General features: G+C 33.7%; 3 protein-coding genes, 1 long non-coding RNA gene and 2 pseudogenes across 5 annotated transcripts; 1 reads left to right on the top strand and 5 right to left on the bottom strand.

Annotated features, from left to right (window-relative positions):
- Window positions 1-380: 380 nt before the first annotated feature.
- Window positions 381-7,437, top strand: LOC100807833 (5-methyltetrahydropteroyltriglutamate--homocysteine methyltransferase). 2 transcript variants are annotated; one of them, XM_003551041.4, is made up of 12 exons: window positions 381-569; window positions 1,358-1,711; window positions 2,086-2,173; window positions 2,519-2,646; window positions 2,735-3,126; window positions 3,413-3,576; window positions 4,426-4,506; window positions 4,711-4,877; window positions 4,971-5,076; window positions 5,515-5,765; window positions 6,286-6,487; window positions 6,632-7,437. In XM_003551041.4, exons 2-12 carry the CDS (start codon window positions 1,362-1,364, stop codon window positions 6,998-7,000), a joined length of 2,298 nt encoding a protein of 765 aa, XP_003551089.1. In that variant the 5' UTR covers window positions 381-569; window positions 1,358-1,361; the 3' UTR covers window positions 7,001-7,437. The 2 variants fall into 2 exon arrangements, with proteins under 2 accessions (XP_003551089.1, XP_006601025.1); XM_006600962.4 differs by lacking the exon at window positions 381-569 and adding an exon at window positions 617-794.
- A 1,061-nt stretch (window positions 7,438-8,498) lies between these two features.
- LOC102665211 (uncharacterized) lies at window positions 8,499-9,722 on the bottom strand. Its single transcript, XM_006601483.1, has 2 exons — window positions 9,402-9,722; window positions 8,499-9,125 (listed from the first exon to the last, which is right to left on the bottom strand). Exons 1-2 carry the CDS (start codon window positions 9,720-9,722, stop codon window positions 8,499-8,501), a joined length of 948 nt encoding a protein of 315 aa, XP_006601546.1.
- Window positions 9,723-25,328: 15,606 nt separating this feature from the next.
- On the bottom strand, window positions 25,329-28,855 carry LOC100807297 (ornithine aminotransferase, mitochondrial-like; annotated as a pseudogene).
- Window positions 28,856-38,164: 9,309 nt separating this feature from the next.
- On the bottom strand, window positions 38,165-39,770 carry LOC102664811 (probable LRR receptor-like serine/threonine-protein kinase At1g53430). The gene is made up of 7 exons (XM_041011407.1): window positions 39,706-39,770; window positions 39,556-39,627; window positions 38,778-38,849; window positions 38,567-38,632; window positions 38,438-38,497; window positions 38,322-38,360; window positions 38,165-38,231 (listed from the first exon to the last, which is right to left on the bottom strand). Exons 1-7 carry the CDS (start codon window positions 39,747-39,749, stop codon window positions 38,165-38,167), a joined length of 420 nt encoding a protein of 139 aa, XP_040867341.1. The 5' UTR covers window positions 39,750-39,770.
- Window positions 39,771-40,798: 1,028 nt separating this feature from the next.
- LOC121172678 (uncharacterized) lies at window positions 40,799-41,604 on the bottom strand. Its single transcript, XR_005889418.1, has 3 exons — window positions 41,533-41,604; window positions 41,071-41,142; window positions 40,799-40,991 (listed from the first exon to the last, which is right to left on the bottom strand). It is a non-coding gene; the product is annotated as an uncharacterized lncRNA (long non-coding RNA).
- A 368-nt stretch (window positions 41,605-41,972) lies between these two features.
- LOC102669618 (uncharacterized) lies at window positions 41,973-45,028 on the bottom strand (annotated as a pseudogene).
- Window positions 45,029-72,089: the final 27,061 nt, after the last annotated feature.

Genomic DNA, 72,089 nt, shown 5'->3' with positions numbered 1-72,089 from the left:
CAGCCTTATCCTAAAAAATGGACTGCTGAGGGGTGTAGAGAGATTATTTAAGTGTCAATTAAAAGTTTCAAGGTACATCTCAATTAAAAAACATCTTGTACGATCATTAAATCAAAATCAATTATGTACGATATTAACTTTTAAAATAATTATTTATAATAATTCAAATGATAATTTATGATTTTAAAATAATTATTTATAATAATTAAAATAATAATTCAAATGATAATTTATGATTTTAAAATAATTATTTATAATAATTAAAATGATAATTTATGATTGAATGATATAATAATAATAATAATAATAATAATAATAATAAATAGTCTAATTAAACATAATAATAATGATCATTTGTGGGTTAGCGTGCATGAAAGAAGAAAGGGAACGGTCACTTACCCAAGTCCAACTCTGACATCAGGAGTGTAGGAGTAGCTGGATCCAAAACTAGCGGGAAATACTCCAGAGCACTTCATTCTATTTGCGCCCTTCTCTCTGTTTTCATTCACCGAGCCAGAGAGAAAGAAAGAACTAGTCTCTCTCCCTCTATAACCACACGCGAAAAAAGGGTACAACACCCTCTTCTCCTTCTCTCACTCTCATTCGTTCATCTAACTTCTTTTTCCTTTTCACACATTCACTTCTCTTCTTAAATATATCATCTTAACCTTCCGTATCTACCTCCCTTCCTCGCTCTCTAGTATTTCTCTAACTGCACTTTTTATTATTACTACTAATACTATTGTTACTGTTATCATCATTATTTCTTATTCCTTATCTCGTTCTCCATACTGGTAATTTTATACGCTTACTTGGGTCCTTTAAATCTTTTCTTCCCGCAAGATTTTCCTGATTCTGGTTTTTCAGATTTGTTGTTGTTGTTGTTTTAAGGGGAAAATCTAAGAATGAATCCGAATTGTTGTGTTTTGGGGGCCTTTTTTCTTTGAACAATAAATATCAATTCAATGCCTATCTTTCATGAATCACAGAAAATGAGCTTTCCACGTAAAATTTTGCACCTAACCTACATGGCTACACCTATTAGTGATAAGTAAATTATCAATTAAATTGTTAAGCAATCCAAGGTTTTAAATTGTAGGCAAATGCAGCCAATGCTGCAGTTGTGATGCAATCGCGGAGACCTCCGAAACCATGATAATATGGACGTTGCGGATCATAATTTGAAACCTTGAATCATTTGATACATAATGTTAATCAATAGTTTTAGTCATGGTTATGTATGGAATGCAACATGTGAAATGTTTGGTATAGGGATAACAAGACTCATAAAAGAATTATTTTTAGATACATAGACAAATTAACTTTCTTTGGTTTGAAATTTGATTTGATGTGGCAGAACAATGGCTTCTCATATTGTTGGATACCCCCGCATGGGCCCCAAGAGAGAGCTGAAGTTTGCATTGGAGTCATTCTGGGATGGAAAGAGCAGTGCCGATGATTTGAAGAAGGTGGCTTCTGATCTCAGGGCGTCCATTTGGAAGCAGATGATTGATGCTGGGATCAAGTACATCCCCAGCAACACTTTCTCATACTACGATCAGGTGCTTGATACTACCGCCATGCTTGGCGCCGTTCCACCCAGATATGGATGGAACGGCGAAGAGATAGGATTTGATACCTTTTTCTCCATGGCCAGAGGTAATGCATCTGTGCCTGCCATGGAGATGACCAAGTGGTTTGACACCAACTAGTAAGTGGCAACTTAGATTCTGCTGTATTGATTATTACTCCTTTCGTTCCTGATTATAAGATCATTTTAATTAATTCATGCCTCTTAAGAAAAGTAGTTAGTTAATTATATTAAATCTGTCAATTATTTATACTATCATGGCAAAATTACATTTTTTCTTATCTTTCTGTCCACTTAATTGTTTCTTATTAATATTTAAAAAAAAAATAATTAAGTAAAGATATATAGTGAAAATAAATAAATAATACATTTAAAAATTAAAAAAAATTATAAAAAGAAATAAATAAATTTCTAAAAGGAGTTTTATAATTAAAAACGAAGGAATTACTGGTGATGCCATGACTGACCTGATTGATTTATGTGCATTGATCCAGCCACTTTATTGTCCCCGAGTTGGGACCTGATGTGAATTTCAGTTATGCTTCCCACAAGGCAGTGAATGAGTACAAGGAAGCCAAGGCGGTATGAATTTTATAGCCATTCATGTTATCTGCTTATTTACAAAGCTTAGAGCTTAGTTAAGTTAAGCAGTGGGTGTGAGCAGCATCATGATTTTTTGAGTGGTTAATATTTAGGGCGGGTCGACCCATGAGAACTAAAGTAAAAATTGAAATTTCTTTTTTTACTTTAATGAAAAGAGTGATATGTGAAACCTCTTAGTCAATATGCCTAATATTTTTCACTTTAAAAAACTAATAACAAATGTTTGTAGGCCTAAAGTGATAGTTTTAATTATTTTACCTTTGGACTGAGCATGAAATATTATCAATATCTAGATTCTCATTGAATTTCTAATGTTTCTTCCAGCTTGGAGTAGATACAGTTCCAGTCCTCATTGGCCCTGTATCATACTTGGTGCTCTCCAAACCTGCCAAGGGTGTTGATAAGTCGTTTTGTCTTCTTTCTCTCCTCCCAAAAGTCCTTGCTATCTATAAGTAAGGCTTTAAATTGTGTGCAGCACATCTTCATTATTATTTTTCCCTTTATGATTATATTTTTGTGTTAATTATTTCTCAAACTCAGGGAAGTTGTGGCTGATCTTAAGCAAGCTGGTGCTTCGTGGATTCAATTTGACGAACCTATCCTTGTCTTGGACCTTGGCTCTCAAACGTTGCAAGCACTTACTGCAGCATACGCAGAACTTGAATCTACTCTATCGGGTTTAAATGTTCTTATTGAGACCTACTTTGCTGACATTCCTGCGGAGGCATACCAGACCCTCACAGCTCTTAATGGAGTTGCAGCATTTGGATTTGATTTAGTCCGTGGAACTAAGACTCTTGATCTAATCAAGGGTGGATTTCCCAGTGGAAAATACTTGTTTGCTGGCGTGGTGGATGGAAGGAACATCTGGGCTAATAATCTCACTGCTTCTCTTGATACATTAAATAGTCTTGAGGGAATTGTGGGAAAAGGTACTTGTTGCAATTCATGAAAAATTTTGGGAGACTTTTTCATTTTTTTAAATATTTTTTGGTAAAATAATCACTTTTTCTTAGATAACAGTTAATATTTTTTTGAAAGGGAGATAACAGTTAATATTTTTTTGAAAGGGAGATAACAGTTAATATGATCACTTGATTGTTCTGAATCTGGACTAATGGTTTGATTATTGCGATACTATATTCATGGTCTCAGGTTCGAGACATGACAGGTTCAAAATAATCACTTGATTTGTCTATTTACTAAACTATAATGCAGATAAACTTGTTGTGTCCACCTCCTGCTCACTTCTTCACACTGCTGTTGATCTTGTTAATGAAACCAAGTTGGATAATGAGATAAAATCATGGCTGGCTTTTGCTGCCCAAAAAATTGTTGAAGTAAATGCATTGGCCAAGGCATTGTCTGGTCAAAAGGATGAGGTAAACTCTGTTCCTTTTATTTTATCTTACATCTGACAAAATGAGTAGTTAAATAAATAGATGATATTTATTAGTTGATAACAAAGTTGTAGTTTTCGTAGTGGGGTAAATATAAATGAATACAATAAAATATGGTTATCTAAATTCAAATAAGTTATAGGGAAAAATAAACAGTATTTTAAATTTAAAAAATGATACCATCATGAAACATTTACTTTTGTAACTATTGTCATAGTAAGAAATTTTTATTTGCTTTTCAAATAGATTCTTATGCAATACACACTTATAAAATCACCATGATTTCGAAACAATCAATATAAGAATTGGAAGAGAGATTGTTTGATAAAAAGATCAAAACAGTTTTAAAGTGAAAATAGTGTATCATTATCACTGACATAAAATTAACAAATTTGAGGAAAAGTATAATGTTCCCATAATAGTAATAACAGGTATCATAAAAGTAGCCAAGCATTTTGTTAGCAAGTTAGCAGTGACCGGAAATATATGCATATGTTGAAAAAAAAGATTTTATTTCTTTACCATATCAAATATAAGAGTATGATCCCCTATTTATACTAGAATAGAGTGATCATTTGACTAATCACATAAATACTTAATACCTTGTTCCAAGATACTAAATGCTAATGGAAAACTACAAGACTTCCTAACTCACAACCTTGACTTAGTAACTTACAACTTTTAACTTAGAAAATTATACAATTATAAGACTCATAATTATAAGCTTAGAAACTTGTTATTATTAATTTTCTAATTAATATCTAACAGCATATTCATCTCAGTTTCAATACAATATTCACTGAATTACTGTTTTTATCTTTTCAATTTCAGGCCTTTTTCTCTTCTAATGCTGATGCTCAGGCATCAAGAAAGTTTTCTCCAAGAGTGACTAATGAAGCTGTTCAGAAGGCTGTGAGTGTTTATTTTCTGTTCAGCTGCTCAATTCAATTGAGCAGGGTTTTTTTTTTATCCTAAGATTTTGAATACCAGCAGTTTATAACAATCACACACTTTACCCAACCAAACTATACCCTCTTGATAGCTGAACAAGATTTGTTTGGAAATTTAATTCTCTTTTTAAATTGTTATTGATGACATCTTTTAGTTTCTTCTCAGGCTGCTGCATTGAAGGGTTCCGATCATCGCCGTGCCACAAATGTCAGCACTCGATTGGATGCTCAACAAAAGAAGCTCAACCTTCCAATCCTCCCAACCACCACAATTGGATCCTTCCCTCAGACTGTTGAACTGAGGAGGGTGCGTCGTGAATACAAGGCTAACAAGTAAGATGCGCCTAGAGTTGATAGGTTGGCTTGTTTTCTTGACCATTTTGGCTTTTATTGATTATTTTGATTTGTATTTTTTTTTTCTTTCAGAATCTCAGAGGAGGAGTATGTTAGTTCAATTAAAGAAGAAATCCGCAAAGTTGTTGAACTCCAAGAGAATCTTGATATTGATGTCCTGGTACACGGGGAGCCTGAGGTCTGCTCTCATCCTCACATGAGCTAGGACTGAATATTATTAACATGTTGAAGTAGAGAACAAGAGTGTTCTATCACACTGAAACTCAGGGTTCCCCCAAAATAAAACAATTAAAGTTCATGTTTTAGGTTATTATTAGTTCTTATAAAATAAAAAAGGTCACATATGTCCACAAACATGTCACTATTTTGACAAAAATGTTTAACATATAATTATTTATTTTAAAGTAAAAACTTTTTTTAAAAAAAAATTATTTTAAGTTCCTATCACAGTTGGATTGGTTCTGCTGAAACTATTTTGATAAATCTGTATTCACCTCTTTCGTTTTGAACAACAACATGCTCTTGTCAGATTTTCTGCTCCTCGTAGTTGTGATGTTGCGAATTCGCGGTATGTACTTTGTACTAATGTCTAATGGCGTGCCTTTCCTTATTGCAGAGGAATGATATGGTGGAGTACTTTGGTGAGCAGTTGTCAGGCTTTGCCTTCACCGTTAACGGGTGGGTGCAATCTTATGGATCTCGTTGTGTGAAGCCGCCAATCATCTACGGTGATGTGAGCCGCCCTAAGCCAATGACTGTCTTCTGGTCATCCACTGCTCAGAGCATGACCAAACGCCCAATGAAGGGAATGCTTACTGGCCCTGTCACCATTCTCAACTGGTCCTTTGTTCGAAATGACCAGCCTAGGTACAAACAAATTAATTCCTTAGGTTAAATTAATTTTTAATCTTTTAATTTATTTTTTAGATTTGACTTGGTTTTTTTAATATTTTTTTAATTTAATATAATTTTTTAAATCGATTCAATTTAATCACTTATCTAAATTGTAAAAAGTAATACTAAAAAATAAATTGATTTTAAAAATTAGATTACTAAATTGAATCCAAAGAGAATTAAATTAAATCAATTTTAAAAATTAAAGAATCAAATTAAATAAAAAAATTAGAAGATAAAATTAAACTTGAATAATAAATTAGAAGATCAAAAACCTAATTTAATCAAAGTTAAGAATATGTTTGATTTAGATGATAAAAATAAAAGATTTTTTTTAATTAAAATAAAATATAAAGAGTGTGAGACCCACAAAAAGTATAAAATTTTTCTCTTATTTCTCTCCTTCCACCCACAACAAAACACAGCCTAAAATAGCTGAGAAAGAGAATATGATGGTTATTTTTAACATGGTGTTAAACCTATATATCTACAGGTCTGAGACCACCTATCAGATTGCTTTGGCTATCAAGGATGAAGTAGAAGATCTTGAAAAGGCTGGTATTACTGTTATCCAAATTGATGAGGCTGCTTTGAGGGAGGGGTTACCATTGAGAAAATCAGAGCAAGCTAACTACTTGGACTGGGCTGTGCATGCCTTCAGGATCACCAATGTTGGTGTGCAGGATACAACTCAGGTACTTCTCATGGATTACAAAAAATCAATGCATTTTTTTATCGTAGGAATTGAGTATAGTACCAAAGGGTTTACAAATCAACGAGTTAGATAGAATGCATTTACATCAAAATATAATATTTTCTGTATTCTTAACAATTGACAGATCCACACCCACATGTGCTACTCTAACTTCAATGACATCATCCACTCAATCATTGATATGGATGCTGATGTGATCACCATTGAAAACTCTCGCTCTGACGAAAAGCTCCTGTCAGTGTTCCGTGAAGGAGTTAAGTATGGAGCCGGAATTGGCCCCGGAGTCTATGACATTCACTCCCCGAGAATACCACCAACTGATGAAATTGCTGATAGGATCAATAAGATGCTTGCAGTGCTTGAGAAAAACATTTTGTGGGTCAACCCTGATTGTGGGCTCAAGACTCGCAAGTACCCTGAGGTGAATCCAGCCCTCACAAACATGGTTGCTGCCACAAAACTCATCCGTAGCAAGCTTTCCAGTGGCAAGTGAATGGTGTCACTAAAGTAGAATCTCAATAATCACCATGGTTCTGCTTGATTCAAGGAGAAAGGAAAATTTACTTTTGTCGTTGTTGCAATAACTGAGTGTTGAATATTTAGGTGTTTAGTACGTTCTTCCCAGCTTTTTCTGTATTTTTGTTGTGGCATTGCCTCAATATGCAAATGCAATATTGTATTCTTTTTTCTTCTTTTCCATGCATCAATACAATTTTCTTGTACTATTGCTTCAATTTGCAAATGCAATATTGTATTCTTTTTTCTTCTTTGTGTCCTAAGCTAAGTTGACTAATGCACTATTGGTTAGGCATATATCCAAGAAATGGAGCAACAATTTACGAATAAAAACATCTTTATTTTCTTTGGCCCCGTTTGTTTGTTTTTTTTTTTTCCAACAGAAATGTCCAACGCGTAAAGCCTGATATAACGGCAAAAACAAAATTAAGATTATTTTACAAACATTTAAGAGCAACTTTTTTAAAATAACATTCCATGATTGGAATTGTATAGTTAGATTTGCTTTATCACACAGCCGTTTTAACTTTCAGGAATCATTTGCTCCAGCTGCGCAACTGAATGTATCATGTTATAGTGGAACTGCAATTAGGAGGAGATGCAAAGCTAAGGCAACAAAACGGCCAAAGTTTCTATTGATCATTCTGTTGAAAATGTTAATCAGTATCTATTTTATTATACTTTATTCGAGTTTATGTTAGAATTTCTAGTGTTACGTTATTACAGGTTTATGTTTTAATTAGAGTTTATGGGTTGTTACAAATTAATGGGTAGCTTTGCTCATCATTATTTTATGTTATGAATCTTTTGTATTTAAAGATTAGAAAGTATGATGTAAAACATCACAGTTTCAGCCTTCATTTTATTGTGTTTTTTCTGAAATTTCTTTCTTATTTCCGACAAAGTGGTATCTGAACTCAATTGTTCTTGAGGGACCTAGTAAGGAGAGATTTTATCAAACACTTACCTTGAGAGTTGAAAATGCAAATGTAGTCTAATATTGCCAAATTTTTAGGGTGAGAATTATCACTTATGGGCAGTCATAATGGAGGCTTAATTTGACACCGATGATCTATGGGAGGCTGTTGAAGAGGATTATGAAATTGATTCATCACCAAACAATTCAATGACAAAATGGTCCTCAATTTTGGTGGTTGTTCTCTCTTTGGTGATTCATTCAATTTGAAGTGTTTCTTAATCCAATAGCTCTTAAGGTGGTTTTCCCTTGCTTCTTGACTCAAATTCTTTAAGGGATGACACCAATCCTCCTTTCCAATTTCCTATATGGCAAATCACAAACAAGGAAACAAAGAGACAAGCAATAACCAAAGACCAAAAAAATGAAATGAAAGCTAAATCAATAGAGTTTTAACAAGACAAATTTTCAAGGATTATTCAACAATTAAAGCAATGAAAAGCTAGGTTGCCTCCCAATAAGCGCTTCTTTAACGTCACTAGCTTGACACATCATCCTGTTATCCAGGATCCAATAATGTTCCCACTTCCAAGACCTTCTTCTCATGTCTTCTTTCTTCCATCACATGAACCTTAAAATAGACATTCCGGTCAGGTGGCTCTTTATCTTCATGAAATAGATCAAAGCTGATTCTTTGATATTCTATGCCCATTTGTAACATCTTCTTTCCCATATCTACTACGTAGCTTGCAGTAGACATGAATGGGCGACCAAGAATGAGAGGAATATCTACATCCTCTTCTATGTCTATCACAATAAAATCAGCTGGGAATATAAGGTGTTTCATCTTCACTAAAACATCTTCAATCACTCCATACGATCTTGTGATGGAGCGATCTGCCAACTGAAGGGTCATGCGTGTAGGCATTATCTCAAGCTCTTCAAGTCGTCGGCACATGGAGAGAGGCATTAGATTGATACTAGCTCCCAAATCTATGAGAGCTTTTCCTACAACAACCTCACCAATAGAACATAGTCTTGTGACAACTCCAAGATCTTTGTGCTTAGGCGGAACAATGCGTTGAATCACAGCACTACAATTGCCTTCCACCACAATTCTATCACTGTGGATGTACCGGTTCTTCTTCGTCAGCATATCTTTTAAAAACTTGGCATAGAGTGGCATCTATTGAAGTGTTTCTCTAAAGGGCAAAGTAATTTCCAGTTTCTTGAAGATATCAAGAAATCTGGCCAAATGTCTTTCTTTATCTTTCCTGGAAGGTACCAAGGGATAAGGTACTTCCTTGCTTTCATTTGAAGTAATATCCTTCTTCTTTTTAGTGTTTGCTTCACTCTTGCCTCTCTTCAACTCATCATCAACAACTTTCTCTTTTTGTTTTTCATTTTTTGACTTTTTTTCTTTTTCTTTTTCTTCTTTTCTTATTCTTTCTTTTTCTTCCACTTTTATTGGTGTCTTCTCCTCCTTGTCATCTTCAGTCTCCTCATTAATCTCTTCAAGTTCTACAAAATCAGAAACAGGTTCAAGTGCTGGCTTAGGTGCCAGTTGTTGTTTATGTTCCTCCATCTTCTTTCCAGCTTCACTATCATCTCGTTGGATTGCCATTCTACTTCTAGTCATCACAGCTTTACATTCCTCCTTGGGATTTTTCTCTGTATTAGCTGTAAAACTGCTTGATGATCTATCCGCCAATTGCTTTGCAAGTTGTCCCACTTGGACCTCAAGATTCTTTATGGCGGACTCTGTGCTCTTCTGATTGGACATAGAAACCTGCATAAACTGAGCTAGAGTCTCTTCCAGCTTCGTTGTGCGATCATAGAGACTAGACCCTTGTTGTTATGGCCTTGTGGATGGTCCACCTTGATCTCTATTGAACTGATTTCTAGGGTGGTTCCTCCATTGTCCCTACTGTTGATTATATTGCAGGCCATGTTGGAATCCAGAAAATCCTCCTGCATTAAAATTGTTTCTAGGCTGATTTCCCATGTAATTGACTTCACGAGTGGGGTGTTCTTCAATAGGAATACAACATCCAGATTCATGAGCTCCCCCATAGATGGTACATCCTGCAACCTGCAAAATAGAAGCATGTGAAGTATGTGCAAAATGAATTTGAGTTGGCAACTTACTTAGTGTTTCAGTCAAGACTTCCAGTTGCTTAGACAACAATTTGTTTTGTGCCAACAATGCATCTTGGGAGGTTAACTCCAATAAACTCTTTTTTGGTAGGAATGTGAGCTCTATCTCTCAAAATAGCAATGTCGCTTGTACTCAATCAAGATAAGTACTAAAAAAGTTTTCCAAAACATTGAGTAGCACAAGAAGTTTTCACAAAATCATTACGAAAGAGTTTTACTCTCTAGTAATTGATTACCAGAAGGTAGTAATCGATTACCAGTGTTTTAAAACGTTAAGATTTCAAATTTCAAGAGTTACAACTTGTGTTTAATAGTTTTAAATCATTTTAAACTAGTGAAATCGATTACACAACACTTGTAATCGATTACTAGAGCCTCTAAACGTTTTAATTTTCAAAATTCAAAATGAAGAGTCACATTTGTTGATGTGTAATCGATTACACCTTGATGGTAATCGATTACCAGTGACTGATTTCGAAAAATACATTTCCAAAAGTCACAATTCTTCAAATGACTTGTTTTTGAAGATTTTTTCAAAAGTCACAACTTTTTAAGTGACTAGTTTTAAAGAAATTGTCAAGAGTCATAAGCTTTGACTTGAGTCATCAAGAGATTATAAATATGTGACCATGACATGTATTTGAAGATCAATCATCTATCTTTCAATCTGTCTTTCAATATCTTCTTGCATCTCTTTCAACAGATCTTTCTAATTCATTTCTGTTCATCTTTCTAAAAGTTTTTGTTCAAACACTTTCTCTTCCAAGAAAAGTTCTTTGTTCAAAAACTTGTGCTATTCATCTTTTTCATTCTCTTCTCCCTTTGCCAAAAGAACAGAAGGACTAACCGCCTGAATTCTTTTGTGTCTCTCTTCTCCCTTACAAAAGATTCAAAGGACTAACCGCTTGAGAATTCTTTTGATTCTTCCCTTCCCCTTAAACAAAAGATCTCAAAGGACTAACCGCCTGAGATATCTTTTGTTTCCCCTTACAAAGATTCAAAGGACTAACCGCCTAAGAATTCTTAGTCCCAATACATTAGAGGGTGCATCCTTTGTGGTACAAGTAGAGGGTACATCTACTTGGGGATTGTTATACTGAGAACAAGAGAGGGTACATCTCTTGTGGATCAGTTCAAGTGGAGGGTACATCCACTTGGTTTTTCAAAGAGAACAAGGGAGGGTACATCCCTTGTGGATCTTTGGCTTGTAAAGGATTTTACAAGGTTGAAAGAAATCTCAAGAACTGTAGGTTGCTTGGGGACTGGATGTAGGCACGGTTTGTGGCCGAACCAGTATAAATCTTGTGTTTGTCTTCTTCTTCCCTACACTCTTTAATTTCCACTATGTACTTGTAATTATTGCTTTTACTTTTGGTTAATTTTCTATTTCTGTTCTTTACTTTGTTAACTTAGTAGTAAAAGCCTAATTGAATCTAGTAACATTAAGAATGATAGATTTTTAAATTAGTCAAGACACGTTAATAATTAATTCAACCCCCCTTATTAATTATTATGAGGCTTCTTGATCCAATAATCCCATGTCTTAAAACTATTACCTTTGAATGAATGAAGCCACCTCTTGGCTTCTCCCGATAAAGAAAATGAAAACAAGCTCAGTTGGATTGCATCTTCAGGCACTCTAGCCAACCTAATAGTATTGCATATTTCTATGTAAGTGGCTAAGTGTGCATATGGGTCTTCATTTGGTAATCCATGAAACAAATTATTCTGAATCAACTGAATCAATGATGGTGGATAAGTAACGGTTTGTGCTTGAAATTCTGGTTGTGCAATGCTGGTGAAAAATTGTGGCACATTAGAACTTGAATAATCTTCCAGAGTAACTCTTCTTGGCTCTTCAGCCATGATGTAGTCTTCACTAGGATCTAAATGAGAATGTTCTGCAATAGGAAAACTAGAAGATGCCTCAGAAGATTGAGGTTCTTCCTCTAGAATTGCTGCTACCTCTAAGTCCTACAAAATTTTTCTAATTCTCTCTTGATTACGCCTTCTACAAGTGGCTTTAATCTCCAAATCAATGGGAATCAAATCACCTACAAAAGATCTTCTTTGCATACAAGAACAGTATAATAGTTATCCAATTCAAAAGAATAATGAATGTACTAAAACTACTATGTTAGTCAAAGGAATCAAAAAATTGAAAAAGTAAAATTAAAGCAATGCTGCAAAACTGAACTAAACTCTACTAACAGTTTAGTTCCCCGGCAATGGCGCCATAAATACTTTTGTTGACTCCCCAATGCAGTTACTTTTTGTTCATTTATGTCTCAAGGAAATTTCAATGGGGGGTTTACCAGAAAGCACACCGGATCGTCAAGTATTTAAAATTTAAAATGGATGAATCCGAGTATCGAGCACAGGGAACTAATGTTAGCCTAAATTAAGTTCAGAATCGAAGCATTGTTGAGAGAACATGCATGAGTGATAATTTCAAACAGAATTTAAACTAAACTTTTATGCTAAAAACTATAAAACGCAAGGTAAATAAAATGACAACAGTAGGTAGAAATGTTGGGTCTTTCTAACAAACAAGCTGATGCATTGAAATATATTTCTTTAATCAATCATACTCTTGTGTTCTATGTTGTAGCCTAAATTACTAAACCCTCGATCCCTCATCAGGCCGAATTAATCCAAGCTTCATCCTCAGATCCCTCTTGTTGGACTAGGCCCGATTTAGACAACCCTCTTAGGTTTAGACTAACTTAAACTGATTTTCGTCCACAGATCCCTCATTTAAGACTAGACTCAGCTCAAGTAGCTTACGAAAGTTTAGCCTAATTTAGACTAAGCTTCGTCTGCAGATCCCTCATTTAAGACTAGGCCTAAACTAATCAGCATTATTGTAACAGCATAATTAAAACCAAAACTTAATCCGCATATCCCTCATTTAAGACTAAGTTTTGATCCTGCTTCAATCAAGTTCTAAGGCAATAATACATTTTCCAATGCTAAAGTCACCTAATTGTGCACACAATTGGGTGATCAAACCAAAAGCATACAAACATTAAGCAATGAATGAAGCATTGGACATAGGAAGCACAATCAATTAGATATTATGTATTTACATAAGCTGTTCATTAGAAATTCCCAACTAGGGTGTTTAGTCAACCATTACAAAGAAACCCTAACAATAAATGAGATTAAAAGCAGAGAATGATAGTTTCTTACACAAGAAGAGGAATTCCTCCTCCTCTTCTCAGCATCTCACACTCACTCTTTACTCAATAATCTCTCTAAAATGAAAAAACCTAGGCTTCAATGCACAAGTTGTTCCTCTTTGCTGCTTCTAGGGCTCTTTTCCTAAAATAGGAACTGTGGAATGCTGTGCACCAGTGCCTCTAAAAATTCTGTGCCAAGTCTCAAAAGGTGTTTATCCTAAGTCTGCACAAAACAGGCTTTAAAGAGGCTCAGAATTCACGACCTTGCGCTTAGCACCACCCTCGCGGTTAGCGCGAGTAAGTGGAATTGGGCTTAGTGCTAGCCTTGCGCTGAACCTGGCTGAAGGCACCTGCTACGCTTAACGCATTGATCTTGCGCTTAGCACGCAACTTTGATGCTGATGCTCTGCCAGATTCTCCTTTGCGCTAAGTGTGTTGAAGCTGCGCTTAGTGGTGGATATGTGGTTAGCCCAACTGCTGAGCTTAGCCTAACTGCTACTTTTTGGCAATTCAAAACTTAGCCTATTTTTCACCTGAAAATGCACAGATTTCATCATTAAATCCAATGGAAATGTTCTAGAGACAATGTTAACCATAAAACAAGATTTATTTACAAAATTAACTCCAAAATAACCATAAATTGGGGAACTATACAATCTTTGGAAAATGATTTCTATACAAAAGTTAGTCGTATAAAGCGACTAACATGTTCTATGGTGTCTCCTGAAATGCTAAACCCCGATCCCTCGTGATAGTCAAGCCTAATCCTGATCAAGCATCATCCTCAGATCCCTCTTGTTGGACTAAACTTGAACAAAACCAAATTAAGACAAACATACAAACGACTAAGTTATCGTACCCTGATCCCTCGTGATAATACGATAAACTAGCCATGTCCTATCAAGTTCTAAGAATCAGACTAGTTCCCACTGTTGAATGATCCTAACAAAGCATGCATCTATGTGATCAAAGCAAAAGCATACTAAAATGACGTACTAATAGCACAGAGAACACACAAAACATCATTAAATAGATAAAATGGTATTTACATCAAGTACCTACAAGGAAGAACCAACAGAGGATTTAGCTCTCCATATCTGAGAAGCTTCCTTTATAACAAAAAGAAGAGAAAAATGAAGGATTGAAGAAATACAAGTAGTGGGGATGTCTCCTCCACCTCTAGAACCTCACAATCACTCACAAACTCATCCCAAGCTATCAGGATGACTTCCTCTTCAAGCTCAGTTCTCTGCCAGTCTTCGCACAACAAAAGCTCTCAAAACTGTTTGGAACTTGGACCTTTCTTTCTCTAGAAATCTCTAAACATGTAAAAGCTTCGAGAAATGCCCAAACCCCCCTCTCCATTTCTGATTTCAGGCTTAAATAGGTGGCATTGTTGGTGCTTGCACACTCAGCGCAACTCTGGCTCGCATAGCGAGTATAAGTGAATTTCGGCTTAGCGCGCGTCTTCTCGCTTAGTGGATGCATGCAAGCAGTGCGCTTAGCGGGATGAGCCCTTGCTTAGCGCACATGTACAGCTCATCCTTCTTCCAGATTCTTCCTCGCGCTCAGCCGCAAGAGTGGTGCGCTCAGCGGATGACTCCCTAAGCCGGTAGATTGGCTTAGCGAGAAGCTAAAAATCAGCATTTCACAAACTTGCCTAATTAACCTGAAATTGAAAGGAAATGATTATTAAATACACAAAATGGGAGTACTAAGTACTTATTGCCTATATTTAACAAAAAATAATTACAACACTACAAAATGACTATAAATGGGAGGAGTTAGATACAATTTGAATAAATTTCTTACACAAAAGTTAGTCATATTCATCGACTAACACCTACCTATGAATTTAGGGTTTAAGACCCCTAGTTTCTACCCTAGAGTTCAAAAAATGCAAAGACATTACAATCCTAAAACCTAAATCTAAACATTGTAATCAGCAGTTTATGTACAATTGAATATAGGAGTAGAGGAAGTTGTTTGCAGCTTGGGCTGCTAAGGAAGATTGGTAATTTGTAGTGTAACCTTTTCAATTTTCCTATCGGGCAACTTTTGTTGGGCTAAGAGACCTTCTTGGGTGTTGAATTTAAGAAGTCTCTTTGATGGAACCATGGCTCTATCACTTTGAAACTCATTAGCATTGACATCCATGTTCTCAGTGATCTCTATAGCCTCCCTTGGAGGCTTGAGAGAGGTCTTCCTACCAGTTGAAGCATCAAGCATAAGCTTGCTTTCAGCTTTCAATCCACCTAAAAACATGTTTATTTGGAGAGCTTCATCAAAATTACAACCAACTCTCAATTAGGCAGTTAACACACAAGTTCTATTCATAATATATAATTTCTTCCTTATGCCAACTAGCTTTTCTTAGCTAGTAGGCCAGTACCACTACATGCCTATATATCTAGCTAAAATGGGACTAAATTGCAGGGACAACTAATGCCTTAAAAGAAACAAGAAACAACCAAGATACCAAAAGTACAATTTCTCATCATCAATTAGGCAACTAACCATCAAGTCAGAAAATGGCTTGTATAACAATCCAAGTATTTCAAATTAAATGTCAATGATAACAGGGTTAGAAGTGTCCCCGCCAGTACAGCACGAAGACCTCACCCTCTCTGAAGAGGAGGACTTGCTATCAGAGACACCACGACGAGTATCCTCCGAGGAGGAACTGCCAATTGAAATGACCTCCCGGTCCATCATGGGTTGCTTAATTGAGCCCCCAGAATCATTGCCACTTATGCCAATGGTAGAGTCAAACAAGAATGAAGACATTATGGAAGACAAAATACCTTGAAGAATCGAAGAAAGTGAAGGAAGAAGAAAAGGGATTGCAAGCAGAAGGAAAGGAAGCAAGAAATCAAAGTAACGGTGACCTGAAATCAAATGTTCACTACATTTAAAAGGGAGACAAACTTTTCAATAACTGGCGGGAGCGGAAGTGGTGCCCTAAATTTTCACACCATGACACACCCCCACTCACCCATGCACCACGACTCCAGTATGTGCCACTCCGTGAGTGAAACATATGCAAGAGTATTGCACGTGCACCACACACGCCTGCAGTAGTAGACAGAACGTAACGCCTATCTTCAATGCACCTTCCAACAGTCAGAATAATGCAGAGTTGTCAAATCTATAGACTTTCATCACCTGACATGCCAAACTTAGCCTGCAAGATCAAATACATGTCCATCTCGAACAACATGATAGAAACAACTCGGACAACACTTGTCCAGGCTCAGGGGCTTGACAAGCCACATCGACCTGCAATTCTCTCACTTGTCAAGGTTACCACACCCGACATAAAAAAAACACTTGTCCACACCTGGGGGCTCGACAAACTCATCAACTTCTACTTGTCAAGACTACAACCCTGGACATTAGATTCTCTCCTTTGACACTAAACAATCTCTTTCGCCCTCAAGACGACTTAGAGCTTAGGGGGCTTATGTACTATCCAGGGTTCACAAAATAGACATGGCACCTTACATGGTATTCTGAGACACGTGCTAACCCTCCATGTCACCTTGGAACAGGAGCACAAACACCAGCCCTTAGTAGTCAGGCTCCCTAACTGACAGGTTATCTATAACCTATTAATATTTGATTATATTTGAATCTCTTTACCTATTAGCAGGTAGTTAATTATCTACAAAGCCACACATTACCTACAAGGTACAATGATCTACTGGCTTTTATCTATAAGCTATAGTTTATCTCTAACATTATCTACAAACTACCAGTTATTATCTATAAGCCGAGAATTGTTTGCAAAGGCTATAACAGTCCCTACAAACAAGGACCCACAGCTACACTCCACTCCTATAAATACCAGGTTCCATCGAACCCACCACACACATTTGCACATGAGCAACAAGCCTGTGCACATCCAACACTTTGTTTTGTAGGTCCTCCCTCCTATCCTCTTGCAAAGACCCCTCTGAAACTCAACATGTGAAGTCCAGGAGCCCACTTTGGCAAAATTTGCAACAATATTATTAAATATTTATTAAAATTTGCACTAACTAAGTTATGAGAAAGTAAAGAACATAAACAATAACTTAAGACAAAAGTAAAGCGGAAATAAAAAGTGCACAATGGAAAAATAAAGAGTGTAGGAAAGAAAAAAGAAAAACACAAGATTTATACTGGTTCGACCATAACCCGTGCCTACGTCTAGTCTCCAAGCAACCACCAGTTCTTGAGATTTCCAATAACCTTGTAAAATTCTTTAAAAGCAAAGATTCACAAGGGATGTACCCTCCCTTGTTCTCTTTGAACAACCAAGTGGATGTACACTCCACTTGAATTGATCCACACGAGATGTACCCTCTCTTGTTCTCAGTATTACAACCCAAGTAGATGTACGCTCTACTTGTACCACAAAGGATGTACCCTCCAATGTGTTAAGACAAAGAATTCTTAGGCAGTTAGTCCCTTGAATCTTTGTAAGGGGAAACAAAAGATATCTCAGGCGGTTAGTCCTTTGAAATCTTTTGTTTAAAGGGAAGAGGAAGAATCAAAAGAATTCTCAGGCGGTTAGTCCTTTGAATCTTTTGGCAAGAGGGAGAAGGAAGAATCAAAAGAATTCTCAGGCAGTTAGTCTTTTGAATCTTTTGCAAGAGGAAGAAGGAAAGAAGAAAAAGAATAGCACAAGTTTTTTATCCTAATTTTTCATAATATTGTGCTCTTTCTCTTCTTTGTAAACACATCTTCTATCTCCAGCGTCACACGCGACTCTGCCAATATTAACACCAAATTAAAGTTAGTAATCTTTTATTAAAGTTTTTAATGATTAATAATTTTAATTTAATTTATAATTAATTTAATATCTCTAATCATCCTAATTATTAGTTAATAATCTATCTGGGGACTAAAATCTCAAATTTATAAAACTAGGGGGATTGAATGTTATAATTAAAAATCAAGGGGATCAAAATCATAGATTTAAAAAATTAGGGGACCAAAATTATAATTTAGTCTAATTCTAAAGTTTTAGTTTTACACATAAATGATGCGAGAGAAATTAAGGATTTTGTAAAAAAAAAAGAGAAAAATTAAGCATATGTATTAAATGTGATGATCACGGGTAGAATTTAGAATAGGACAAATGTATGATTTCTATTGTTCATTGAAAATTGGATTAGTTAATCTCACCTTAACTAGGGTCAATTAGACAAACCCCTTTTTGCAATATTAAATCATTTAGTATGACATTTTTTGAATTTGATGGATGGATCAAAACTTTGAATTTTATAAAACTAGAGGATTAAGCGTTTTTATTTTAAAATAGGATACTAAAATTGTAGAATTTAAAAAATAAGAGAACTAAATGTCTTTATTTTAAAATTAAGGGATCAAAATTATATTTTTTAAATAAAAGGATTAAAGTTACATGCTTAAATATAATTATGGTAATTAATATGAACCGTGTAAATTAGAAGGTTCAAATTTTATATTTATTTTATTTTATTCAAATTCAAATTTTGTGAATATTCATATTTAAATGGATATTAAATGTAATTAATTTTATTTATATTGGTTTTATTATTCTCCATTAAATGAAATTAATTCAAAAAAATTTACTACGATTACCTTAACAAACCAACCAATCAATCCATTAAATCTTAAAAACATTTTTTTCTATCATAATAAATACAAAATAATTATTCAATTAGGCTCTAATTGTATTTTTTTATCATTTCATTCAATTACAATAAAAAATGAAGAAAAAAAAATTACAAATGAAACTTTCTTATGTCAACAAATCAATCCATTAAATCTTAAAAATCATTTTTCCCTATCATAATAAATACAAAATAATTATTCAATTAGTCTTATTACAAGTTTCTTGATTATTTCGTTCAAATTAAAAAAAAAATCTTGATTTAAGTTTCATGATACAAAAGTTATACAATCAACTCATCTATAAATACCTATATGTATATATATTGTTATTTTTCATTTTCGTTTTTTCTTTCTAAAATAGTTAATTGTTAACATTTTTTCTTCCTTTTATTCTGTTTCAATGGCAAAATTATTACAAGCAAGAAACACTAATATATGGGTAAGTTCATTACTCTCCTTTCTTTCTTTGTTATGTTTTCATCTCATTATTCGTTCTCATACTTGATTTTTTTTTAAAAAAAATTCTTCCTTTGACATAGCTTGCACGTCCAATTATTTTACCTTTCCCCCCTCACTTTTTAGTGTTTAAGAAGGATGAAACATTGAAGACAAGCAAGAGATGAATTTGTGGGAAAATTCTATATTATTTACTATTTTTAAAAAAATTATGTGTTTTTTTTCCAATAAATGTGTTATATATTTATTTTTTTCTCATACGTTACTTAGTCCTTTTTTTTCTTTGCTTTTTTCCTTTAGGCATTTGATTTTTTTCTAATAGGTATTAGCATATATGGATATTTGAAATAGGTATGATCATATTTTTTTTATTAGTTTGGTTTCTATGTTTCTTATTCAATATTTTGAATTGTTAGTTAAGTTATATAGTAAAAAATTATGAAGTGTTAGATATTATCTAACATTCATTATGTGGTGTAGGATAAAAATGAATCTTCTAAGGATAAAAAATATTAATAATTAGAAAGAAATATGTAAAACATAACTAAAGTAAAAGAAATTCTACCTAAGATAACACCTTCAAATAACAATTTTCTAAAATACTATGAATATAAAAATATATTTAGATATTATTGACATATCTACTAACATTCATTTATGATCTACAAAGTTGGTCAATGAATCACATAAGCTTTGAAGTGGAGGAGGATCTTTCTCTAAATGAAAAGTTTAAGATGTCATTGATATATGAGCACCCGGAAAACCAAATGAAACATGAAACATGAAACATGGGAGATAATAAAAAGCCATAAACCAAGAAAAGGAAAACCATGTATGTGCTTAGCTGATTTTAACGAAGTATTGTGCCCAAGTGAGAAACATGGAGGGGGAGCTGCAAACCTGAATAATATTGATGTGTTTAGGAGGACAGTGGAAAAGTGCAATTTGGAGGATGCAAGGTATGAAGACTATTGTTGTACATGGTCTAATAAAAGAAATGTGCCAGAGATTGGAGAAGAGAGACTCGATTGAGTGTTTGCTTGTAATTGAGGAGTCGAGAGATGATTGGAAGGAGTATAATGTAAGACATTTACTTAGACACACTTCTGATCATAACCCCATCTTAGTAAATTTTTCGAAGCAAAAAACAAAAAGGAGAAGTAGGAGTAAAAAAGAGAAAAGATACAGATTTGAGAACTACTAGAAAAATGGCTTTTTACGACGGTTATTAAGTACTTTTAATGATGGTTGTAAACTGTCATTGTATATAACATCGTTGAAATGCAACTATTTTTTACGACGGTTATTATAATAACCGTCTTTAAAAGTTAGAACAATTCAAAGACGGTTATTATGTAATAACCGTCTTTGAATGCAGTGTCTGGTTCGAACATCAAAGTCGGTTATTACATAATAGCCGTCTTTGAATGTTACATCTGGGTCGACATTCAAAGACGATTATTTTGTAATAACCATCTTTGATTGTTGCATCTGGTCGACATTCAAAGACGGTTATTACATAATAACCATCTTTGATTGTTACATCTGGTTCCACATTCAAAGACGGTTATTACATAATAACCGTCTTTGATTGTTACATCTGGTTCAACATTCAAAGATGGTTATTATGTAATAACCGTCTTTGAATGCAGTGCCTGATTCGACATTCAAAGACGGTTATTATGTAATAACCATCTTTGAATGCAGTGTCTGGTTCGACATTTAAATATGATTTTTGGATAATTCTGAATTCCCCACATAATCACTAAAATAATCTTCCAATATGTGTTATGACCCATATTTAGAGAGATCCTCAAATCCCATGCCTTCAACGGGCTTCAAAAAATTTCTGTTCCATGAAAAGAATAACTAGTAGTCATACTTAAATACTACCAATGAGGAAATAAGAATATATTTCTATTTTGCTTTTATACAACAAGCAAAGGCAACAAGTCAAGCTCTTCATATTTCCACTATAAATTTTGCCAACAAGTCGATGTAAAACACAAGAACTAGGGGAAAAAAACTTCATTGTGCCAATTCATATGATGCTAAAGTGTCAGCAGCGTACCAGTACAAACAAGATTTCGACATGCGCCATTGCGGAAGTCATGAAACACTCTGTTACGATGGTCTTGCAACATCTTTGCATGAATGTAGAAACATGAATACCCAAGTTCTGTGATTTTCTTGGCAAGGAATTCAACCCGATTTACTGAATTGCAGAAGATGATAGACTGGTTTATTTGCAGCTGAAACAGAACCCATCATCAGCATCATCATATTTCAAAGGCAGCATATAAGAAAATCTAGAAAACAAAGAAAAAGCAAACCTTAGAAAAAAGAGTATTTAGACAGTGGACTTTCTGTCTCTCTTCCACGAATACATAAGGTTTTCGAAGATACCTATCCTTGAAATCCTTTACAGTAACAGGAAATGTTGCTGAAAACATCAAGATTTGACGAGTTGTAGGAATAAAATGAATCAGTTGCTCTATAGAAGGTTGAAACTCTGGGGACAGAAGCTTATCGGTCTGGCAAACCCAAAAAGCAATAAAAAGCCTCAGATTGATAAGTAACTGTTACTACTAAAGACATAAATCTTAAAAGTGCCATAGAATGAACATACATAAATAATGGAAAAGAAAATATGTTCAACTCTATTTAAAACATGAATGAGAAATCAATGAACAAAGGCATTTGCTTTAGAAATACAAATTCCTAATCCTAGCACATTGGACAAAAAAATTAAAGAACATAATGCCCATCAGATCTTCTTCGTCGAATATGATATAATCATGTTTCTTACCTTTGACTTACTAAATCTCTTTAAATATGAAAATGTTTTACAAACTGTACAAGATTCTCAACCAAATTATATAAATGAGTGAATTCAAGGTGAAATGTGTTTACCTCATCCATAACAAGCATAGCACAATCTTTCAGAATACAAACACCTTTCTTGGCAAGATCTAATATTCTTCCTGCAGTTCCAACTAGTAAATGAACTGGTTGATATAAGCACATTATATCATCTTTCAGACTGGTACCACTTGTTGTAACCATAACTTGAATTTTCAAGTGCTTTCCAAGCTCTTTGCACACTTGAGAAGTCTGCAATGCCAATTCTCGGGTTGGGACCAGTATAACAACTGCATTACAGAAAAAATACATTGAAAACATTCAATTCAAAGCAAGGGTAAAGCCAATCATCATGCTTATTCAAAAAGTCCACAACCATGAAATAACTGAAGATGATGCAGAAATGAATCATGAATCAACAATGCCACCAAAAATATATCAACTATTTTTAGCTATTGCAATAAAATCCAAGTATCCAAAAATTCATCTTCATCTAAAATAACTTTTCAGAAGAATCAACAAGATATCCATTAATTTAAAGGGAATATCAAAATCTTATAACTAAAACATAGAGCTTTTATTAAAACCAGATGTCCAGTAGAGAATAAAGAGAACACAAATAAACTCTGAATTTAGCATTGTTTCATATATATATATTGCTTCAATTCTGTGTAGGCTCACATCTCAGGTTTGTTGTACCAAGTGAAGACTGAAACTAAAGACAATCAACATGTAAGTTGTAATAGTTGCAGTATCGTTCATTTTTTATGACAAAAACCAACTTGATGTGCCCTTCAAACTTGAAAGTTCGGCTTGTTACTGCAACTCCAGCTGAACCTTACCAGTCACAAGTCCCATTTTCTTTTTTTAATAGAACACTGCTTACAATCAGTAACAGGCTACCAGATATGCTTATGGAACTGAGACATCTTTAAATACTATTCTTTCAACTAGGCTATGAGAATCATGTGAAAAGCTTAAGGCAAGAGAACTAGAGGAGGGCATCAAACCTTGAATAACATTATTGTCCTGGTCAATTTTTTCCAATGCAGGAATGCAAAATGCAGCTGTTTTGCCAGTTTCGTTCTTAGCCCTAGCAAGAATGTCACTACCAGTAAGAGCAATCGGAATGCTTTCTTCTTGGATGGGAGAAGGCCTTTCAAAACCCTTCTCATATATTCCCATGAGCAGCTCACGCTTCAAAAAGTAATCCTCAACCTCATTTCCTTTAGTTGGCCGTTACATCCTGAGGAGCAAAAAGGCACCAAATCAAGACAAACAGGTATATATTATAAAATAAAAGTTAATAATGACAAACCCATAATCATAGTAGCTATACGACTAATAAATGGATGGTATTATTTTATGCCTTTCAAGTAGATATTAGAAAATTAAGTAATTATTTACATGTAAAATCTAATAACACCACTCAGAAAATTAAAACTTAGGGTAAAAGCCATTGATTGCACTAGTTACAAGGAACAAAATTCAGTACATCTACTAAATCTCTAGACAAAGTATAATTAGTTGAACTAGTTCATAAATTCTACAAGTATGATTGTAGTCTAAATAACTGACAGCAAATCAGTACAAGAAATTAAAAAAAAAAGACATCAATCAATCAATGAAATTCCAGTTAAATTCTATGACAAGAATTTTCTTCACTAAACATTTATAATGTGTGAAAAAATGACTCCATACTTAAAGGATATGCAAAAAAAAAAGTATGGAATTAGAAATATCACAAGTAAGGTGTAATGCTCTAAGGATCTCAAAGAAAATATATGATTAACACAAAATGCACATAACAAATAACTTGAGGCATACCATGATGTTATTCCATGACCATACCTCTGTCCTATAGCGAGTATCAGCTGGTGGAATCTTTAGTCTTGCTTTCCAATCTTGGGAACTAATAGCGAGTATCAGCTGGTGGAATCTTTAGTCTTGCTTTCCAATCTTGGGAACTAATAAAGGAAAACCAAAAAACAAATGAGGATTCTCTTTCCTTTTGAAATAACAGAACCACTAACAAGAAAATAGCTTCATCTAGCAATAATAGAACAAAACCATACAATGTAATTTTATAATTCCAACTTATTGTAAACTCATAATTGCACCAAAATAAGTTGTAATTAATAATCTTAATAGTTTATAAACGTCATATTATAAACAGATAAACAATAAAACATGTTTCAATCATTGTTATCATAATTGTATAAATTGCTATACAATTCATGTGATTCGATTCAATTCTAAGACACAGCAATTCAGAACGCATTTATAATTTTGGTACTAAATTGCACCTAGAATCATCCGTACTGATACGAATTGCAGGAATCTCTATATTGTATAATGGAGCAATAGGATCTTGCATAAAACCAGGTCTGCTCAGGTCATGCAAAATCTGATAACCATGGTTTCAATAATCACAATTTAAGAAACATTTATTAGTTATATTGCTGAAAGTGTAATGAAAAGCCTTAAATACAAATTACAAATATCTAACGAGAATAATAAGTTAATAAAAGGAAAAAAGGATAGTTATGCTAACTACCAAGAGGCAAGAGCAACAAGACTGATGCAAATTCCCAAATAAAAATAGATCATTGATGTAATTTCTTTTTATGATCAATAATAGTTCACTCAGATAAAAAATTTCAGAGGGCAATCCAACCAGACAAGGAGCCATGCAAAACAAGGTAAAAGTTCCATGCATTTCAGTTCTGAAAAGAACACAAGCAGCAACACATAGAAAAACAACACCACAACAGGACCTCACAATCAGGCTAGACAGACAATGGGATCTCTTTGATCTAGAGATGCCAAAAGAAGACAGGTTCCAGCAATACCAGTGTTATCAATGACATATCACACAAAATGACAAACCAATAACCCAGTATATCATATAACAGATAGTGTTGCAGGCAAATAGCAGAAGTCGTATTCACATATCGTTTGAAATTCATGATATATCAATTATTATACATGTATTGAAATTTAAGTTGCATGAAAATAAAAATTGGAATAATATTAACTCAAAAAGTTAAATTAGCATTAGCCAGAGACTTGCTGGAGATGACATAAGGTTACAGGATGCAAGCTGCAACCACAACACCCATGGCCGAAACAGTCCTGATCCCCAGGAATTCCACAATGCAAGAGTACTATAGCAGCGCCACAACAATTATTTAACAACACCCATGCTTTTTTGAGTCCGATGATGAACTGTTTGATTCCTAGATTAATTTTAACCAAGGGGTAAACTCATTGTCAAGCAAATCTAAATTAGAACAAAAAAATTTGTAACCCGTAATACCTTGCACACAATGGAAGTTCATCTATGTATTTCAATAGAGTCTCGGGTGATAGTGCAGATTTTCCCTCCTAACAACCCATTTATAGTCAACCATTAGAATAATAAAACAAACAGTAATAAGATGACAAGAATTATTTAAAAAGCTTGACAAGAACACCTAGCAGTTTGAAGCTTGGATGAAATACCCATGCCCATAGGGTGAAATGTCTAATGGATCAAACACTAAACCAACCAAAAAAATAAAATTAGACCAACTTGGGCTAAATGACACTACTTGAAATGTTTGAGAATGAAAATATGCACACAAAAAGGATCCTAGTTTGCTGAGAGATGTGTGTATATATATAAATGAGGAAAAAAAAAAGGATTTATGTCATTTATGTGTACTTTAAGAGAGGTATTATATTTTCTTTTGTTTTCTGAAGACCTAGCTACCTAAGCCACAACGAATGGGTAGTGAAGGTAACAAAAAAATTGAAAGTATAAATTTCGTTTATACGTTGTATGACAAAAATTTATAGGAGAAAAGAAAAAGGTAACAAATATTCTTTAACCTTAGATTTGACTAGCTTGAAATTTGAATCTAAGCTATTCTCCTTCAAGCCTTCTAGGATCTATCAATGATAAAATTTTCAGGTGTCAATTGAGAAAGGTATAAGAAGGTTAATTTATCAGAAAGAGAGGAAGATGGTCATCGTAGTACATAGATTTAACAACAGGTTTTCAACAAACAAAGAATGACTGAATCAACAGAAAATAACTAATAATCATAGTTTAACAAATTTGAAAATATTAAGTACTAATTATTGGCTGTGGTGAGACAAACCTATACTTCAACTATTTAACAAATTTAAAGTGTAGTCCCATACTACCATGCCTGAATCAATAGAAAATAACTAATCATCATAGTTTGGCTTGTGTACAACACAGACACTCCTCAATTCAACCATTCTAATAATCCAATTTTTTCTTTACTTGTCAGCAGATTTTTTTTTCATACTTATGTTTTGCCATGTACGTCTTTCGGTTATTTTATTGATCATAGTTTGGCTTCAGTAAAATCTGGACTACACAGTAATCTAGTTTTCTTTTCCAATAATTATTCTAATATGAACTAATAATTTCCAAGAGGCAGAACTTTAACATAATATAATGATAACTTGATATTAAAACAATGCTTCTTGTTTTCATAACTTACCTAATGCAAAGTGGGGGAGTAAAGCGGATAATTGTATCATGTGTTGGCTTGGCAAGGACTCCTCTATACTTTAATTTTTTGCATAGCTCACAGCCAGATACAGGGAACAAATTTTTGCTGTTAAACTCCACTCCAATGAACAATCCTCTTCCCCGTACCTCCTTCACGTAGTCTGGATATTGCTGCTGAATCTTAAGCAGCTGACCAACAAGCTCCTCTCCCATTTGGGCAGATCTGTTCAATAGTAATACATCATTTGCAGATTTTATATATTAATATCTCAGAAAATTCACAGTAGAAAAAATAAATGAACCAGCAAGCCAGTGTTTGTAAGTATCATCAGCTACAAACTCCAAAGAATCACTCATGGGAATTTACGGTGCAGTAAATATTCTCATCTCAGTCAATTGTTTCTCTTTTGGAAATATAAATGGTTCTGTTCATAGATCGCTTTTGCAAATGGAGTAGTCTAATTTTGTCCCATGATCCTATCAACTTGAACAAAACTAACATCCCTAACCCAAAATAAAGCAAAGGCTTAAATCCAGTTTTGGTCCCCCTATTTTGCTCAATCTGCAATTTTGATCCTTCCATTTTAAAAGAGACATTTGGTCCCCCTGTTTTAAAAAATCTGCAATTTTAGTCCCAATATTTCAAAATAAAGACATTTGGTCCTTTTATTTTAGGAAATTCACAATTTTGATCCTCATATTTTTTTTTAAAAAAAATTACCAATTTCGGTACAATCTTCAATTTTATTTACATTTTGTTTCATTTATTTCTTACATTATAATTAATTAAATAATTTTTTGATGATATCTTGAATGAATATGTTAGGTCTAGGATTCAATTGCATCAAAATAAAATAAAAACGTAGGCAAAATTGAGAATTTGACTAAAATTAAAAATTTTATAAAATAGGCCAGCCAAATGTTTTTATTTTGAAATAGGGGACTAAAGTTGTGAATTTTTTTAAAACAGAGGGATTAAATATCTCTATTTTAAAATAGAGGGACCAAAATTGCATTTAAGCCTAAAACAAACTATATACTATAAGATTCCAGGTTCCAACAGAAAGGAGAGTTATGTCTCTTCACATGATCTGACAAATAAAGGGCTTTAAGGATGAAAACAGATGCCCGTCATAATCCAGAAGTTTGACAACTACAAACAAGAAAATGCTAAACAAAAGGAGCAGACTAAAATAAATTATAAATTTATAATAAAATGAAACCTTCCATGCTGTCCCGGTTGTATACAAAGCATCACATCTTTGTCTGCAAGAACTGCACTAACTGGTATAACTCCTCCACCCAATGCTTTCCCTAGTATCTGAGTAAAAAGACAGTTAAAACAGTTATGCATGGTGGTATAGAAAGGAGATAGAACCTTAAAAAAGGTGGGGATAAAAAGAGTTTGCACTTTGCAGCAGAGGCAGTAAATTTATCATTTTCTTGAAAGAAAACACAAAATTGGGTGGCCAAGTCTTTCAAGTGGAAGGTAGTCAAATGCATCTAAATCCAACTGCATACTTGCTAAGTGCAATGGCAATTTCTATTGTCTATGATTCAGGAATGTTCATAAAATATATATTTATAGGAATGAAGGGAGAAACTATAATGATTTTGACTAAAAGTATATATCCAAAAGATTTAATGTCATAAAGCAACTTTTTTTTATTAAAATCATTGAGAAACTAATCCAAACATGATATTATCTGATTTATTAGTCAAACACAAAAAACATAACCATTCCAAATAATGATATCATATGCTTAAAAGAAGTATGGTATCTATGGAATCAACTACACATGCTTTTTTCTTGCCAAATAGTTTCAATTTCAAGTCTAAAATATTGTTTGGTATATCAACGAGTTTTGCATTACTGCCGAGGGCCTAACACAACCTCCTCCTTTACTCAGACTTGGAACCAGATATGAAACCATAGGTGGAGTTCCTAGATCTAAAATTTTGTTAACCCTATGACGACAGGTAATGTTTATATGAATCTAGAGTATATATATAATGTACTCAAGAAGTAAAGGTGATTTCTAACCACAATATCTGGGCGAACTTCTTCCCACTCACAAGCCAACATCTTCTGTTGGTTAATTTTGAAAATCGAGATAATCCTGGATAAATCTGAAGTCGTGTATAAACACTTTTAGATTGAATCAAATTTCGGGGTTCAACCAAAATTGTTCAATCGGATAAAATCAGAAGATTATAATTCAAGAGTTTTGTTTTGGTCTTGTATGTTTTTCACATGTTATGCTTTCTGAACCAGGATGATTATTTATAATCAAAGAACAGGTGGTTTTTGGCGGTTGAAGGAAGTTATGGAAGTTTTATCCTTTAAAAAAACGGTTGGCGGTTGATGGAAGTTTATCTTTTTAAAAAACTGTCTTTTCTTGAAAAATAACTTCCATGTAACTTCCAAAATTTGACTTCCATGTAACTTCCAAAATTTGACTAAACCGAACATCTCGTTATTACATTAAAACAAGCGTGCACTCTTATTTTAACATAATAAATAGATCAATTACACTAAAATGTCCAACAAACCTCCCCCATTTTAGTGTAATTACCGATCAAATCACCAAAGTCATAACATACAACAAACTACTGCATAGATGAAATATCGTGACGATTGAATTTCATCTTAGCAAATTACACGTTTCAAATATTCGAATATCAGGGTGTCACTAAGGATTGAACCCTTTCTATTCATAATGAATACATGAAGATAATCTGCACAATAGTTTATAACATTACTCTTGCTCGACACTAGTTTAGTAGCCTGTGTCCCTATCCTTCATAAGCATATCAAAGCCAAGTCCCAGCTTCTTGAAGCGGCTAAAATTCATGCTTATATAGGTAGTCCTTTTCTTTCTTGCACCTGTAAATGCAATTTTTCAAAAGAACCATTGAGAAGTTATACTTCAACCTCCTTAACTTACAGAACCGAACACATTCCTTTTGGGATACTTTCGATGATGTGTTCCAATCTCTACAAGTTAAGCTTTCCACATTGAATTCAGCACCTAATGTCATATTAGATGGGAATTGGGTATCTTAACATAAGAGATTTCAGATGGACTTTAATCCTAATCCCACAGCCGACCTTTTCACGAGATCTCTACTTAACCCTTTGGTTAAATGATCGGCCAAATTATGCTGAGTTCTCACAAACTCCACTGATATCACACCATGCATGATTAACTCCCGAACCATGTTGTGTCTAACACCCAAGTGTCTAGACTTCCCATTATACACTTGACTATATGCCTTAGCCAAAGTTGCCTGACTATCACACCTGATAGACATGGGAGGTATAGGTTTGGGCCACAATGGAATCTCATAGATCAGATTTCTTAGCCACTCAGCTTCTTTACCAGCTGCTGCTAAAGCTACAAATTCAGATTCCATTGTTGAATTTGTAATGCAGGTATGTTTCTTGGATGCCCAAGAGATAGCACCTCCTCCAAGGAGGAATACCCAACCACTTGTGGATGAATAATCCTCCATATTGGTTATCCAACTTGCATCAGAGTAACCTTCAATAACCGAAGGAAATCCAGTATATGTCAAACCATAGTCAATGGTTCCCTTTAAGTACTTGAATACTCTATTCATAGCTTGCCAATGATGAGAACTAGGATTACTTGTAAACCTACTGAGTTTAGCAACAGCATAAGCTATATCAGGCCTAGTACTAATCATTGCATACATGAGTGATCCTATCGCCCTTGAGTATTCAAGTTGAGACACTGCTACACCTTTATTAGGTAATAGCTTCAGGTTAGGATCAATGGGAGTACTTACCGGAGAACAATCTTTAAAATTAAATTTCTCCAATATCTTCTCAATATAATGTGATTGAGAGATGGAAATACCATTGTTTCCACGTTTGATCTTTATTCCAAAGATCACATCCGCCTCCCCCATATCTTTCATATCAAACTTAGAAGACAAAAATGCCTTAGTTTCATCAACTTGATCTTGGTCGGTACCAAAGATCAACATGTCGTCTACATACAGACAAATGATAACTCCTTTGCCATGAGTATCAAACTTGTTGTATAGACATTTATCTGCTTGGTTTATAACAAAACCACTAGACAACACAACCTCATCAAATTTTTGATGCCATTGCTTAGGCGCTTGTTTCAAGCCATAAAGAGATTTCATCAGTTTACACACCTTATTTTCATTTCCTGGCATAACAAACCCTTCAGGTTGTTTCATGTATATCTCTTCATCCAATTCACCATTTAAGAATGCAGTTTTCACATCCATTTGGTGAATCATCAAATTGTGGATAGCAGCAAGTGCTAACAACAGTCTAATAGTGGATATCCTAGCAACAGGAGCATAAGTATCGAAAAAATCAATACCCTCCTTTTGCCTAAAGCCTTGGATAACCAATCTGGCTTTGTACTTGTCAACAGTACCATCCACTTTCATCTTTCTCCTAAAGATCATCTTACATCCTAATGGCTTACATCCAGGAGGTAAGTCAACCAATTTCCAGGTATTATTTTGCATGATGGAATCCATCTCACTTTGGATTGCTTCTTTCCAGAATACAGCATCCCTTGAAGCCATTGCTTCACTAAATGTCGAGAAGAAATCATATGTTTGTCATCATCAAAAAGGGGGAGAATGTGAATGTATGTATACATGATTTTGATGATGTCAAAGAAGAATCAAACAAGGTTGCTTCAAATGATAAAGCATTTGCTTCAAGAATAATTCAAGAGTGCTTCAACAAGCAAAGCCATGTTTCAGGATTCATTAAAGACCAAGCCTTGCCTTAAAACAAAGTGTTTTCAAGACATTCAAGGCTCTAGTAATCGATTACCAGGAAGTGTAATCGATTACCAGAAGACAGGGTTGAGAAATAGCTGTTGAAAAATGTTTTGAATTTGAATTTTCAACATGTAATCGATTACCATATGTCTGTAATCGATTACCAGCAACGAAACTTTGGAAATTCAAATTCAAAAGTCATAACCCTTCAAATTATAACTGTGTAATCGATTACACAAACATTGTAATCGATTACCAGTGGAAAGTTTTCAGAAAATCTGCCAACAGTCACATCTTTTCATTAGATTTGTGAATGGCCATCAAAGGCCTATAAATAGGTGACTTGGGCACGAATTTTATGCAGAGAGTATTTTTGGTCCAAAATGTCTTATCCTCTCAAAAGACAATGAGAGAGATTCCAAAAGAACTTCATTGTCAAATGCTCTCTCAAAAGAAATCCTTGACCAAACACTTGCAAAATCTATAAGGATTCTTACATGATCTTCATTGTAATATTCTTCTCTTAAAGAGAGAATTCTTCTTCTATTCTTCTTATTCAATGAGATTGGTTAAGAGACTGTGAGTCTCTTGTTGTAAAGCATCTGAACACAAGGGATGGGTTGTCCCTGTGTGGTTCAGACTTTGTAAAGGATTTTACAAAGATAGTGGAAATCTCAAGTGGGTTGCTTGAGTACTGGACGTAGGCACGAGTTGTGGCCGAACCAGTATAAAACTGTGTTTGCATTCTCTTTTCCCTTATCTTATTTATTTTGTTGCAATCAATTGTGTCTTGCATGTTTAAAGAACATTGTTAAATTGATTGTTGTTGCTTCTTCTGTATTCTAAGCCTATCCCTCTTAAGATTATTGAGGCCACAAGGTCCAACAAGTGGTATCAGAGCAGGATTCTTGTATAAAGTTTAAAAACTTCAAGAATAGATATGGCCTCATCCAAATTTCCATTTTCTGAGGGAAATTCTATCAATAGTTGAAGGTATATCCTCAATATTAACTGAGACTTTCGACATGGAATTCATGTCCTTTGGCCTAGGTATAGATGTAAACCTTTGTTCATCAAAGATAGCATCTCGTGACTCTATAACCGAGTTCACAGCAACAGAATCATTAGATTCTAGCACATAGAATCTATATGCTTTAGAATGTTCAGCATATCCAATAAATATGCAATCTATACCTCTTTCACCTATGGTTTTCCTTTTAGGTTCTGTAAGCCTGACTACAGCCCTACATCCCCAAATTTTGAGATAACTCAAATTTGGTGTCTTTTTGTGCCAAAGTTCATATGGGGTAACCTTATTCCTTTTGTTAGGAATTCGGTTCAACAAGTAACAGGCTGTCAACATAGCCTCACCCCAAAATCCTTCACTTAAACCCGAATAGGATAACATGGAATTCACCATTTCTTTCAAGGTTCTATTCTTCCTTTCGGCTACACCATTCTGTTGTGGTGTATAGGGAGCTGTAGTTTGATGTATTATTCCAGTAGATTGAAAATAAATCGGATCATAATACTCACCTCCCCTATCCGTACGAAGAGTTTTGATTAGCCCATTTTGATGAAGTTCTACCTTTTTCTTATAAATTTTAAATTTATCAAGAGCTTCATCTTTTGTATTTAATAAATATACATAACAATACCTTGATGCATCATCAATAAAAGTAACAAGATATTTTTTATGACCTAATGATGGAGTAGCATGCAAATCACACAAATCACTATGAATAAGGTCTAAGACTTTAGTCTCACTTTTAACATCCTTAAAAGGTTTCCTAGTGATCTTGGTCAACATGCAAGTTTTGCATTTTTCAATGTTCATATCAAAAGGAGGAATCATACTTGTTTTTGACATATCTTTTAATCTTTTGTAATGAACATGTCCTAATCTAGCATGCCAAATTTCTGATTTTGTCATATTAGTTATAGAACTACACGAGGCCATACAAACAGATTCATGAACAAAAGGAACATCAATGTTTAATTTAAACATTCCATTACAACGATAACCAAATCCAACAAACGAACCATGTCTTGACAAGATGTACTTGTCACTTTCAAGTACTTGCTTGAAACCACAATTATTTAAAACCATACCAGACAATAAGTTCTTACGAATACCAGGTACAAATAAGACATTATCCAAATACAAACTTTTTCCGGAAGTAAAAACTAAATTCACACAACCTAATCCTAGGATTGGTTCAGTTGCAACATTGCCCATCTTCACGATAGAGCCATCATCGATTGGTCTAAATTCCTTGAACCAACGACGATCTTTGCACACATGGCTTGTTGCTCCCGAATCAAACCACCAAGCAACGTCATCATCCTGCACATAGAATGCATCAGATATTAGTGATACATAATTTGAATTCGTATTCGAATTAAAATTATTCACTACAATCTGACCTTGTTGCTTTTTAGGATCATTAGATCCACTTGGACCAGCCTTGTTCTTTCCTTTGAACACCCGGCAATCCCTCTTTAAATGACCAGGTTTCCCACACTTCCAACATGACAATTTTGTCTGTTTGTTTGGACCTTTGTTCTTATTTCCTTGAAATTTTCGTTTGTTACCTTTAGCATTGTAATTTTGCTTAACTGTTCCACTTTCCTCTACCATATTAACGGAAGAGGAACCTGCTACGGTTTTATCATTGACTTTGTCAATTTCCTGAGCCCTCAGCGACTCCTCAATCATGAAATGACTACCGAGTTGAACCAGAGTCAACTCTTCCTTCATATGTTTCAAGGTATGCTTGAAGTCTTTCCAAGAAGAAGGCAGTTTATCAATTATAGATGAAACTGCAATGGATTCATCCATTTTCAAATCATGTTGAGTAAACTGACCCAAAATCCGCAGCAGTTCATTATATTGCTCCATAACAGGCCTCGAATCAATCATTTTGTAATTAAAGAAATTACTAACTAAGAATTTGTTACTTGAGGCATCTTCTGCCATATACTTGGATTCAAGAGAGTCCCATAATTCCTTAGCAGACTCAACATTTTGATAAATATCAAAGAGAGAGTCAGATATACCGTTCAGAATGTGTCCATGACAAATGTAATCATCGTTCTCCCATTTCAAACGCTTCCTTGTTTGATCCAGAGTTTCGTCTTCCATATACACCGGCATCGGTGTACTCAGCACATACACCACATTCAATGTTGTCAAGAGAAAATGCATATTCTTTTGCCATCTTCTGAAATCCTGCCCTTCAAACTTGTCCAACTTCGCAAACTTGCTTGTCATCTTCAAACTATCGTTCGTCATCTCGAAAGATTTGATTCAATCTTTTGTTGGTTAATTTTGAAAATCGAGATAATCCTGGATAAATCTGAAGTCGTGTATAAACACTTTCAGATTGAATCAAATTTCGGGGTTCAACCAAAATTGTTCAATCGGATAAAATCAGAAGATTATAATTCAAGAGTTTTGTTTTGGTCTTGTATGTTTTTCACATGTTATGCTTTCTGAACCAGGATGATTATTTATAATCAAAGAACAAGTGGTTTTTGGCGGTTGAAGGAAGTTATGGAAGTTTTATCCTTTAATAAAAACGGTTGGCGGTTGATGGGAGTTTATCTTTTTAAAAAACTGTCTTTTCTTGAAAAATAACTTCCATGTAACTTCCAAAATTTGACTTCCATGTAACTTCCAAAATTTGCCTAAACCGAGCATCTCGTTATTACATTAAAACAAGTGTGCACTCTTATTTTAACATAATAAAGAGATCAATTACACTAAAATGTCCAACATCTTCCCTGTTCTTAACTTCAGGACAACCATTATTTTATGTAGAAGGAAAAGTAAATATAATCCCAAGTTCATAATTGCAAATATGAAACCCATAATTCACAGAAGGATCCTCTTTTTTAGGTCCATCATCCTTTGTCCTAAATGGATTTGAAATTTGTCGCCCCCAGGCAGCAGCACTAAAATTATGAGACCCACAGTATACCTAACCAATAGAAGGTGCATCCCTCCCAGATTAGGAGCATCTACGCATCACCTGAGCAAACCATTTTCAATCAAATCACTTGAAACATACATTTGTGATGTGGGAAGGAACTCAGTGACAATCATATGAATGAATACACTAATACAGTTCATATCTGGGTCCTTTGAAACCATGGTCACACAGAGTAAAATTGCATCAACAACAACTCGTTAATTAACTACACAATTGTGAGATGGAAAGCATAAACAAAGAAATGACAAAAGTTTATCCTACAGACAGATTTGGATACTGTCCTTTTCCTTAGAAACATGAGTATCGTGTTCGGAGAGAAAAACACAGAACATGTGCACTTACAATATAGGACAAAAAATAGTGGGGAGCCTCCAAAACATTGATAATTATTACAGCAGGAGTAAAAGAACTAGCATATTAAATATTACACTCCATGTAACTAAACGAAAATAAATAAAGCTTAATTGCACATTTTACTACCCAATTATCTTCATTTTGTGAATTTTACTACTAAGTTTTTTTTTTTGCACATTTTACCATGTTTTTTTTGCTAGCGTGTCCCTAAAAATACAACAACTAACTTTTGAGTATAGTTTCCATAACAAGAATACATACATGAGTATAAAATATAAATCAGTATAAAGTTAGTTACCTTGATATGCATTGGATGACCTATTCTTTCATGTGTATGAGGGATGGCATCATGAAGTATATTTGAAGTCTTCAACCTTTGCCATGTTTTCTGTCCAAAAGTAGAGAATCAGCTATGCATTGTCCACATAATTACATCTATGTACAATGTCAAAACTTCACCTTCCTAAGATAATTTTGAAAAGAATTTCTAAAATTAAATTTCAATACTAATACAAGAGTCACAAGCTAAATGAGATTCACATCTGTGATGCCAAAAAGATTTCAAAACTAACAAACAAATTTGTTTTTTTAAATTGAAATGGCTTTTGGGGGGTATTTGCTGACTCGACATATTCCTCTAAAATAACCCTTTGAGAATGTGTTTTCCACATGTTAAGAGAGATGGACTCATCCTAAATAGGGACCTACAAATTGTCCCATGCAATCTTTGCAAGAGTGTGTGCCTCTCTCTCCATGTGATCCTGTTACTTTAAAAACTCAACTGAGGACTCAAATTTGTCCTTGTCTCCATCATGCAGAATTGTCTTAAAAGACATTTCTCTGGAACCCTTTTTTTAATAATGAGGGTACTGGTGATAACACCTAAACAGTTAATGGTCAATATCTGCTTATTTGTTATTTGAAAATATAAATATAATACAGTATTTTTGTTTTCTTATTTCAATTAAGTGAGACATTTGACAAAATATTGACCACAACCTACTAAGGGAACCAGCACAATCACAAAAATAAAGGGTACCCAAGAATCTAGCTATATATATATATATATATATTCCCTGACACATCTAATTTATTTATTAAAAGCTGATAAGAAAATCATATTACCTTTGTGAAGCAAAGAATATATCTTGAAGGCAAAATCCCATTATAAGCATTCTTCACTCTTTCAATAGTGGGGAATATAATCCTAACAGAAGGATTCTTCAGTTCTTCACTAGCATTCCAGCAGCCCCACTGCCAAGACATAATAAATTATTGAATTAAATAATAAACATAATTTCAACAAATCATGCATCTTGCAGAAAAGATGTAAAACTTTTCAAGGAAATATAATGTAAGAGCAAAGGCCTTCAAATTTCTTCGGGATCAGACTCTTCTGAATTAAAATGTTGCAATGATTTCTTCCCAACAGAAGATGAAAAATCTGCAAGAAATTTTGAATTGACAGATGAACCAATAGAAGATGCACCTGATAGACAGAAAAGGTATCAAACAATATATAGTCCAAAAGGAGGAAAAAAGAATGAGGTCAGCTTGTTGATTTTAACCTGTAATGAAAAAAGGTTGCCATTGTACTCAATAATATTCAAAATAAGCACTTACAGCATATAATTTCAGACTTGAATGATTCATTCCATCTGTATTGATTTAGAACCTAGTACAGAAAGTAACAATAACTATTAATAACTGAGTTTTTCAAAAAATATTTTAGCATAAATCTATTCATTCGCAACCAGTATCAAGAGTGCTATTTAAAGATAACAAAACTAAAACAAGGAATCAAACATAACCTTAATTTCAACAATAAACAAAGTGTGACTATTTCAATCTATTAGAAATAAGTAGCTCAAGGGGGAGGGGGGATTGCAGTAGCCTTATAAGGAGTATTTTGGCCATATTTCTAGCCAATATGAGACATCTTAATATACACCCAAGATTGGACATCCAAAACATCTGAACCGTTAAATTTACAGGTTTTGGAAATTTGCAGGCAGCCTACCACAGAGATAAGATAGGCTCCCATACCATATTAGAAATGAGTTAAGCCTAACTCAATTCCAAAAGTTGGCTCAAAGGGAAAGAGTTGTCAAAGTCTTATAAGGGGCATTTTGACCAAATTCCTAGCTAGTGTGGAACATCTTAACACAGTTAATGCAAAAAGAACTTCCTGCACAGTTTATGAACAGTGAATGAACTGCAGAGAGACACAGTGAAAGCGAATAATTTATCAAGAAAAATGAATATGCTTAATGGGTTTTCCTGAACAAGGTTGGCCCATCTTCAAACAAGATATTCTACAAGATATAAAGATATAATATTAGTTTCAACTGATGATTCATAGCTAATATTATAGAACTAAAACTAGTCCACAAGAAGGAACATACGAAGTGTTTGCTGTGCGAGAGAGGCTTGAAGCTAAGTTCCTGTTCAATGATAATACCATGCTTAGTATTGACATAGGTGAAATGCTTAAATAATTAGTAGACAAAAAGAAGCTTACACATCCGGCATTTGGCAATTATTTGCAGAAGTCTTTGTGAAATTGTTCAAAGATAAATCACTGAAAGAGAACATAAAGTGAGAATAAATTTCATAATTCAATGAGTGCTAACTAAAGAGATATGCTTACATATGCCTTTTTATGCTCAGTATCCAATCAGGAATTGGTCCACTTAGAGAATTGTTAGTCAGAAACCTGCATCCATCATGAATATATGTCTCATTATATCAGAAAAAAATAAGTTGAGAAAAAGCAACCAACATTCTTGAGATCAAATTAATATAAACATTCGCATCCTTTCGGTTAATCTTCTTGCTAGCAAATGAAAATACACACTTACAAGTAATTTAGATTTCCTAAATCCTGAAATGAATCTGGGATTGAACCTGTTAACATGTTGGAGCTCAGATCTCTGAAAGAGAAAATAGGAAATTACTGTGATGTAGTAATGGCACATGCCACTTCCAAATTCTAACAACAAAATATAATGGAGGTAATTTCAAGTTTCCAATAATTTTTAATTTTTTTTTCTCTTTTTGCTGGCATTTTGAAACACAATATTGCAGATAATAATTTGCACAAATGATGCATGCTAAAATTTATATCCACATTCTTGGTAGTTATAGTGTCATTATACTGGTATAACTAACCAACAAATCACAATCACCTTAAAGGACATGCCCCCAATGATTACACAAACAGATGAAGAGTGTCCAAAAATAAGTCTTGAAAAATATCTAACAATAGTTGATTACCAGAGGGGCAAAGAAGTGTTAATCACAAAATTAATTGGATTCAAATTATTTCCTAAATCCTGATCTTTATAATGTAGAAATTCCATACTCATAAACTTTATCTAATGAAGAATAGAGGGAGAAAAGGTGCTACCTAACAATATAGGTGCAAAATTAAAATAAACACATACTGTAGAAATGGAGATGATAAAATGATCAAATTATTACAGAGTGACTTCTAAATCCTTAATTGCGTCATGATTCAACTAAAATTAGAATGTGTTTTTGCATACTAAAATTAAATAGATAATAATGAGATTGGTAAACAGGTAGATAAAAAACTAAAGAATATATAGCTAGTTATATACTCTTGATGCAACTTACATGCTTTTCAAACTTTCTATTTCTCCAATGTAGTTTGGAATGGGACCAGTTATTAAGCAATTCCTCAATTCCCTGAGTAACAGAAATATGATAGAAGCCTAAATGAATTATATAGTTCTTCGCTTAAGAGTAGTTAAGGTTTCAACTCACAGTCTTAGCAAAAGTTTCAAATTCTTCAGATTAGGAAATGTCATAGTTGGTCCCTTCAAATCAGATATCCTTCTGATATATAAATGTTTCATCAATGAAAAGAAGATGTTCCACTATAAGAGATTGCATTCCATTACGATTGTAAAATGCACACAAAATGTAATAATTTTGGAATACTCTTAAAAGGACAAAGTGCTCACAATTCTGTCAAATTTGTTAAGTAAGATATGACAGAAGGAATTGGGTCGTCCAAGGATGTGCCCTGCAAATCCCTACAAAAAGTTTTCTTAGATAATACAATGCAAGTTAATCATGATATAAATTTATTTTATTCTTCAACAGAGAAAAGGTCATGGATGAACCAAAATTTATCCCGTCTAGTTTTTATACTCAACTGGTTTCACAAAGGTGTTTAGAAGCTGTTGGAGCTTCTAATGGAATCACCGAAAAGGTGCTTAGAAGCTAGGGCTACATTCCTTTGCTTATTGTTTTCTTTTATCTATTTCATTTCATGCATTCATTCTTTTAAAGCAAAATTTATCTAAACAAAGAATTTTAAAATCCAAAGAATTTAATTGACGCAAATAAATTTTCTACAATTAAAATTCCTTATTCAAACACTACTTGTTTATAGAACAAGTTTAACTTAGTTTCTTTCTAACTCAATTTTGATAGTTTTTTTTCCTTATATTTGACTCATTGTATGGCATGTCTCAAATCTATCTGATTCATTAACATAATATATAAATTTTAATATTTTTTATAATTAAATTATAGTATTAAATAATTAATGTATAATTTATAATATATAATATATATTTTAAATTAAATAATATCAATGTCAACAAAATATTATTATTATTACAAAATATTGTCGATTAAGTAACAAAAAGAGTCCAAATGTCCTACATAATTATTTACCTAAAATTATTTCATTTCTTTGTCAATTTTATCTTTTTTTATAATTTTTGTTCAAATCCTTCAAATAGCTAGAGCTTTGTTGTTTTTAAAAAGTGTCATGTTTATATAAATGGTTTACTTAAAAATATTTTAATGTAGAAGTCTGTAGATTCTTTTAGTTAAAGTGAAAAAAAAGGAGTTAGGGATGTGTGGAGAAAACAGTATGAAATTGTAGATAATATGGAGACAATTTAATGATTTAAATTGATTATGTAAATCAAATGAAATTAAAAAAATGAAACAAATAGTCTCACAATCTCAGCAAGTTGCTCATTTTTCCAAGGCTCAGGGGAAGAGGTCCCTCAAGTTGATTATCTTCCAAGATCCTGTAAACATGGATTACAAATATAATTATTCCACCTCCAGTTTTAATCAATTAGCATCATAGTTTTCTGAAACGCTTACAGTTCTTGCAGACTAGCCATGTCACCAATTTCAGAGGGAATTGAACCAGTAAGTCGATTTCCCAAAAGGTTCCTGAAGCATGTATCAATTGTACTGTGAGGAATCATGCAAACCCCATTTAGGATTTTTTTTTAATTAAAATGTAATGATAGTATAAAAGATTTTACACTATCATCCAATAATAGGTTGTTGGTAAGATTATTGACTTCTAGTTGGTTGTCGGCTACGTAGGTCACACCACGCCATTTGATTCTTAAAAACCAAAGCCTTATCTAGGGTGATTTCTAATGGGTTAACAATGTAAAAAATTTTACACTTACAATTTATGTAAACTAAACTCAATTGCAAGAAGGAAAAAAAAAAGACAGTCACAAAGGTTCTTAGTTAACAAATGTAGAACATGCCTCACAAATAGAGCAAGCAAGATGAAAACACACAGATGCATAGGTAATGATGACTTACAGAGTGACAACTGATGAGAGGCGTCCAAGGCTTTTTGGAATTGAGCCATTGAAATAATTCCCAGTGAGTTCACTGCTCAATATAAAAGTTTCAGTTAGTTATTTCTAAGTAGATTCCTTTGCATTTGATGAAGTTAATAATGCTTTGACTTTCATATAAAAGAACTAGAATGTATACTACTAATGACAAAATAACACTACAAATATTGCAATTCACCATTCATATTTGTATAACAACATGCATGGTCGAGCATTACTCTACAATCCATAGTTTCTTTTATCGGTTGAAATCAAAGACAATACTAGAAAGTTTATAATAACTCATGTGTCCTATTCAACCAATTCAACTAGACCTCATTGGTTAGTTGATTAGTGTTCATAGTTTTATTTTCTTATTTGAAAATCATGACATAAATGGGGAATCCAATGTACATGGTGCAAAAAGAATTCTCAAGCAACTTAGTATTTACCTCCCTCAAAAGTTTGAACTGGGTTGGGAACAAGAACACTAACAGCATTTTCATCAACAGAAATAATTGGATTTCTTCTTAAAACAATCTCCAACTTCCGATAAACATTCTTACAAGACTTTCCGAGGAAAGAATTCTTTTAGTCTTGCACTATTTGAGTCTGCCATAGTGCGGAAAAGATGGCTCAAACCAACCACATATGCCACAACTGAACCAAGAAACTTCAAACCCGATAAAAAAAATGCACAGGAATTAGCCTCTAGAAGAGTATAAATAGCTGTCAAAGAATCCAGAAACAGAGGAGAAGTGGCTTCACTTAAGCCACCAAATGATTACATGGCTGACGATATTATTGTTGGAATTTAACATGAAAGCTAAGATATTCTACTAGCATACCTTAACCACAAGTCAGGTTTCGGGGTATATTATTCTAACCCAAGCTAGGTGAATACATCAGTTATCAATAACGGATGGCTGCGGAACATGGCAAAAGGCTGAAATTCCACCACATAAACATGCCATTGCGCCTTATGGTGTCACCATGGCCAGACTTCCTTCACAAATTGCCTACGGCAGTTGGCAAAAAATCCACCATGGCAGGACCATAGCCACTATTTAACAACACTTGATACAGTTTGCAAATATTAAATTTAAAAGCACAAAAGTATGTTAGTTTATATCCAAAAATAAATACAGAGGCAGTGGCAAGGGAAGCCAACCCCAGCACTGCAAACAACAATATCTCTGCATGACATACTTGAGTACTCACAGGAGAAGCCTCAAAATATTCTGACAGAACAGAAGTTCTATAAAAGTGAATTCCAGGTACTGAAGTAACAAGATGTCCTGTTGACCTCCAAAGTCATATTTCGTAAGCTGAGTAATCCAGTGAGCCTGGCTGGGTACATCAATAACAAGAGATGCCATAAACCTAGCCAACTGAGCAGTGAAGTCACAGTTTGAACCTTGATGAATGTCAGCATTGCCAATTTTTGGGAAAAGTGATGCAAAATCAACATAAGTGGCATGAGGGAAATCTTGTCACCATATAGTGTTAGTCACACTATTCCACTACATAACCATGAAAATTGATCAACAGTTTTGCCATGTTAATGACATACAAACATTGAATCATATAATAGTTGTAAACCTACTATAAGCATGACTTAAGGTACCTATAGAAATGCTAATTTACATAAATATAACCTGATGATACAAATGTTGCTATTATAGGCTTCAAAGTTTATATTAGGGACACTAAGGCAATTGCAGTTGATGTCTTACAGATAACCATTTTACAAGTATAATGCTAAGAGTTACAATGTTTTTATACTGAACTGAAGTATCATATAAGTTAACTTAATCGAGTGAAGTGGCCTCCAAAACTAAATGTTAATAACTAGAAGTTTGGTTCATAGAACACCTGCTTTTCCACCAAATTAGCCGATGTAATAACAATTTGAATACTATCTTTTCTTTGCAAAACAATCAACTTTGGATGATGGCAAGCAATCCCCTGTCTCTTGCAGTTATTACCAAATGCTATTATGGTTTCAGGGAATTGAGGACACCTAATATCCAACAAGAAAGTACATTCACAAATAGGAAAAATAAAGTAGCGTATTGTGGCATGCAATTGTAACTGGTAGATGAAGGCACCTTGCAATATGTCAAGAAAGAGCACTGTGGAAGGAGCCACAACATGAGACAATAATAGCCTGGAACAAGTGTCCATGAGTAAAAAGATTCATAGAAAAAACAACTGAACTGATTCTCATAAAAATTAAAAAGAACAATCAAAATAGAATAGCAACAAAGGGCAGATGCTTGTGCTCAAATAAAGAAAAATAACTTTCAGGTTGTAAAATTGAATGGTAAATTACTAACATTATGAACAGACAACAAAAGTAGAAAAATATATAAATAAATATAAACTGTTAAACCTCCTACATCATATAAAACAGAAAAGAGGATGATATAACAAATTTGGTGAATCACTTATTTTGGAGTCGTTTGCCTAGGGCCAGCTATTCTGCCTACAAAGCAAAAGCCTCAACAAGGAAAAATTAAACTCATTCACAAATAAATAAAAAATGTAAAATTACCATGCTGTGTCGGGATCCTTTGGCTCACAGAAGGGTCTATTCTTGGAAGAGTTGTGTAGCTGTCCTCCCCATCATTCACTCTAAATCTGATAGAGGCAAAGAAATCTCATTGCCAATAAGAAGCATTGCTTCTTTACAGTTATAAAAAGAATAAGTATGTACAGGAGTTAGAAATTTGTGAATTTTATGTCTGCTGTCTTATTAAAAAAAAGAATAAGCGGTATAGCAAAAATGTAATTATTGAAAACCTAAGGGTCTTCCCTTGCTTGATATCGTTCCATTTGCCATTAATGACAAGAAATTAAAAGAAGAAGTTCCATTCTCTCAGTCTAACAATTTTGTAGAGACAACAAAACACAAAGTTTCATAAATATATTTCCAAATAAATACAAGCCAATATAGTGACATTTGTCTCAGTAATGTTCACAATAACAAAAAAATTCCTATGTCAACTAAGACTTTGTACATTGATTGCTTTGAACTTTAAGAAAATATACTGCCCATTTTTGGCGAATCGTTGTAATTGTTTCGTTGTCTAACGTCGTTCCATCAAGAAACCACTACAAAATATGAAGAATACAAAGGGTGTATTTAATGAAGATGTAAAATGAATGAAAATACTACTAAAATAGTAATTTGAAGATGTTAAACCGAACATACCATGCTCCAATCATTCTTTAAACCCCCACTAACGATGTTCCACATCCAATGCATCACGTAGTAGCCACACTCATACCCTCCACTTTGAACATGGCTCTACATTCAATATAAATAATAATTTGATCTAACAATTGTATTGAGGTTATCATTTGAAGATCAATACTGGAAAATAATGATTAATTGCATCACTAACCTTGACTTCAATCCACTTAGGAGTTGCTGGATTATTTGTACCATCCGCAGTTGTGTTTGCTGACTTCATTACACTACATGATATGAGGGACAATACAAAACTTTACTTGTTAATTGCAGTTTTGATATAAGTATCAGGCTTCTTACGTAACGAACAAAACCATGCAACAACATTGGTCGCAGGACACAGTACTACCAGTTGCCAATGGCCCCTACAAGAAACAAGTATTAGGTACGTAGAACTTCAACATTATTTATAACCATTTGAATTAATAGTACTTACTGATTTAAGTAAGCTCCTAGGTACACCTCTCATTGCGATTCCTTGAGCCATGCTTGTAAGTAATGCTCACATTCAGCACGTCGATCCTTTGCATTGTGTATCGATTGTGGCTCAAGGAATCCATACACGGAAGCATGACCCAAAGTTGAGCTCCACTCATCCAAAAACCTACTTTGATAAAATATACATAAAAATTGATACTGATACATAGCATACAAAATACTACTTATCAATGAATCATATTAAATTTACTTACAGCATCCATAACTGTAGTATAGATATGTTCAAACATTTGTATCCAGCTACTATTTCATTTACATAAGAGAATGTCAAGAAGAATGAAGCATCAACATTTGAAAGCCCAAATTTGCTGCCATCCCACTTCAACTCAACAGGTGTGTCGTACATGAAATATAGGCTTTTAATCAGTTGACGCAACGGATCATGGTCAAAATCATTCGTCCCCCTTTCATTTGTTTCAGGAAGTTTCCTTGGACTAGTATCGAACTCCTAAATGTGTAATGAAAACAAAAATTTACATAATGTCACAAACTAACATATATTCATGTAAACATGTGATGCAGCAAATATAATAACACCAAATTTACCTCATGTGGCACTTTTTTCACAAGATTTGTTGGTCATCCAATGAATGTTTGAAGAGCCTGCCTAACATATTGAATCTTTGATGTCGGGAAGGGCACTTCGGCGTCACCTTCTATAACTTTGTCAACACTCACCCTTACAACATCATCAACATAAGTGACATTGTGAATGGCAGATCCCCCCTCACATATTTTCCCCAAGGCCACCAACACTGTAGTATGTTGTCGTTGCACGTATAACCCCATAGTGGGTTTTAAGCTCACATTTTTGTTGCCTGATGGGTCAACATCAGCAGTTTCTACATTACTTCCTTTAGTGCTAAGACGTGCAGCCAATGCCTGTAAATCCACCTCAATAAGGGGAGAGTATTATGATCCCATCTGACTCAACTGAATGAAGATCTGATTGGACAACTCCTTCTTAAATTCCTCCAGACTCCTCTTGTGTTGTTCTTCATATTCATTCCTTACTTGTTCCTTTATGTTTCCAATAATGTCAACCCACTATTGCTGCATTAGTGTTGCTGAGGAACTACTCGATGTATGTGTTGCCCTACCATAAAATTGAGTAAGGGTCATACCAGATCCCGCTGCACGAACTTGACCTGGATGTTCCAGTTTGCCAATGGCCGTATTCAAGATGTCATCCCAACCATGGGGAACAAAACTACCCTGTGTCGTCTGCTCTTCTAACGAGTCCTAAAACAAGCACAACATATTGAAAGAGTTAATGAGGTAGTAATTATAAAACAAACAAAAATTAGTTCCAAATTGATTATAATCATGCTGCAACTCACAATTCTATCCAAAATTTCTTTTGCTGCCTTTGATGTCATCTGGCCATATCGTTTGGTTCTAGCCATTTTCCACTTCACGTGCCTTTTAATGGGAGATGGCGGCTCCTCCAGATCAAACAATGGATTCTCAGTCAAAAGTGTCTGCTGTTGACTTTGCTTTGTTTTCTCATCTAACAATTTTTTCTCAAGCAAGTCATAACCCCCACGAGATAGTACGTGGGGGCAGTCATTGTATTTTTTACTCTCCTTTGCCTTTTTCCGAATTTCCTGTCATTGACAATATATTATTTGCATTTATTTAATTGTTAAAAATGTACATTTCTAATGAAATTTAAACTAAATTGAACAAACATGTTACCTGCCAATCCGGGGTCTTGCGACTTGCAACAAATTCGTCCCAAGTTTGTTTATTCATACCATATTTTACTGAAGGATTTTCTTCTTGTCCGGCTTGTGTGTCAGCATAGACAAATTTAGTGGTTAGCGAAGACTTAAATTGCCTTCATCTAGTGCCCACCGTGGACATTACTTTTTTCTTGGCATTTTCAGCTTCTGGGATATCAAATTTAGCCTGCATTACATATTCATCATGTCAATTTTAGTGCATGTAAACATTTTTTTGAAAATAAACTCAATGTTTCAATACATAAAACTGTTAACGTGACTTACCAAAATGTCCCCCCATACCATGTCCTTAAGAGTTTCTGGCACATTTTTCCAATTGCTGTAGACAATTGGGATATTTTCTTGAGCTACAACCCCTAAAAAACTGTGGAACTTTTGCTTCTCTGGGCCTGATGCTCTTCCAGTTGCAGGATGCACATTAACTATTGGTCTAGGATGATCTAAACTTCTTAAAGTCAGCCTTCTAAGACGTGTGCTTTGTCGTGTCTTCTTAGGTTGTGGCTCCGAATTACCATCTGACTGCGGAGGGGACCTTGGCGCTGTCACCATGACGCTGTCCAAATGAAACAAATTTAGATTAATTTGGTAGGATTAAAAATAGCATGTACGCAACACAAAATAAATATGAACGTTACATATAACTCAATAACAAATAAAATAATATTGTAACATTACATTGATACAAGGCGGTTAAGGAGCAATGTTCTCCCATAAACCTTCAGCATGATCATGACGAATCGCATGTACGTCATCCACCTCTGCTTGTTCACATATTGAAGGCATTTTTGTGCAAAAACGAGGAGTCTCACAAATGTCAAGGGATGCATCATGAATTTGTTCCCTAACACCAATTGGCCTTCCTTGTAGAACCACTGATAATCTACAATTATTTGGATCTTGGATGTAAAACACTTGTCTAGCTTGTTCTGCCATAATGAATGGTTCCTCCTTGTAACCTACCTTGTTAAGGTCTACTAAAGTGAATCCCATTTCATCTCTATGAACACCGGTATTTCCATTAACCCATTTACATTTAAATACTGACACTCTAAATTGATTATAATCAAGCTCCCAGATTTCTTCAATAACTTCGAAATAAGGCATTGAGGCTTCAATTGGGTTGTTATCAGATGCTCTAGAAAAGTGCTCAGAATGAGCCTCCACAATCACCCCACTATTCTGCACACTACTTTTATCATCTTGTGACTTTGTATAGAACGAATAATTGTTTATGTCATACCCCTGCCAAGTAGGGACATATTTAGATTCGGACCAATAGCCAACAATCTTAATGTTTTGGAAGCATTGCCATCACTCATAATTGTTTCTTTAAACCAGTTCATGAAAGTTCTATTATGCTCTTGCAACAATTTCATCATGTTCAATTTTGGGTTAATAGATGTCAGATATTGTTTATGAGTTTGTATGTATGGAACGACCTCCTATGTGTTATTCAAGATATACAAATGCGCTTGTGACACATCTTGTCGACTCATGGTAACAACATTGAAGCCTCGTGTCCCATGACCTCCTAGTGTCCGGTCATGACGAATTTTCAGTACCCCCACAGCTTCAACTGTTTCCATGTACTGTGAACAAAACTCAATAGCTTCTTCAGCAACATACCTTTCTACAATGGAAGCTTCTGGTCGGTATTGATTTTTGGTATATCCCTTCAACACTTTCATGTAGCGTTCAATTGGATACATCCACCGCAAAAAAACTGGACCACACAACCGAATTTCCCTCACAAGATGAACAATTAGGTGAACCATGATGTCAAAAAATGATGGTGGGAAATACATCTCTAACTGACAAATGACAATGGCAGCCTCATTCTCCAAGTCATCCAATTGATGAGGATTAATGACTTTACTACATATGGCATTAAAAAGAAAGCACAAACGGGTTATGGCAACTCTAACTTTGTCAGGCAAGATGCCGCGAATCGCAACAGGCAATAATTGTTGCATTAAGACATGGCAATCATGAGACTTCAAGCCAACCAACTTAAGATCATTGAGGGCGACAAGGCTCTTGATATATGAAGAGTATCCTTGTGGAACTTTGACATTCCACAGACATTGACAAAAACTTTTCTTCTCTGTTGTTGACAGTGTGTGGCATGCTGGGGGTAAATATGTTCGCCGACCTTGTGATATGGGATGCAACTGCTCTCGTATTCCCATGTCAACCAAGTCCTGACGACATTTCAAACCATCCTTTGTCTTCCCTTTAATGTTAAGAAGAGTACCAATTAAACTATCACACACATTTTTCTCCACATGCATAACATCTAGACAGTGACGCACATATAGATCAGACCAGTATGGAAGATCAAAGAATATTGAGCGTTTCTTCCACATGTTGTTGGGAGTTGATGTCTTCTTCTGGGACTTGCCAAACACGGTTACAATGTCCTTTACGCGATCATGAACTTGGTTTCCAGTTAATGCTTCCGGGGGGCCTTCATTCTCCTAACTTCCATTAAAAACTTTTTTCAATCGTCGATAAGGGTGAAAAGCTTTTAGAAATCTTCGGTGTCTGGTATATACTGTCTTCTTTCCATGCTTGAGTTGGATGAAGCTTGTGTTTTTCTCACAGATAGGACATGCATGATGCCCTTTCACACTGTATCCACTTAAATTTCCATATGCTGGAAAATCATATAGTACAAAACACCATTGTGTGTAACCTGAACGTCTGCTGCACATTTGCATCCCACACATCTACCCATTCTTCCCACAATTGTTTCAAGTCTTCGATTAATGGCGTAAGATACACATCAATATCATTCCCTGGCTGCCTTGGACCCGCGATCATCATACACAGGATAATGTATTTACGCAAAATGCACAACCATGGGGGAAGGTTGTAAATCATCAGTAAAACAGGCCACGAACTGTGGTTGCTGCTTAAGCTACCATAAGGATTCATTCCATCAGAAGCAAGAGCAAGCCTTAGGTTCCTTGGCTCATCCCCAAACTCTGGATACAAACGATCAATTGTCTTCCACTGTGGCGAATCGGCAGGATGTCACAGTAATCAATCAGATTTTCGGTCATCCGAATGCCATGAAAGGTTTTTTGCATCATGTGCATTAGCAAAAAATCGCTTAAACCTTGGTATTATTGGAAGATACCAGCACACCTTGGCAGGACGACAATTTTTGGTTCCTGCATCATCAGTTAATTCATCATGTTGCACTTTGTATCGTGATACCCCACACGTGGGGCATTGTCGTAGTTCTGCATACTCATTTCTATACAATATGCAATCATTAGGGCATGCATGGATCTTCTTGTACTCCATTCCCACTGGACACAAAATCTTTTTGGCCTCGTAGTGATTTTTCGGCAAAGTGTTTTGTTCAGGAAGCATGTTCTTCAATAAGACCAGCAATTCAGTGAAGCTTTTATCACTCCACCCAAATCTTGCCTTCAAGTTTACCAAAGCTAACACAGCTGACAACCGCGTGAAAGATGTGCACCCCTGATACAATGGCGTGTTGGAATCACGTTCTATTGTATCATACAGAGGTGCATGCGCTTGCTCAAAAGTCTCTTGTCCAAGATCACGGATCATTTCCTCTATACACTCTCCGCTGTCTTCGTGAACCGCCTGAGACTGAGAAACAGTTGGAATGTCGGCCGATTCCCCATGCCATATCCATTTTGTGTAATTCGGAATGATGCCATAACATATCAGATGTGATCGGATTTCATCAACTAACTGTCGTCTACCATTAAGACATTTAACACATGGGCAAAAATAATTGCCCCTCAAACTTTCAGCATTAAGTTGTGTAAACTGTAGAAATTGTTCCACCCCGTTCTCATACTCATCACTGATGCGTTTTGCTTTCATCCAACTTCGATCCATGTTTCGTCTTTGCTATTCATGACAATGAATAAGTTATCTGTGATGCATGCTAAACTCACTTTTTTGCATTGAAGGTGTGGCCCTACCCCATTCAGGAAGACATTTTATATAGTTGAATCAAACGTACAAGTAAAATCTCTTTCGAGTGATTTGATGAAATTTCGGCAGCATTTTGCATTGGTCTTCAAGTACACAAGATGAAAGCGGTGAATGTGTGAACAATCACCGCGATCAAATATGCACCCGAAGAACAATGTCAAATGCAGTATACCGAAATTTCTTCAAATCATTCAAAAGATAATTTACCTCTACGTATGATTCAACTATAAAAATATGTCATCCCAAATTGTCCAAACGGACAATTCAAGAATCAATACATCGATTAATTCAAACTATCCGTATTAATCGATGTATCGAATCTCGAACGGGGAACTAAGGTTCACTCATAATGCAACTAACTAGTAACATGAAACAATACCGATATTTGAACAACGACATGTTACAATCATACCACTTTTTAAAAATAGAGACATACCTCGAAAGATGCTCAGTGTCAACGATAACGAGTGCGGGGATGCAGTTACAAGGAAAACACTAACACAAATGTTGTAATGACGACATATAATCTGTACCATCAATGGGGGAAACTATCAGCTGGATCAATCATACTCAAATAACAATGCATCATGTTTGAGGTTTATAAAATAGTACAACCAGTAAAGAGGTTTATTTTAAGTGAAATAAGGATAATTTAAATATTTGGTCAAATGGAAACAAATTAAGTTTTGGCTAACATCTTAACTTCACCAGAACAAGGAAAAGCATACTCATGTATTCTTTAACATGTTGAGGGCAACAAGCTTCTTTCACATGATAATAATACCATTCCAGAGTTGCTATGTGCCCACTAATTTAATTACATTGAATTAGAGCTAGAATTACACAATAATATTACTTCAATCAGTACAACATCCATTAACCAAGGCCCAATTTTGTAGGTGTATAACAATGTCAATTATGTACAGAAGTCAAGTAATTAAATTCCCTATACGTAAAGGCATTCATGAGTGACATGAGGCTCGTTTGTGTTGTTATTGTCTTTTAAAATTATTATATCTTTTGTTCATTTGTTTTCCATTATTTATGATTGCTCCAGTTTTGGCTGCCTAGCTGGCTAGCTTTTAGATAAAGGGAAACAGTGGGTGATTCTAAAGGGTAGAGGCCTAGTTGACTAAAGACAAGAGAAATTAGAAAATAGCATTTTTTTTGGGGCTGAAAATAGAGGCTTGAGGAGTTGATGTTTTGCCCTATAAAGTAGGTCAATATCAAGAATCTTCCCTAGCAACGTTAAATTGGTGTTTGCATCACAAAATTGTATTCAAAAATGATATTTCCATCGTTAGGATTTAATAGAAAGACTTTTAGCAATTCCGGGAAAGAACACAAGAAGACTTATCATAAATCTGTATTGTTTCAAATATCGTGGAGTAGTAGAATGGGATGGAATGGCCTTCGAAAAGATGAATAACCTCAAAAGACTTATCATAGAAAGTGGTAGCTTTACCACAGGTCCCAAACATCTTCCAAATAGTTTAAGAGTATTAGAATGGTGGGACTATCCTTCACCATCTTTACCAATTGATTTTCATCCAAAGAAACTTGTCAAACTAGAGTTACTCGGTAGTTGCTTAATGTCTCTTGATTTGTTCATGTCAAAGAAGGTATGCATACAAGTTCTCTTCACTACTTCTATATCAATAAGTTCTTTTGAATATTAATCCTTTGATTCCTATTTCTTTCTCTTTTTTGTACCTTTTTGGCAGATGTTCGTGAATATGAGAGTTTTGAATTTTTCTGATTCTCAAAATATAACAGAGATACCTGACCCAAATTTACAAGAATTAGCATTTTGCAATTGTGAGAATTTAATTAAAATTCATGAATCGGTTGGATTTCTGGATAAACTTAAAATCTTGTATGCTGATGGCTGCAGCAAGCTTACGAGTTTTCCGCCAATCAAATTGACCTCTCTTGAAGAACTTAAACTTTCATACTGTGGTAGTCTTGAGTGTTTTCCAAAAATATTAGGGAAGATGGAAAATGTAACTTCCCTTGATATTAAAAACACTCCCATCAAAGAATTGCCATCTTCAATTCAAAATCTCACTCAACTTCAAAGGATTAAACTGAAGAATGGTGGAATTATTCAGTTACCAAGTAGCATTTTTGGGATGAAAGAACTTCGTTATTTTATTGTTAAAAAATGTGAGGGGTTGCTACTATCCAAAGAGAACGAAGGGGAAGCACAAATGACCTCAATGGTCTTTAGAAATCCCATTGATTTTCTTGATCTTTCACATTCCAATATATCAGGCGAATTCCTTCTAAGAGGTCTCCCTTTGTTTGCCAATGTGAAAGAATTACACCTAAGAGGGGATGATTTCACAATTCTTCCAGCATGCATTAAAGAACTTCAGTTTTTGAAAGAAATTTATTTCGAAGTTTGTGAGAATCTTAAAAAAATTAGAGGGATTCCACCTAATTTAGAAATACTCTGCGTAACAGATTGCAAATCCTAGAGAGGTTTGGACCTCACACTTCTTCCTTCATGCACCAAAGAATGTCGCTTTTTAAGGAAGCTTTTTTTTATCTGGATGCGATAATCTTAAAAAAATTAAAGGGATTCCACTGAACATAGAAGAATTGGATGTAGAATGCTGCATATCCTTGAAAGTTATAGATTTTACTCCTCCTCCTGCATGCACCCGAGAATGTCGTATTTTGAGTACACTTAATTTTGATTATTGTTCGGATCTTGAACATATAAAAGGGATTCCCTCCAACGTTGGAAAATTTTCTGCAATAAACTGCGAATACTTGACTTCTGAGTGTAGAAGCATGTTACTGAATAAGGTTGATATATATTTTTCTATATATATATATATATATATATATATATATATATATATATATATATATATATATATTTGACTTGATAATTTATATATTTCACGTTGACTTATACTATAAATATATATGTTGCTAAATGTATGAATGAATTATGACCTATAGGAATTGCATGAGGCCGATGGATACAAATTGTTTCGTTTGCCAGGACCAAGCATTCCAGAGTGGTTTGAGCATTGTATCAATGGATCATCAATTTCTTTCTGGTTTCGTAACAAGTTCCCTGTGATATCTCTATCTTGTGTTTTTGTTGGACTGGAGTTATATGCAGGAGTATGGTTCACACTTATCATCAATGGTAACAAATATTTATCCCCTCATATTTTCTTGGCGGATCTATCCAGTGATCTTCTGTGTATATGTGATCACATTGAGGAACTATTCTACGACCTTGTTCTTTCGGAAAATGAATGGAATCATGTGGTGTGTACTACATCATGGGTACCCCAACCAATCAAACAAATTGGGATCCATGTACTAAAACAAGGAAGCAACATGGAGGACATCCAATTTACGAATCCGCTATTGTTGAAAGAAAAGCGAGATTTTCACAATTTACCAACATGGAGGAAAAAGAAGAGTCTGGTGTTTGTCTCTTCCCGGAATGACTTTTAGTTGGTTCATGTAATCCTAATACAATTTTGTGTTCACGGAATTGTTGAAAGAAAAGCGAGATTTTCACAATTTTTGGAGTAGATTTAATAGAAAGACTTTTAGCTGACGATGGCATGATCCAGGGGAGTTTTAAAATTGCAATATCAATGAGACAATGACTTCCACATTCTGTATTATATTTTTTTAATTTTTTGTTTCTAGAAAGGTGTCTTTGAAATTCTATTAAAAGTGATGGATCAATTCTTTGATAGAAATTAATCATTGGTAAAATTAGGAGATACTTTATATTCATAACACCGGTTAAAATAAAAGTTGTCCTTGAACCTAAGAAGAATCTGAAATGGGGATCTGAGAAACCACATAAATACAATCCTATAATTAAGGTAGAGGAAAAATTCTGGCCAAGCTATGCTTCCCCCTTTAACAGCTTCAAAATTCTATAAGCAGCACACTACTGTAATTTCAGTTCACTCATGTTAGGTGACATCCCTAAATTGGGAATCTATAGCCTGGCCATGCTTAAATGCTTATAATTTTCTAGATGTTCCAGCTTAAATGTTTTGACTGTTCTCAGCATGAGAATTTACTTCTCATGGTGCTCAAACAAGTGTGCTGGGTACAACTATAAAGATCTGAGTCAATGAGGTTGTTAGGCAAGCTTGTCTCTGGGCCCTCTCTTTAAATTCCTTGTTTCGTCCATTTGGGCTTCCTTCTACTTTATTTGTTAATGATTAATGGTGATGGGTATTTATATATCCATTTGGAAAATGACTAATAGAGTCTTTGGGTTAGAGTTCAACTGAACATAACCTACTTTTTTAAAAAAAATAAAATCTACCAGTGTTATTACTTCTCTATTTTGTGCATTGAGGTGTGCAAACAGACATTTTGTGTTTGCGAGTGTGCATGTTCTTATGTAGAGGTTATTTACATGCAAACAACTTTACTGTCTGCAGAAAGGTAAACGAAGTTATTGTAAGATAGACAAAACATTGAACCTTTTAACCACTCCACTTTTTAAAGTTCTCAGTAGAGTAGGAAAGAAGTCAGAGATACAACTATTGACAATTCTGAGAAATGAAGAAATAGCACAGATGAGAAACTCAATAAGAGAGAAAGAGATGGTGGTGAGAGAACTGGAACGTAAAATTGTTCAACTTGAACAACATAATAAGGAATTGGGAGATTTACTTAAAGAACTCAGGGAAGCTCAGATCAATAATGGTGGAGCAAATTCGGTGACATCAAAGCTCCGCAACAAGCTTAGATGGTTGGAAGAGGTGCATAAACACTGCGCCTCAATTGTCAAGTCTAAAGAATCTCAATGGGGTGATCAAGTGGCGAAGATGGAAGAAGATATTGTTACTTATAAGTCTACACTGACCAACAAAGAACAAGAAATAAGGGAGCTTCAGATGGAATTGGAAAATTGTTATTATGCCATTGAAGAGAATCACTTGGGACTCTTGATCTTTAAATCTGAACTTGCTGAGGCTTACTCCAAATCATTCAGGGGTAGGGCAGACCCTGATAAAGCATTTGATATCAAAGAGAATGAATACATGGTTCTAATTTCTGCAGAGCAATTGAGAGTGAAAGACAAGTTTGTAAAAACTATGGCACAAGCTGCACAACAACACTCTCTGTTGGAGGAAGAGCTTAAACAACAAAAGAAAAAGCTCGAGGAATCATCTGAGGGTCAACTAATCTTGGAAGAGAAACTACTGCAGATGGAATACACCGTACAATATGAAAGAAGTGCAGCATTTGAGGCTCTAGAAGTGCTGGAACAGGAAATAGCCAGTAAAAATGATGAAATATGTCGATTAAATTGTGAAGTACAGGATTGGAACGCACTCTGCTGAAACCCTTAAAGTATCCTATGAACCAAGTTATCATTATGATTATCATATATCTAACAGACAGAAGACTTCTGGTGCTGAGGGGGAGCGTTTAAAAGAAGCAGCTAACATCAATAAATCATTATCTACCTTGGGGTATTTACATTTTAGCTTAATACATTAAGATTTTGAATTGTCTTATTTCTGCTTTCTCATTGAGTAACTAGTATTCTCTAATCATTCTTGCAGTCATGTTATTATGATACTAGTGGATGTGGCAAATGGGAAGCAGAGACATATCCCTTACAGAGACTCTAGACTAACTTTTCTTCTTCAGGTTGATTTATATGCTGGTTTAGTTTGATTCTTTAGTCTCAGGGTTCTTTTGTTCATCACTATTTGGCATAAAATGCAGGATTCTCTTGGCGAAAACTCGAAAACAATGATCATTGCCAATGTCAGCCCTTCTATCTAGTTTGTTTATTTATCTGGAACTATATTTGGCATAATAATGTGAGTGTCATTCTATGATCAGTCTGAATTTCTTTCAAAGGAATGAATCTCATCAACCTATCACTATACATTCCATATATTGTTCTTGTAGGCGGTGGTGAACGAAGATTCTACTGCGCATGTAATTTCTTTACAACATCAAATTCGACTTTTGAAGGTGGTATTAGTTATTTCTTGTAGTATAAGTTTTATGTGAGTTGCTAATTTAACTAAAATGATAAATTTTTGGGCCAGGAAGAGCTTTCTATCCTCAAACGACGTCAGAATGTCTTTAGGTCTTTGTCATTTTCTTTGTCATCGATCAGAGATATAAAACAATCACTAAAACTCGAAGACTGTTGCCTAGAAAATGCAACTGACATGGTTGACCAACATGAAGATAACATGTCGGATTATGAATCCAAGGGCATCAGAATGTCCCACAAACAGGTATACATGGGTAGGCTTGGCTATGTTAATGAAGGCCAGTGTAATGACAATTTATGTATGAAGGATGAACCAACGTTTCTATTGTTTTCATGCATTGTTGCTTCAAGATATATTGAATTAAGGCCATCTTTTCCTTTTTTGTTTTGGACATTTTAATGCTTTTAACAAGATCTTAATCACAGCTTAATAAGGAAAAAATATATTTCAACCAAGAGTGAATAATGTGAATGAATTTAGTAGGCCGGCAGAGATTGATACCAAAATGAGGAGGGGGAACAAAACCCATAAGAGTTTATAATTTACAAACTATAAATCATGGTTTCAATACATCATGGATTTAGTATGCCAAGGCTTCGTATTCTTAACAAAGAGGGGGAAGAAAACTCAGCAGAGGTTATAATTTACAAACTATAAATCAGAGTTTTAATACATCTTGAATTTAGTAGGCCAAAGCTAGTATTCTTTTTCTACCATATTTTCTCAAGTTACTGAAAATGTCACATCCAATAGTTTCTCAACTCATGCAAAGAACACAGGCATACATGACGTGACACGCATGTCACAACACAATCAGCATTTTTGCATGGTTAAAATTCCTGTTCAAATGGACCAAAATATGTTGTATTCAGATTAAAAATAAAAATAGTGGTGTGTTTGTCAGGTAAGTAGAGAGAGAATTCATCAAGAACATCTTACAGTTTAAGTTTTGCCAGGCTCTACTGCAGGTTTGCTATGAGGATCAGTGGCAATCTTTCCTGGTGAATCTGGGTTGCCACCTGTCTTTTTCTCATCCCTGGCCTTATTAAAAATCACTGTGAACCCCTCAGCTGAGGTTGGATCATTGACATCCCATTCACCAAATTTAGGAAGTGGCCGGCCCTTTTCCTGTAGGATAATTAGATTAGCCAATGCAAAATAAAGACTCAAAATATTTTTAAAATAATTCCTTAACATTTTTATGAACTTGATAATTATATAACTGGAAAGAAAGTGTGTAAAGCTGATAACATAATAGATTTTCTACATACTACAAAAGTTTGATAAATGCATGTTTCAAATAATAAAGTTGGTTCCTATTAAGCATAAAAGAATGAAGTCCAAACATCACACATAAAAGCAAACAAGTTTGATTAAAAGGAATAGCTGTTGTTAGTAAAGAACCCAAACCTTAAGATCATAGACATGCTACTATTTGTATTATTCTAGTGTCAATTCACGTAAATTGTTCTTCCAAATTCTTATTGAATCTCTAGAAAGAGGCATGTTTCTAATTGCCAGACACCTTTGCTTATCCATTATACATCACTCACACAAAGGTCAAGTCATCATTTAGAGTTTGGACAGCACTTGACATAACTAATCACATATGATTTGCAGCACATGTACAAACCAAGTCATCACACACACAAAGGTTCTCTCTACTTTCTTGTTTTTTCTTTTCCCTACTCAGAGACTAGCAGTCATTCATTCCTACACTGTTCAGTGGTTTAATATCCATGGTATAGACTCTGTCCATCTTCTGAGAAAGTTGGATTTGTCCCGCTAGTTAGAAAAACTTTTATATTCTATACCATTCCAAATATTATGGGAAGATGAAACAGGATAAAGGTCTATCACATTGTACAATTTGACCTTTTATGGTTTGGTTTTTTAGCATTCTTGTTTCCTTTACACGACTTAAGATCAACTTCCCTACTAGCCCTTTCTAATAAAATCCTGTTATTGTCTTTAAAAGAAAAAAAAATCTCTGGCCAAATTATTTAAGCAACAAGAACTGAGGTTCACATATCATAATCCATACATAAAACATAAGAGAAAAAAAGACAACAAATCACGAGGTAGTAATTCCGAAAAGGGTAGGTCGTAACAGAACAAAACAACAAATAATTCAGTAATTTCACCCCGGACAAGAAAAGAAGAAAAGGAAATCAACTAGAAATCTGATCTACAAGTACCTACGATATTGATAATTGATAACAGCCTACACGATTCAGAAGCTACTAGAAAAGAGAGCAAACACAAAAATAGCAACAATCACCCAAAGCACACGGTGATTCAAAAATAGGAAAAATCTCATAGTTAAACTGACTTCGATTAACACACCCAATTTAAGGCAAGACTAAAGCATGAACTAATACATCTAAACGAATTATTCACCAAACAAACATGGTAAAGAGCAGCAACATCCTAAGATTATTCTAGTCTTTCACATAACATTTGAGGATCAAACCAAAAAGGCACAAAAGTAAACATTTCATACAAAGACAAAGAATAATAATTAGATGTAATCAGAAGAAATCGAAGACATGAACCTAAAGCTCAAATAACCGAAGGATCACAGTATCGAAATCTAGAAATGAACAACAAAAATTGAGACAAATAAATCAAAATTAATCACAGAAAAAATAAAATCGGAAAAGCAAATAAGCGATTGGAGAATCGTATACAACAACTCAATACAATGATCAAAGAGAAAATCAAATCAATTGAGAAAATACAAATTATCACCAAAAAAAAAAGTAAGAGAGAGAAAACAACACATACCGACATCAATATTAAAAAGGATTGTTATTTATAAATAAATAGAGTTTAAAAAAAATGATGAAATTTTATAAATAAATAAATAAGGAGATATAATTATTAATTAAAATAATGATTTGAGAGAAAATAAAAAGGGTATTTTATTTAATTGTTTGATAGAGAATGAAATAAAGTTTGTTTTTATAAAATAATAAATAAATAAATAGAGTAAGCAATAGGTCGTAAGTGCCCCTAGCTATAAATAACAACATGCTAGGTCAATTTTCAGACTGACTCCTTAGCCTCCTCTGCCTCACAATGTTGTTTCTTCTCTCTTCTCCCAAAACCCTCTCTTTTTCCCGCAGGCCACCTAACCTATCTTAGAAACATGACGATCTCGGACTCGTTCACCGTTGGATCGTCGTTAAATTTGAGTACCACGTTCGCAACCCAACTACGAGAATTATCACCGTTGGTAATTTTGATATTATGTCTGAGCTAAGAGAAATACCCCTCGCATTGTAGCATTTTCCTTTCCCGCAGAAACCCAGAGCTGTCTCGGTAAAACTACAATCCCGGTTTCGTTAACCGTTGGATTTTTATGAAATTTGGATATGTTGTTCGGAATTCAATTTCGCACGCTTTCATTGTTGGGATTTGCGAGATAATATTTGTGGAGGGAGAAAAATAAATCGCATATAGACAGTACAAGTGGAGGCTTCAATCCCTTCTCTGTTTCTTTGACGTTTAGGAATTCTATCGGAGCAGTTAGAGGAAAAAAATTGGAGGAATCTCAGAGAATTGCTAGAGATGCTGCTATCGCTGGCTGAAGACACGTGAGTCCGCTTAGAGGTAAGAGATGAGTTATTCAAAATTGGGAATTAGTGAGAACATGTGTAGGGATCCTTAGAGATATCAATTGGAATGAGTTTTGGGGTGTTTTTGCAATTTTCATTTTATCCTTATAATTATTACAGTGAATTATATATGTTTGACAGACCAATTGTTGTGGAATTGATATGCTATTGTGTTGAGCGTGAACCCTATAAATCGAGTACTTTTTCTAATTAACATGAATTGATGAAATAAAGGAGAAATTTATAGAGAGATATTGATTTTGTATTTTCTCTTTTTCTTGTTGTTTAGGTTTTTATATATAATTTAAAAATTTAATATCATAATTGAAATTGACCAAAGTGTTCATATAATTATTTAGAATTTGTGCATTGAAAGCTTACTTTGTAATTTGTGATTCAACATGATGTATGCTAGCTTATATATATATATAGAGGTTGTTATTTATATTAATAATTTATGTAAATAATATTGTAGAGTGTTATAGTATGATTCCAAAAATTATTAAGTGTTGGAGTTTGAGAATATTATGGTTAAATTTGATGAACATGTGTATGTTGTACCTTATGAATATCATTAGGAATGTTATGAGATGGTTGATGTGATGTTATGAGATGTTAAAGTGTGGACATGATATTCGATTGTAAATAAGTGAATGTGTTTAACACTTGATGTTACATTAATTATATCGTGAGCTATGAATTATACAATAACCCGACCAGTGTTTATGCGCAGTGTTAAAGAGAAAGTGTAGGTTCCTAGTTAGGAACCAGTGTTAAATTGTAGCGCAATTGTGTTAAACATGTTTGAAACATGAGTGTGAGGTCGTGGTATTGTATAGTTCATGAGCAGTGCTTATAAATGAAATATGTGATGAATTGTGGAATAATATGTTGCCTTGAGATTATAATATTGTTATTATGATTGAGTAAAAGTGTAAAGTAGAACAGGTGTTGAATTGTGAGATACGTGAAAACATGTGATGGTGGATTGTGACATTATGAGATGTGAAATTATGAATGAGTTTTGGTTGTGAATAAATGTGTGATTAATTCTTGATGTGACATTATTTATGTTGTAAGCTGTGAATTGTACAATAACCCGACCAGTGTTATCTTGAGAAAAGTGTAAATGCGCAGTGTTAAAGAGAAAGTGTAGGTTTCCTATTTAGGAACCAGTGTTAAAGAGATAGTGTAGGTTCCTATTTAGGAACCAGTGTTAAATTGTAGCGCAATATGTTGTACGTGTTTAAGACACGAGTGTGAGGTCATGGGTATTGTATAATTCACTAGCAGTGTCTGTGTGCTAAAATGATTTTAGGGGTTGGACCTGAATCAGGAGGGAGAGGCCCTGACAGACTCTTCGGAGTGTAGGCCTTGGGGGTCATCGGGTTTGAGTGCTCCTTTAAGCCTATCCTGATCCCATATGGTTGGAGCATTCTCGCAAGACATCGTGACCCTGACTGGTCTCCCTATGATTTTACTTAGTGAGAGTGACCTGACAAACCCATTGTGTGGTGTGTCTTGTTATATACTCCTAAGCGCCCTAGGGTGGTTTTTCACTGACATGGTACCACATTGCATGTAGGCTTGAGTCTTAGCATAATTGTCTCATGCGCTTGCTAATTGTTTATTATGAAATTGAGGTGTTATTATGTCTTGATCAGAGCGTGCGATTCTTGTGTAATGTGATTGATGATTGAAAAGTGTGATTGATGGATGAAAAGTGAACTTTGAATGACAAAGTGGTGGAATTACGTGAATTACATATAAGTAAGTTTTATTTGGTTTATATGATATGTATATCTAGTTGTCTTGTTTCTCTATTAGTTAGGAATGTGATAACTCACTCCCAGTTTGCTGTTTGTGTTTGGATCATGTGATGATCTTGAACTTTGTGTTCGGGGGAGCAGATGACTAGGTGAACTGCTTTAAGGAATATTGTGCTGAAGGATGTTGGGACACAACGCTCTGATAAGATGTGACATTGGGATATAAGTTTTTATGTTAATTTTATGATGTTAGTCTATTTTATTTCACCTCACTGATTTAACAAAATATTTTTGTAAATTTGACAGCCTTATTTTGAGCCGAATATATTTTTAATGAGTTTATTTGGTAATTGAAATGAATGTGAACCTTTTACCCATTTGATTTTTGTTTACCAATATATTTTATTTATTTATATATATGTCGGGGTAGAGGGTGTCACATTTTCAGGGAAAGGAAAAGGAGCGAGTAAACTCCAATTAATAAAAGGAATCGGACAGAGGAGAAAATTCAGAGAGAGAGAGAGAGTGAGAATGATTTAGAGAGAGAAAGTGTGTGATGACGATGAAGGAAGAAAAGAGTATGCAGTAGAAGACCTTGTTGCGACTTCGAGTTGGGCCAAAAATGGGCCTTACGGAGAGCGTAACGGGATTCATCGAACGTCGTTACGTGTCCGAGGGGAACTTAGTTTTTAACAGTTATTTTTCATGAATTGGCACCTTCATTGAATCACACACCATTTATCGATTTGTTATATATGGGGGAAATATATGTTTTTAACATCGAATTGAAAGGGAATTTGTTGAGCTTGTTATGACTATAAGGCCTTAAAATTGTAGCCAAAATGCTTTTTCTGCTAAAAGCTTTATAATATAGGACTGGCCAATGAAAGTATATTTCATCTTCAGTAATGTCTGCCACAATAATAAAATGTGGTTTAAATTTGTTTTCAGTTTCATTTCAAAATTTAAGGGGGCATATATGGATTTTTATGGAAGCATTTTCCTGAAACTGCAAATGTGTGTCTACATGAATATTTTCAAATCATCTTTGTTAGTTAATATCTTCTCCAAAATATTTTTCTTTTTCTAGCTATAGACATTGAAGCATGGAGAGATGTGATTTATTTTGTTTCACAACATATTAGTTCTTTCCTCCAGGGACATGTTACATGCTCTGTATGTGCTAGTCTGTTAAGCCAAGTCTACTTCCTTTATTCTCAATTATATCGTTTATTTGCTTATTCTCTCAGAGATGTGACAATATTTAATTTTTCTGTTATCATCCATTTGGTACTGTCTGTGTTTTAAAAACGTTTGAACTTATCACAAGGATATTCCCTCTTGCACAGATATGGATGCCAAGGTGAAGCAAATGATTAAGCTTATTGAAGAAGATGCAGATTCCTTTGCCAGGAGAGCAGAAATGTATTATAAAAAAAAATCCCAAAGCTTATGAAAATGGTTGAAGAGTTTTACAGGGCATATCGGGCATTGGCTAAGAGATATGATCATGCAACTGGAGTGATCCGCCACGCCCATAAGACCATGGCTGAAGCATTTCCTAATCAAGTTCCTATGATGCTGACAGATGATTTACCTGTCGTTTCTCCTGCGGAGACTGAGCCACATACTCCAGAAATGCGACACCCAGCAGGGTGCATTTCTTGATCTAGATGAACCACAAAAGGATGCTTCTGCTCATTTCCATGCTATCAAAAGAAATGGTGGTTATACTGGTGAACCCGATTCTCCTTTGAACAAAACCGGTTTGAAACAGCTCAATGATCTCTACATCCCTAGAGAACAAGAAAATCTTCCAAAGTTTGCTAGAAGGGGGTTCAATTTTTTTGAGACGCGAGAGGAGAGTAATGAGCAAAACAGTGGAAGCAACAACACTTTGTCTGAGTCTGAACGCGTGACAAAAGATGAGACAGAAATTTTGGCCTTGAAGAAAGCCATTGCCAAATTAGAAGATGAAAAGGAAGCTGGCTTGCTTCAGTATCAGCAGAGTTTGGAGAAAATGTCTAATCTCGAGTTAGAAGTGTCTACTGCACCAGAGAATTCTCGAAAACTCGATGAGCGAGCAAGTAAAGCTGAAGCTGAAGTTCAAGCCTTGAAGGAAGCCCAAATCAAATTACAGGCTGAAAGTGAAGCTAGTCTTCTTCAGTACCAGGAATGCTTGGAGAAAATATCTAATCTGGAGAAAAATATTTCTTCTTTGCAAAAGGAAGCAGGAGAACTTAATGAACGAGCTACTAAAGCTGAAACTGAGTCTGAGTCCCTAAAGCAGGAACTTGCTAGAGTAGAAGCTGAAAAGAAAGCTACCCTTGTTCAATATAACCAGTGCTTGGAGACAATATCAAAACTGGAGGAGAGAATAAAAGAAGCTGAGGAGAATGCAAGAAGGATTAAGGAGCATGCCGATATAGCAGAAAAAGAAATCGAAGCTTTGGAATTACAAGTTACTAAACTTAATGAAGAAAAGGAAGATGCTGCTCTCCACTATCAGCAATGCATGGAGATAATTTCCAGTTTGGAGTATAATCTCTCTTGTGCTGAAGAGGAGGTGCATAGGCTAAATTCCAAGATAGTTGATGGGGTTGAAAAGTTAGAGTTCAGAACAGAAATGTCTTCTCTTGGAGACATCAAATCACACTCTGCAGTCAGAATTACAATCTTTGGCACAAAAAGTGGGGTCTCAAAGTGAAGAACTTAATGAGAAGCAGCAGGAATTGGGTAGACTTTGGGGTTGCATACAAAAGGAGAGACTGCGATTCATTGAGGCTGAAACTGCTTTCCAAACTCTTCAGCAGTTGCATTCTCAGTCTCAGGAAGAGCTTAGATCTCTTGCTTCTGAACTTAACAGTAAAGTGGAAATACTGGGGAATGTGGAATCTCGTAAGCCGGATTTAGAGGATGAAGTACACAGGGTGAGTGAGGAAAACAAAATTCTAAATGAGGATATATTTTGAGTAAGATATATATCTTGATATGATACATATAAAATTGTATAAACCATAATAAATATATAGTTGCAATTCCAAACTTAATAACACGCTTTTTGAACAGTACTAGAAATAAAATAAAATTTAGAAATCATTGTCATCATCAATCACTTCCTATTGTCTACAAATAGGAGTATCAATCTCATTACTTTCTTGAGATCATCTCTAAAGAGGACAAATTTTATGTTTGATTGATAAAGAGATAATACTTTTATGTTTTAATATTATTCATGCTTATTAGTCTTACATGTAATTATATTAGATTTTCATATTTTTTTAAAGGCTTGGATACTTCTCAAATTCATATTGGTGGAGTATTGATATCAGATTAGGATATGTGTCAGTACTTTAAGTAACTTATTCTATACAAACGTTTGTAAATTGTATTGTATCTATAAACCTTACAAAAATTTCTAATAAGAAGCTTTGGCTCGAGCATAGACATTAGACACGTTGCAGCTTTTGCATAGCGTAATCTTAGTTGAGTTGACTAAGTTTGTAGCTTGTGTATGTATGCTAATTGTTAGCAAAAAGTGAAAAAACAGAGGACCCTCATTTTCAAAGAGTGATATCTTTCAAATTGCTACCAAATGAAATGAAGGGAACACTACATGTGATCTCTGAAAGGCTAGGTAGAAAATGGTAAGGGAAAAGCTAGCTAGGACCAGATAGTGTGTTTCACATGAGAACAAAGATATGCACTTGTGAGATTTCATTAACCTCTATATTCGGGTATGGTCACTACTAATTATAAAGCTTGACCTTAGGCCTCGGCTATATTATTTGCCTAAATTCTGACATTGTATAAAGTTAGTGATGGAGATAAAATAACAAGAATTTGCCTAGACAAGAACAAAATTGGGGTGGTATGGCAATGAGTGGAAATATTGGAGAAGAGAACATGAAAATTTTCTGCAGAAAAGGTTCAAGGTGTGTGCTTTTTTTTTGGAGGAGGGGGGAGCCCTAGAAGTCTTCTGCTAACATTTACATGAAAAAACAGTGCTTATTGAATGAATATTGAGAAAGTACTTGTGCTTTGCAGATGTTTGTCTATATCATCAAATTTTAGACACTTGTACTGCTAAATATGAATTGGTTTCTATATTGCACTTGGGTTTCCTTTTGCAGGGTTGACCTTTGCCATCAGGCATATGATGATGATGACTATGAAGGAAGTTTTTGTGACAACCCTTTGTGGAGAAGACTTCAAATGAATCAAATTTAGCAAGCATAGATAGCCATAGAAAGTGCTTTCCTTTTCGGTTTGGTCGTGTTGGAAATCGGCAAAAGATTGTGATTTTGGTATGGGGAACAATGTTTCTTATGTAGTTTTGATTTTTACACTGTCATTTTCACCTTGATTTTTTCAATTGTCTAATAATTTGCTTTACAATGTATTTCCTTTGTGTATAATGACTCGTGATTTTCCAGGTTACTTTGCTAGTTTTCATCATCGTGGTTGCTTTTGTTGTAGTAATCTGGATTGGGATAGGAAAGAATCCCATTGATTCTGAAGTGGCAGCTCAGGTATGGGACAGTAATTTTAGCTTTGGTTTATAATCTATCCATTAAAAAAACTTTTATATCTTAGATGGACTTGCTGAGAATTTAGCTAATGACAAAATATAGTTTACTAATAAGACACCATACGAAAGCTTCAATAAGAAATAGCCATTGACCCGTTTGCAGCCCACTCAAAAATGCATCAGCTTCTTCATCAACAAGTCATCGATGACATGCGTGTGTCTTCCCTGCAACGACAATTACCAAACATCACCATTAAAAGAAATTACATGGAGCCCGCGACCTTTCTTCAACAGTACACGAACCAGTTAACCTAAAACAAGGTTAAAATAAGCTAAACCTAACAAAGTTAGTAACTGACTAACCAATCTCTGTCTTCACGAAACTTCGAGCCGAGAAGTTGGAGCAATGAAGTCAAAGAGGTGAAGGAGCTTCAATGGAAGAAGGGGTAGGGCTTCAATGTAAAATCGCTGAGGTCAATGTCAAAGAAAGCGAGGGTTCAAACGAAGGAGCAAGCAGAAAGCGAGGGTTCAAACGAAGGAGCAAGCACAAAGTTCTAGGGTTCGAAAGCTAGCAGAAACAGCCGCGAGGTTCAAACGATGGAGCAAGCAGTTTTCCCTTTTTTATTTTTAGAATTACGACGGTTTTTTTCTAAAAACCGGCATAAATTTTATAAAACATAACATTCTAAGGCGGTTTTCAATAACCGCCTTAGAAAGTGCGTCGTAAAATGCAATTTGTTACACAATAATTACAAAAATGTCACCGCACCACTTTCTAAAGCGGTTCCTCAAGTAACCGTCGTAAATCACGTGTCTTAAAAAGCCATTTTTCTAGTAGTGAGTGTTGAGTTTGAATGTGTCATTAAATAGATGTGAGTGTGACTAAGGGGTATTTGTGTGCACGCCTCTAAGGCGCGTTGAGAGAACAAAGTGTTCTCATTCCATCAGATGGTCTAAATTTAGAGATGTCATTTTATGTGATGATGTTTGATTTTGGTGACGTGTGTGATAATCAAGTATTGAGAAAAGGAAAAAACATTGATTATTAGTAAATATAAAATATTTAGTACATACGTTACAGCATTTGAAATATTTAGTATTTCATGTTTTAAGCATTAAATATTCATTTGTTACACACATTTAATATTATTAATAAATTAACAAGTGGATGACTCAATACAAATAATGGTCAAAAAACATGTTTATTGTAGTATAGTGTACTCCCTTTCTTGTTAAATGTAAGAAAACATGTATATTTTTCTTGGTCTCAAATATAAGAAGATTTTAATTTTACTTCATTTAATGTTACTATCTCTAAAATACCTTTCTTTTAGTTGAGATATTAGTTTCAATTAGTCTTTCTTTTTCTTATACCAAATTTCATGAAAAGTAAGTTGGAAAAAAATTACTTTTAATTAAAATTAATGCAATTAAATGTGATTAAGTAACTTTCTTAGTTAGTTAGTGTGACATGTTTTTTTCTTATACTCTTTTCAACCCCAATTAAGATATTCTTTCAACTAATTCACGCCCCTTAGCAAAAATGATTATTGAATTAAATTTGTTAATTATTTGTACTGTAATTTTATAATTATCTTTTTCTTCTCTTTCTATCAACTTATTTGTTTCTCATTAATATTTGGAGACTGAATAATTAAGTAAGGATTGCAAAAAAATAATTATTGCATATAGAATTTACAAAATGATATTATATAAAAAGGAATAAACAAATTTTTAAAAATATTTTATAATTAGGGATGAAAAGAGTATTTAGAATAAAATATTGGACAAACTTTTTTTTGTTAAAAACATTTATTGAAATAGTAAATGCATTAAATAATTGAAATTAATGTATTTTATCATTAACATAGGACTATATTGCAATTAATTATTGTAATTAATTCATTAATTGAAAAGTCATTAATTGAAGTTCTCCCATTTGACATACAATTAAATAATTATTGCAATATTGTAATGGAATTAATTGTAGATACATTTATTCTACCTTCATTATTGTGGTGACTTAATTACATTAAATGCAACATTGAAGACTTCATAAATTGTACTACATCCATTTCTTTTTAATTGTTGGATTTTTGGAAGATTTTTTTTATTTTTCATTTATAAAGTTTAATATTGATTAATTACTTTTTTATCAATTATAATTTACTTTCTCTTAATATTTAATTAATTTATACATGTATTTATTATGGAGTGAAAAAAATAGGAGGTACAATATAAAATCCAAAACTATTTTATTAAAATAAACAAAAATTATTATATTTCTTGATTTATATAAAACAACCTTGAAAGACAGGTAAAGAAACGAGGAAGTAGTATGTAAATAGTGAAGAAACCTTCCATTTGACATGCACATTAAATATTTTTTAAAATAAAATGCATTGATTACAATAATGAAGACTTTTCAATGACTTGTTAAACAATAAAATTTAAATTAGGAAAAAGTCTTCAAAGCATACTAATTTTATTTTATTTTAAACAATAAAATATAAAAAATTATTTTATTTTATTTTAAATAATATTAATTTTAAACAATAAAAACGTTTGAATTATATACTTTTTAAAAAATTATTTATTTATTTTTCAATTTTAAACAACAATTATATTATTTTTAAAAAAAATTCTTTGTTATATATAATTAATTAGAGAAGTTTTATTTTTAATTAGTTAAATGTATTGAATGCAAACTATTCCATATAAATCTTAACAAATAACATCTAAAAATAAATTTAAAATCTTGACTTTTAAACGAGGGCACCATTAGCTTAATGTTTTTTTTCTTAGGTTTCATATCGAGAATATCATTAGTAATTTAATATATCTGATAAACCTTTTTCTAAAATATTTACTTAAATAAAAATGAGGATGCATTGGTAAAATATTAAATATAATGATTTTAATAAAAAAATTATTTTTTTAAAATTTTTCTATTGTTGCTGAAGAAAATAGTAAATAAATTATTAAAAAGTTAAATATTTATATGAAGTAAACAGATAAGTAAAATTAAAAATTAGATTGTATTAAAGTAATTTTAAATATAACTTGCTTGAATGAAATTTGGATGTATATTTAATTTTCACTTTACACATTTTTATTTATTTAAATAAGTTAAATTTGAAATATTTAACACATACGTTAAAATATTTAATACAACATATAAAATATTTAATACATATGTTAAAGTATTTGAAATATTTATTATTTCATGTTTTAAGCATTAAATATTCATTTGTTACACACATTTAATATTATTAATAAATTAACAAGTGGAAGACTCCATACAAATAATGGTAAAAAAAACATGTTTATTGTAATATAGTACTCCCTTTGTTAAATATAAGAAAAAATATATTTTTTTTGTCTCAAATATAAGAAGATTTTAATTTTATTTCATTTAATGTTACTATCTCTAAAATACCTTTCATTTAGTTGAAATGTTAGTTTCAATTACTCTTTCTTTTTCTTATACCAAATTTCATGAAAAGTAAGTTGGAAAAAAAATACTTTTAATTAAAATTAATGTAATAAAATGTGATTAACTAGCTTTCTCAATTAGTTAGTGTGACATGTTTTTTCTTATACTCTCTTCGTCCCCAATTATAATATTATTTCAACTCATTCACGCTCCTTACCAAAAATGATTATTGAATTAAATTTGTTAATTATTTGTACTGTAATTTTATAATTATCTTTTTCTCCTCTTTTTATCAACTTATTTGTTTCTCATTAATATTTTGGAGATAGAATAATTAAGTAAGGATTTGAAAAAAAAATAATTATTGCATATAGAATTTACAAAATGATATTATATAAAAAGGAATAAATTTTTTTAAAAAAAATATTTTATAATTAGGGATGAAAAGAGTATTTAGACTAAAATATTGGACAAACTTTTTGTTAAAAACATTTATTGAAATAGTAAATGCATTAAATAATTGAAATTAATGTATTTTATCTTTAACATAGGACAATATAGCAATTAATTATTGTAATTAATTCATTAATTGAAAAGTAATTAATTGAAGTTCTTCCATTTGACATAAAATTAAATAATTATTGCAATATTGTAATGGAATTAATTGTAGATACATTTATTCTACCTTCATTATTATGGTGACTTAATTACATTAAATGCAACATTGAAGACTTCATAAATTGTACTACATCCATTTCCTTTTAATTGTTGGATTTTTGGAAGATTTTTGTTTTTATATATTTTTCATTTATAAAGTTTAATATTGATTAATTAGTTTTTTATCAATTATAATTTTACTTCTCTCTTAATATTTAATTAATTTATAGATTTATTTATTATGGAGTGAAAAGAAAAGAAGGTACAATATAAAATCAAACAACTATTTTATTAAAATAAACAAAAATTATTATATTTCTTGATTTATATAAAAATAACCTTAAAAGACAAGTAAAGAGACGAGGAAGTAGTATGTAAATAGTGAAAAAACCTTCCATTTGACATACACATTAAATGTTTTTTTAAAATAAAATGCATTGATTAAATATAACTTGCTTGAATGAAATTTGAATGTATATTTAATTTTCACTTTACACATATTTTTATTTAAATAAGTTAAATTTGAAAATGAATTTACCATTTAAGAAAATCTTAAGAAATCTATTTTAGTATTAATATATGGAAGTTGTTTGATCACTGATGTACAGATGATACATTGAACTTGATAATATTATTTATTTTGTGTAAATAAGTTTATTTTTTTTCTTTTTATTTCTATCCTTTTAAACTTTTTTCTTTCATGGTTGCATGGTTTTTTTTTCCAATGATCAAAAGTCAAATTCCCCGTTAATTTAAATTGGTCAAGATGTTTGTAGTAGTGTATATTACATTTGTGAAGTGAAAATATTTATATGAAGTAAATAAATAAGTAAATTAATTAAAAATTATATTGTACCAAAGTAATTTTAAATATAACTTGCTTAAATGAAATTTGGATGTATATTTAATTTTCACTTTACACATTTTTTATCTAAATTTGAAAATAAATTCCATTTAAAAAAATATTTAAATATCTATTTTAGTATTAATATATGGAAGATGTTTGATTAGTTATGTACCGACG

Source organism: Glycine max, chromosome 17, assembly GCF_000004515.6.
Source record: "Glycine max cultivar Williams 82 chromosome 17, Glycine_max_v4.0, whole genome shotgun sequence".
Lineage (NCBI taxonomy): Eukaryota > Viridiplantae > Streptophyta > Magnoliopsida > Fabales > Fabaceae > Glycine > Glycine max.
Note: the sequence above shows the minus strand (reverse complement) of the source record. Positions and strands in the feature narration are given on the sequence as shown.

Coding starts and splice junctions, on each gene's coding strand:
- LOC102665211 (XM_006601483.1), bottom strand. CDS start 9,722: ATGTCCAATCAGAAGAGCACAGAGTCCGCCATAAAGAATCTTGAGGTC. Junction 9,126..9,401: donor AGGAGAAGACACCAATAAAA/GTGGAAGAAAAA, acceptor ACACTTCAATAG/ATGCCACTCTATGCCAAGTT.
- LOC100807833 (XM_003551041.4), top strand. CDS start 1,362: ATGGCTTCTCATATTGTTGGATACCCCCGCATGGGCCCCAAGAGAGAG. Junction 1,712..2,085: donor AAGTGGTTTGACACCAACTA/GTAAGTGGCAAC, acceptor GCATTGATCCAG/CCACTTTATTGTCCCCGAGT. Junction 4,878..4,970: donor CGTGAATACAAGGCTAACAA/GTAAGATGCGCC, acceptor TTTTTCTTTCAG/AATCTCAGAGGAGGAGTATG.
- LOC102664811 (XM_041011407.1), bottom strand. CDS start 39,749: ATGACATTTCCTAATCTGAAGAATTTGAAACTTTTGCTAAGACT. Junction 38,850..39,555: donor ATAGAAAGTTTGAAAAGCAT/GTAAGTTGCATC, acceptor TTTCTCTTTCAG/AGATCTGAGCTCCAACATGT. Junction 38,361..38,437: donor AATTGCCAAATGCCGGATGT/GTAAGCTTCTTT, acceptor ATCATTGAACAG/GAACTTAGCTTCAAGCCTCT.